Here is a 72,089-nt window from a genome sequence, read left to right as displayed (position 1 = left end):
CAACTCATAGTTTAATATATTTTATGAGCAAGCATATGTGACTGCTTACTATGTACCATGTATTAAACCAAGTGCTTGACCTGCAATGGTCAAGAAACTCTCATAATCCCCACTTTCCAGGTGAGGAAATTCAGGGTTTCTGGAGAGAGGATTAGGAATTTGCCTTTGGTTACACAGAAAGCCGTGGTGTTAACATTGGAATCTCATAAACCTGATTCAAGAGTTCCATTTTAGCACTGGCTTTTAAAAAATCAAGTTACATGGCCAAGCTCTGTGGCTCACGCCTGTAATGCCAGCACTTTGGGAGGCTGAGGCAGGTGGATCACCTGAGGTCAGGAGTTCGAGACCATCCTGGGTAACATAGAGACCCCAGTCTCGACAAAAAAGTAAAAAAATTAGCCAGATGTGGTGGTGTGCACCTATAGTCCCAGCTACTCAGGGGGCTAAGGCGGGAGGATGGCTTGAGGCTGGGAGGTTGAAGCTGCAGTGAGCCATGATCACACCACTGCACTCCAGCCTGAGCAACACAGCAAGACCCTGTCTCAAAAATAAATAAATAAATATAAATAATTTAAAAATTGAAAAAATAAAAATAAATAAAACATCAAGTTACAAAACAGTCAATCTTATGGAAAGTAACTGATAGAGTTTGGATGTTCCCTGCAAATCTCATGTTGAGATGTAATTCCCAGTGATGGAGGTGGGGCCTGGTGGGAGGTGTTTGGGTCATGAGGGCGGGTCCCTCACGGCTTGGTGCTGTCCTCGTGATAGAGAGAGTTCTCGCAAGATCTGATTACTGAAAGTATGTGGCACCTCGCTCGCCCTCTCTGGCTCCTGCTCTGGTCATGGAAACTGCCTGCTCCCCCTTCACCTTCTGCCACGAGTAAAATCTCCCTGAGGCCTCCCGAGAGGCTGAGCGGATTCCAGTGCCATGCTTCCTGTACAGCCTACAGAACTCTGAGCCGATTAAACCTCTTTTCTTTATAAATGACCCAGCCTCAGGTATTTCTTTATAGCAACACAAGAACAGACTAATGCAGTAGCCTTGCAGGTGACTTTTATTTTCTTCTTCATATTTTTCTTCATTTTCTGAATCTCTCCACGAACATATGTTACTTTTTAATTAGAAAAAAATTGCTATTATTTAGAAAGCCAATCTGTACATTATGGTTCCATATTGGTAAAATAAAATCCATAAAACATGTAATTGTATACAAATAAATATATTTTTACATAAATATATTTGATCTATCAATAGTCATTTATTCACAAGAAAAAGACTAGAAGGCTCAGCATCAAATGTTAGCAATGATTATCTCTGTGTGGTAGGGCTGTAAATGATTGTGATTCTCTTCTATTTGCTGTTCAGTATTCTCGCTAATAAACATGCATTAGAAAAAAATTAGTAACCTAAGGCTTTCTGACTCCAACATGAGAATTCTCTCATAACAAACTATCAGTGCTTTTTTAAAAGCCCCTTTTTTCCAGTTTTTTTTTTTTTAATAATCCAGTCTTTTTTTTTTTTTTTTTTTTTTTTTTTTTTTTTTTTTTTTTTGGTCATACGTTGTGACTAACCATTTATCCTATGCCATATCACCCAAGAAGGAGTCAAACCTTCTAACAAGGGACCTCCTGCAAAGCTGCCAGATGATATCTCTGGTTCAGATTTTGCCTGCAATCATGTTTTTCTAAATAAAGACTACAAACACATTCTGCCTTTCACTAGGTAACAGATGAGCTCTTGCTAATTGCAATCCTCTCTTCTCTGAGTTGGCTACATGTACATGAGAGGCAATGTTCCCTTCCTGGCTTTTTATTTATTTATTTATTTACTTACTTATTTACTTATTTGCAGGTGACAAGGTTACATTTGAGGCTTTTTTTAATACTTTAAATTCTAGGGTACATGTGCACAACGTGCATGTTTGTTACATATGTATACATGTGCCATGTTGGTGTGCTGCACCTGTTAACTCGTCATTTACATTAGGTATCTCTCCTAATGCTATCCCTCCCCTCTCCCCCCACCCCACAACAGGCCCTGGTGTGTGATGTTCCCCTTCCTGTGTCCAAGTGTTCTCATTGTTCAATTCCCACCTATGAGTGAGAACATGCGGTGTTTGGTTTTTTGTCCTTGTGATAGTTTGCTCAGAATGATGGGTTCCAGCTTCATCCATGTCCCTACAAAGGACATGAACTCATCATTTTTTATGGCTGCATAGTATTCCGTGGTGTATATGTGCCACATTTTCTTAATCCAGTCTATCATTTTTGGACATTTGGGTTGGTTCCAAGTCTTTGCTATTGTGAGTAGTGCCACAATAAACATACGTGTGCATGTGTCTTTATAGCAGCATGATTTATATTTCTTTGGGTATATACCCAGTAATGGGATGGCTGGGTCAAATGGTATTCCTAGTTCCAGATCCCTGAGGAATCACCATACTGTCTTCCACAATGGTTGAACTAGTTTACAGTCCCACCACCAGTATAAAAGTGTTCCTATTTCTCCACATCCTCTTCAGCACCTGTTGTTTCCTGACTTTTTAATGATCGCCATTCAAACTGCTGTAAGATGGTATCTCATTGTGGTTTTGATTTGCATTTCTGTGATGGTCCTGGCTTCTTCTTAAAGGATTATAGGGTCACATAGACTAGGCTTAAATTCTGGCTATTTTCATTTATTGCATTATTATTTTTTTTCGAGATAGGGTCTTGCTCTGTTGCCCAGGCTGGAATACAGTAGCACAATCACGGCTCACTGCAGCCTTGACTGCAGTCAAGGCTGAAGCCATCCTCCCACCTTAGCCTCTTGAGTAGCTGGGACCATAGGCGCACACCACCACACCCAGATAATTTTTGTATTTTGTGTAGAGATGGGGTCTCACTATGTTGCCCAGGCTGGTCTTGAACTCCTGAGCTCAAGCACTCCACCCACCTTGGCCTTCCAAAGTGCTGGGACTACAAGGGTGAGCCACTATGACTGGCTTCCATTTCTTACTAACGCTGTTGACTTTAGGCAAAATGCTTCATTCCTCTGAGCTTTAGTTTCCTCCTTTCTAAAATTAGAAAAAGTAATGAAGGGCTGTTAGGGTTGTTCTAAGTTAACCAACAAGAAATTTCCTAAAGTGCCTGGCCCGTAGTTGCTCTCCATCTTAGTTCTTTCTTCCTTAAAGATTTATAACAGGGCAGGGCGCGGTGGCTCACGCATGTAATCCCAACACTTTGGGAGGCCGAGGCAGGGAGATCACGAGGTCAGGAGTTCGAGACCAGCCTGGCCAATATGGTGAAACCCCGTCTCTACTAAAAACACAAAAATTAGCCAGGCGTGGTAGTGCGCACCTGTAGTCCCAGCTACTCGAGAGGCTGAGGCAGAAGAATTGCTTGAACCTGGGAGGGGGAGGTTGCACTGAAGCAAGATCGTGCCATTGCACTCCAGCCTGGGTGACAAACCGAGACTCCATCTCATAAAAAAGAAAGCAATGGGATTGGAGGGAGTGTCAGTTTTCTAAGGTTGCTCTAACAAAGTACCATAAACTTGGCAGCTTAAAGAAATGGAAATACATTCTGGAGGCCAGAAGTCCAAGGTCAAGGTGTCAGCAGGTTTAGTTCCTTTGGGTGCTCTGAAGGGGAATCTGTTCTATGCCTCTCCTCGTGGCTGCTGGCAACCCTTGGGACTTCAATCTCCAGTCTCTGCCTCTGTCTTCCTGTCTTGTCTCTGTGTCTCTCTCTCAAATCTCTCTCCCCTTTCTCTTATAATGACACCAATAATTGGATTCAGGGCATACTCTAATCCAGGATGAACTTGAGTTCCTTAACTTAATTACATCTGCAAAGACCCCTTTTCCAAGTAAGGTCACATTCTGAGGCTTTGGGTAGACATCTCTTGGGGCGCCACCATTCAGCCCACTACAGATGGTTACTGCGTAATGCCATTGACGCCTTAGGGAAAGATCATGAAAAGCTGCTGGATCAATAGGCAATTAAAGCCCACAAACAAAGCCAAAGAACCTCCCAAAAATACAAAAGAGGCTCTCATTAACTTGGCAGGAGGCAGGGAGCCTAGGACCAGACCCAGACGTCATAGTCAGAGTGGCCAAGCTCCAGAGAAGATTAAGTCTTCAATCAAGCTAGATCTGAATGCCAAGGTCAGGTCCTGGTTAAGAAAAAATGGGTCCCTGACACAGGATGGGGATATGCTGTCCAGAACTCCTGAAGAAGCCCTGAATCAGCAGAAGTAGCCCAGCCCTCCTTATTAAGAACCAACACTCCCCTCCTTGCTTGAAAATAAAGGAGATGGCCAGGCACAGTGGCTCACGCCTATAATCCCAGCACTTTGGGAGGCTGAGGCAGGCGGATCACAAGATCAGGAGTTCGAGACCAGCCTCACCAACACGGTGAAACCCTCTCTACTAAAAATACAAAATTAGCCGGGTGTGGTGGCACATGCCTGTAATCCCAGCTACTCGGGAGGCTGAGGCAGGAGAATCGCTTGAACCCAGGAGGCAAAGATTGCAGTGAGCAGAGATCACGCTACTGCACTCCAGCCTGGGTAACAAAAGTGAAACTCCGTCTCAAAAAAAAAAAAAAAAAAAAAAGTAAAAAAGAAAATAATAGAGAGACTTCTCCCCAAGACAACAGATGCTGTCCTCAGGATCTGTCCCCACCTCCTCTACTAGCCACTAGGCCTCTAACTAGGTGAAATGCTGGGCCTAGGCAGGAAGAAAAGGGACTGTACCCCCAAAGACTCTAAGACCTGGAGAGCATGTGTCTGCAGGAGCCGGGGACACAGTAGGACTGGATTCAGAGGATGCTTGATCAAGGAAGCTTATGACCAAGAACATAAGATTGCACTCGGGAGAGCTGATTGATTTCTGAGCACACTCCCAAGACACAGGAGTTAACACCCTGGCAAAGAACACCAGAAGATGGTGCAAAGTCTACCCTAGGGTGGTTACTAAAAGCATGGGAAAAGTGGTGGCCCATGCTAGGTGAAGTTGCAACTGCCATTGAAGACCATAGAGGAAGTGACTGAAACGCTCTAAGAGGTGGGTCTATATTAGCCAGGGTTCTCCAGAGAAACAGAACCAATAGGATGTGTGGGTGTGTTTGTGTTTGAGAATATGTTTATGGAGAGAGAGAGATTGACTAATTATACAGAATTGGCTCATGTGACCACGGTAGCTGTCAAGTCCTAAGATCCGCAGTCGGCAAGCTGGAGACCCAAGAGGGCCAATGGTGTCGTGGAATCCGAAAGCCAGGAGGCTTGAGATCCAGGAAGGGTCAATATTTCAGTTTGACTCCAAAGGCGGGACAAAAAGATCCACCAGAGGATTATGTTCCATGGGACAGCCTAGAAGATACACCGTCTGCTAAGACCATAAAGAATGGGATAGTAAGAGGGGCATTGGCATCACCAAAAATTCAGCAATGGCTCTCCTCTGTAGCAGGGACTGACAGGAGGAAGAGGCCAGTAAGAACTAGGCTCAGGCCAGGCATGGTGGCTCATGTGTATAATCCCAGTACTTTGGGAGGCCGAGGTGGGCAGATCATTTGAGGTCAGGAGTTTGAGACTAGCCTGGCCAACATGGTGAAGCCTTGTCTCTACTAAAAATACAAAAATTACCCAGGCATGGTGGCCCACACCTATAGTCCCAGCTACTCGGGAGGCTGAGGCCCGAGAATCACTTGAACCCAGGAGGCAACGGTTGCAGTGAGCTGAGTTCACACCCCTGCACTCCAGCCTGGGCAACAGAGTGAGACTCCATCTCAAAAAAAAAAAAAAAACTACCAGGCTCAGGGATAGCAGTGGAGATGACAGGACCCCAAAACAATAGAGGCCAGGTGGTGGTGGCACGTGCTCACCAGAAGCCAGGTGGAGACAATTATCATAATGAACAGCAGTTGGAGTGGCAGCCAAGAGGGCTTGACCCACAGAGCTGGTTAATAGTGCACAATGGCCCAGGGCAAAATAGATGGGCAGCTGGTACCATCACAGGAAACGAAGGAGGGATGAGCTGGAGGCTCAAGGCAATTGTCCCAAGAATGAGCACAATCCCTTGCTCAGTTCTACACTGCGGCCGGTTTTTGGACCTAGAATTCAACTGTTTTAAAAGGAGGCTGGGTCCCCAGGAGGAAGGAGCCTGGCAAGCCCATGGCCAGCATACATGGCAATGACGCCCTCAGCCCTCCCCTAAAGGGACTTGTGACCACTTACTCTGGTAACTGTTCTCTGGGGAAAAGTGAATGCACACATATTTTGAGGACCATTAGAAGGTCTGAGCTGACATTGTTAACTGAAGTGTCAGCCTCCCCTGTTAGAGCGGGGGCACATGGAGACAGGGTAACAAATGGAGTCCTGACTCCAGAAACTGGGAAAATGACTTCTTCTGTTTTCAGAAGTCCTTCAGGATCCAGTTTTTCCTTCATCTCTTGCCACTTACTCCACAGAACTGAGCTATTTGCATTTCCTTAAGGCCTCAGCCCCATTCTTTCCCTCAGTCTCTCTCTGTGTGCTAGGGTTTGGATGTGGTTTGTTTGGCCCCCACCAAGGCTCATGTTAAATTTGACCCCCTGTGTTGGAGGTGGGGCCTGGTAGGAGCTGTTGGGATCATGCGGCAGATCCCTCATGAATGGCTTGGTGCCATCCTCACTGGAGGGAGTGAGTGATCTTAGTTCCGTGAGAACTGGTTGTTGAAGAGCCTCTCTGTGTTCGTTTCTCACCAGGTGATCTGTACACACCAGCTCCCCTTCCCCTTCTACCATGAGTGGAAGCAGCCTGAGGCCCCTGCCAGAAGCAGATGCTGGCGCCATGCTTCTTGTACAGCCTGAAGAGCTGTGAGCCAAATTAACCTTTTTTCTTTATAAATTACCCAGCCTCAGGTCTTCCTTTATAGCAACGCAAATGGACTAGGCCTCTCTGCCTTGTGTCTCGTCTCCCTTATCCCTCTTCTATCTCTCTCCCATCTCTCCCTGTCTTCCTCTCTCCCACCACTCCCCTAAATCTCTCCCTGCATGTGGGGTCCCCTGGTCTGTCTCTCTGTTCCTCATCTCTTTCTATGTCCCTCATCTCTTAGTCTAACTCTGCATCTCACTCAAGCACACTCACCCACCCCAGGCTCCATACAATCTTATTCATCGGGCTTGAATGTTCCTCTCTTCCCCTGCCCTTCTCCTAACTAACTTCTATTTGTGCTTCAAATAGAAAGTGTCTATTTGACAGAGGTGTCTCAAGAGTCACCTCGGAGACTCAGGGAAGTCTTCCTCATTCTTTCTGTGCCTGCTTCAACCACAACATAAACTGGACTAAATAATCAGGACTCCCTCAATTCATCTACAGATTCAATGAAATCTCTATCGAATTTCAAGCTGGCCTCTTTGTAGAAATTGAAAAGTTGATCCTAAAATTCATATGGAAATTCAGGTAAGCCAGAATAGACAAAGGTACAGAAATCAAGGCAGTGTGGTACTGGCATAAGGACGGACATATAGATCAATGGAAAAGAATTGACACTCCAGAAATAAACCCTTACATCTAAGGCCAATTGTTTTTGACAATGGTGCCAGAGTAATTCAATGAAGAATAGTCTTTTCCATAAATGTTGCTAAGGCAACTAGCTATCTACTTGCAGAAGAACGAAGTTGAGACTCTACCTTACGATATACAAAAATTACCCCAAAATGGATCAAAGTCCAAAATGTAAGAGCTAAAACTATAAAACTCTTAGATAAAAATTCTGGATAAAATTAAAAACCCTTTGCCAATGGAGAAATGCAAATTAAAGCCACAATGAGATACAACATCACACCCACTATTATGGCTACTATTAAAAAGACAGATAGTAAGTATGGTGTTTCCTCAAAAAAGTAAATATGCAATTACCATATGATCCAGCAACTCCACTGCTGGGGGGTATGTATATTTAAAAAAACTAAAAGCCAAAAGGATATTTGTATACCTATATTCACAGCAACATTATTCACAATTGCCAAAAGGTAGAAGCAGGCCAGGTGTCCATTCACAGATGAATGGATAAACAAAACGTGGTCTCTGCATACAATGGAGCACGATTCAGCCTTAAAACAGAAAGAAATTCCGACCCATGCTACAACACAGATGAACTTTGATGACATTATGCTAAGTGAAATAAACCAGTCACAAAAGAACAAATATTGTATGATTCCACTTATTTGTGTACCCAGAGTACTCAGATTCATAGAGGCAGAAAGTTAGAATAGTGGTCACCAAGGGCTGGGGAGAGCCGGGAATAGTGAGTTGGTGTTTCATGAGTACAGAATTGCAGTTTGGGAAGATAAAAAAGTACTGGAGATGGATGATGATGGTTGTACAATACTGTGAATATACTTAATGCCACTGAACTGTACACGTAAAAATGGTTAAAATGAGCTGGGTGCAGTGGGGCATGTCTGTAGTCCTAGCTACTCTGGAGGCTGAGATAGGAGGATTGCTCGAGCCAAGGAGTTCAAGGCCAGCCTGAGCAACATAGACAGAACTCTTCTCTTAAAAAAGGCCAAGCATATTGCCTCATGCCCATAATCCCAGCACTTTGGGAGGCTGAGGTGGAAGACTCATTGAGCCTAGGAGTTTAAGACAAAGCTGGGCAACAAAGTGAGACCTGTTTCTACAATCAATCAATTAATTAATTAAATACATTAAAAAAAATTTCTGAGACAGGGTCTTCCTCTCTTTCCCAGACTGAAGTGCAGTGGTGCAATCCTCCTACCTCAGCCTCCTGAGTAGCTGGGACCACAGGCATGCACCACCGTGCCTGGCTAATTTTTGTATTTTTTGTAGAGACAGGGTTTTGCCATGTTACCCAGGCTGGTCTTGAACTCCTGAGCTCAAGCAATCTGCTAGCTTCACCCTTCCAAAGTGCTGGGATTACAGGTATGAGCCATCATGCCTGGCGAAAAATATATTTTTTAAACGGTTAAAATGGTAAATTTTATGTTATGTATATTCTTACCATAATGATAAATAAAAGAATATTTGTAATTGCCTAAACTTACCACATCATTAAAAAAAGATAGCATGTTGATAATTAAAGGTCAAACACTGTGAAAGTCACTGGTGCTAAGTTTAGAGGAAGTGGGAGGCCCACACACCCCCTGTACCTCAGTGGTTTCATCTTGGGGTTGAGGATGGGTAGGACTGGATCCAGTACTCCTCCTAGCTCGGAGTCTCAGGACCCCGGCAGATGCCAAACACAATTTTTAAAAATCTCTGATTACTTGCAATATTTCCTAATAAAACTCATTATCTTACCTTCCAAAAGCCTTCCCAGAGCAATAAAAAACATCAGGCTTCTCTGCTGTAGACAGGAATTATAGGACCTCAGGGTGGACTCACAGGTTATTAGTTACAATTTTTATAGAGGGGGGAGGGATGGGTTCAAGCCACTTATGTAACAGCTACTACTGGTGGTGGGGAGCGGACCTCTGCCATATAGGCTCACTGGAGAAGCACATCAGAGCCAGCAAAGCGGAGAGCAGTTTGAACGTGGGCTGCAGAAGCTGCAGCCGGAGAAGAAGTAAAGGACGTCATAACTGTATGGGCACAGGTATTTGTGGTAGGGGCAGAAACGGCATCTTGGCTGATGCAGTCAGGCTTCCAGGTTCTGCAACAACCAGCGCTGGGCTCAACAGAGGGAAGAGGAGAAGAGGAACATGGCACTCACTCCACGGCACCTGAGAAGACCAGAAAGTGATTCCCAACACTGTTGATTCCCTAAATTAGTGGTTCTCAAACTTTAGCATGTTTCAGAATTGCCTGCAGGGCTTGCAGAGTGCCAGGCCCCACCCCCAGAGATTCCATTTCAACTGTCTGTGGTGGGAATAAGAGGATTTGCACGTAAATGGTCCCAGGCAAGGCCTGATGCAGCTGGTTTGAGTACTACATTTTGAAAACCACTGCTGTACTGTATCGATCCAGATAAGCGGTGCTTTGCTACAGTAATAAATAAACTTCCAAATCTCAGAGGCTTAATGTCATAAAAGTTTATTTCTCACTCACATCTCAGTTCCATGCAGCTCAGATAATCTTCCCCCATGCTGAACCTATGCCAACTTAACTGTGGAAGAGTAAGAACTCTCTAACTCCACAGAAAGAGAGTGCTGGAAAAGAACACAAGATGTTTTTTAAAAGTGATGCCCAGAAGAGGTTTACATCACCTCTCCCCATCCCTCTTGGTCAGATCTTAATCACAGGGTCCCAACCTAGCTGGGAAATGTAGTCTTCCTGGGTACCCAGAAAGAAGAAAATAGTGCGGTAAACACACATTATCTCTGACCCACCAACCCACTATCCATTTCCACCACTGTTCCTTGCTTCCTCCTTACTAGCAAATCTTGCTTTTGTCCAAGGGATTTACTCCACCTGTCCCATGCAGACGGGGTAAGCCAATAGCAGGGTAAGCTCTAGGAGAGGGTCTATTAGACTAAGACAGTCCACCTTGCCATTGATTGGTTCAAGTACCCAAGTTCAAGCCAATCAGTGCATGTCATTCTCTTGTCAACTATTATTGGTCCAGGGGTGTGCCTGTGACCCAATCAGGCTGAAGGCAATCAGGAGGGTGGAGGGAGCTTTGTTCTATCCTACTGGACTTGGGTGAGGACACATGCTGCTTCAGTTGCCACCAGCAACCATCTTGAGACCAAGAAGCTAAGCCAGAGGAGGGTAGAATCTACAGATGAATAGAAAAATGGAACCAGAGCCCTGAACATTTTTCAAAATGCAGTCCTAGAAAAATGGAACCAGAGCCCTGAATATTTTTCAAAATGCAGTCCTCAGAAACCTACTTTACTTCTGAGTTTATATTAAGTTACATTGAGTCCAGATCTCTTATGTGTAGCAGAAAGTCACCAAATGGACACATTTCTTAAAGTATAAGGGTGGGAACAGAAATACTTTGTCTGCTAGCCCTGTGACATTACTCTTACTTTATGGATTCTACACATGAAGAAATGGGGTTACATTCAATACATGAGACCAGAGTCTCATCATACTTAAAGTGCTGAAAGAAAAAACTGTCAATCTTGAATTCTTTACCCAGTAAAAATAACCCTCAGAAATTAAGATGAGATAAAGACATTCTCAAATAACACAAAGAGAATTCATTGCCAGAAAACCTGGTCTAAGAGAATTGCTTAAGGAATTTCTTCAGACAGAAGGGAATCATACCAGTAGGAAAACTGAGACATCAGGAATAAAGGAAGAGAAACCACATGATCATACCAGTTTATGCAGAAAACGAATTGGACGAAATGCAATATCCATTCACAACTAAAATGTGCAGTTTCCCCAATCTGATAATGGACATCTACAAAAAAGCCTACAACTGACATCACACATAAGGTTTAGGGAGACTGAAAGCTTTCCCCCTAAGATCCAGAATAAGGCAAGAATGCCCACTCTCACTACTTCTATTCAACTTTATACTGGGAGTCCTAGACAGTATAATAAGACAGGGAAAGAAATATAAGTCACAGATGTTGGAAAGGAAGAAATAAAATTAGACCCATTCACAGATTATTTGATTTTTCTTTTCTTTTCTTTGAGACAGGATTTCACTGTGTCACCCAGGCTAGAGTACAGTGGTGCCATCACAGCTTACTGTAGCCACAATCTTCTAGGCTCAAGCGATCATCCCAAGTAGCTGGGACTACAACACACACCACCACACTCAACTAATTTTTAAATTTTTTTGTAGAGATGGGGTCTTACTATGTTGCTCAGGCTGGTCTCAAACTCCTGGGTTTGAGCAGTCTTCCTGCCTCAGCTTCCCAAAGTGCTGGGGTTACAGGCATGAACCACACGCCTGGCCTCTTAGTGATTTTTCTACATAGAAAATAAAGTTACTGGAAGTGGTGGCTCACACCTGTAATACCAGCACTTTGGGAAGCTGAGGCAGGAAGATTGCTTGAGCCCAGGGGTTCAAGACCAGCCTGGGCAACATAGTGAGACCCCATCTCTACAAAAAATTAAAAGAGCATGATGGTGCTTGTCTATAGTCCCAGCTACTGGGGAGGCTGAGATGGGAGGATCAGTTGAGCCTAGAAGGTCAAGGCTACAATGAGCTGTGAGGGCACTACTGCACGCCAGCCTGGGCAACAGAGTGAGACCCTGTCTCAAAAAAAAAAAAAAAAAAAAAAGAAAAGAAATGAAATGAAAAAGAAAAATCACCAGGAAGCTACAAAAACTCTTGGAACTGATGAGTGAGCTTAGCATGGTTATAGGATACCAGATCAACATACAAAAATCAAATTTATCTCTACATACTAGCAGTGAACAATTAGAAAATGAAAATTTAAAGACAATGCCATTTACAAGAGTTTAAAAAACAAAACGAACAAAACTCTTAGGTAGAAATCTAACATAACATGTCCAGGATATGTATGCTGAAAACTACAAAACAGAATTTCAGCCTTAGCTCCACTGCGTGAAGAGCCTGGAAGTCATCACTGCTGTCCATACAACAAGAGGCTCAGCAAACCAAAAACCAGTGACTTTTCTTGAGCCCATTAAAGAACTGAAATCTCAGGACAAACTGTACCTGCTGCCTGAAATCTGTAGAGATAGATGAATACAGAGTCACACCTGAGATCTGCTTCCCTGGAACAGAAGCTGCTGGAGCTATAAGGTGGTAGAGATGTTGAAACAGTAATTCTGATGAATTGCTAAAGGCCAAGTGTGGACTAGCACGGGGGTGAGAAGCTCCTCAGGGCCACAGTCTTAGAGTGGGTTTTACTTACCAGGTTCTCATGGTGAAGAGCCAGGAAAGATTTCCTCTTTGCTTTGGCAGGGGAAGGAGAAGAGTAACCATAGTAAAATTGCTCAGAGCATTGTGTATGGCAAAGGCTTACTCTCCAGGGGCCATTCAGAGCCTTATTCCACCTGGAGGAAGTGCAGCTCTCTGACTCTAGCTGCCTCACCCTTCCTGTCTCACCTAAAAGAGTAGAGGGAGAAACACGTGTGAAGGTCACAGCCTAGGCACACAGGCCCACTAAAAGACTGAGATTTGAGGGTCCAGGTGCAGTGGCTCACGCTTGTAATCCCAGCACTTTGGGAGGCGGGCAGATCACGAGGTCAGGAGATGGAGACCATCCTGGCTAACATGGTGAAACCCCATTTCTACTAAAAATACAAAAAATTAGCCAGGCGTGGTGGCAGGCACCTGTAGTCCCAGCTACTCCGGAGGCTGAGGCAGGAGAATCACTTGAACCTGGGAGGCAGAGGTTGCAGTGAGCTGAGATCTCGCCACTGCACTCCAGGCTGGGTGACACAGCAAGACTCCGTCTCACAAAAAAATAAAATAAAAGACTGAAATTTGATCATGAGATTGTAGAACACTTCCCCTCTCCCACACCTTACCAGCATACTAACAGTGCTTCAGGATAATAATCGTGAATTACATCCGAAAAGGTGCAAGATACAGACTTGATCTGAAGTGGGCAGGGTACCTAGCAAAGCCCAAAGACAACAGAGAAGAGAGAACCAAGAAGCATGTGAAACCTCTGGCAGCTGCAGCTACAGAAGAAATTAAACACAGCCCAACTGCGAGCTAAATTAACACAAAAACCTCACTCTAAAGGCCTATATGCCTTAGTTCCCATTTTCTGACACAATATGCCCTACTTTGACCAAAATGTTACAAGGCAAGCTAAAAGGCAAGCGAAAAACACAGTCTGAAGAACAAGCATTAGAACCAGACTCAACACAGATGCTGGAATTACCAGATAGGAAATTTAAAAGAAGTATGATTAATACGTGAAGGCCTCTAATGGAAAATGTAGACAACAGACAAGAACAGATGGGTAATGCAAGCAGAGGGATAGAAACTCTAAAAAGGAATAAAAAGAAAATGCTGGGAGTGAAAAACACTAACAGAGATGAAGATGCCTTTGATAGGGCTCACCTGTAGACTGAACACAACCAAGGAAAGTATCAGTGACCTTGAATGTAGGTGAACAGAAACATACCAAGCCGAAATGCAAAGAGAAAAAAGAAAGGGAACTAAACAAAGAACAAAAGTTTCAAGAACTGTGGATCAATTTCAGCAGGTGAAATATATGCACAATTAAAATTCTAGAAGAATAAGCGGTTCCAAAGGGTAAACATAATCATTCATCTAACCCCATCTGATTCCTTCAGGAGCAAACACCATCTTGTTTTTGTGTGTACTTTCAGAAACACAGGAGGATGCAAATAAAACTAAGAAATAGACACCCATTACAGGCTGGGCGTGGTGGCTCACACCTGTAATCCTAGCACTTTGGGAGGCCTAGGCAGGTGGATCACCTGAGGTCAGGAGTTTGAAACCAGTCTGACCAACATGCAGAAACCCTGTCTCTACTAAAAATACAAAATTAGCCGGGCCTGGTGGCGCATGCCTGTAATCTCAGCTACTCGGAAGGCTGAGGCAAGAGAATCACTTGAACCCAGGAGGTGGAAATTGCGGTGAGCAGAAATTGCACTATTGCACTCTAGCCTGGGCAACAAGAGCAAAACTCCATCTCAAGAAAAAAAAAAAAATAGACATCAATCACATACACATATGCTTATTCTAGTCACACTGTCCTTTACTTTCCTCTTTTTATTTAATACATTCTGGAGATCAATTCACATGAGCTCCTATAGAACTATGCATTCTTCCTTCAGTGGCTCCATGGTACAGATGTGCTAGAGCTGAGTTAGCCACTCCTCTGATGGATTTAGATTTATTGACAGTATTTTGCTAATGCAAACCATGAATCGAAAGTTATAGTGCTCTTAGCAAATAAAACAATACAGAGATTGCATGGAACTTCTCTACAGTTGTCATTGTAGGTTGGAACCGTTTGTTCTTTGCCTTTTTCCCACTTCACATCTTGTTTCTCTTTGTTGCTTTTCCCCTCCTTTTCTGCCGGCACACCCCTACACACCTGTTCCTCCTGGGGAATTTCATTAGTTCTTCACCGCCCATCAATCAGACCCCTGCTGGGAGCTTTCCCAGACTGTGCCTCCGTTCCTGGCTCTTCTCTCTCTGCACCTCCCCAGCAGCATTTTGCAAGACAGTTTGTGATGCTGTAGTCTAACTCTGACACTTAGCCTAATTCTGACAATTCGGTGACCTTTTTGCAGGGGAGGGGCCTGAGTCTTGTTGATCTGTGTTTCCACCACACAGATGCCAGGGCCTGCCATAGAATTAGCATTCAAAAAATGTTGGGTGAGTGAGCGATGATGTCTTCAATTGATTTCTCCCATAGAGCTCACCACAGGACAATTTATGTTTCCCATTTTGAGACTCATTTTATCTTTGCATTGGCAAACAATGCTATAGTGAACCCCTTTCTACCCCTGGCCTTTTTCTCCTTGGTTTTCGAAGCAGTTTTACTGGGCCAAAGGGTATGGAATTATTTTTTCTTCCCACTTTGTCTTGCAAAATTGTGCATACTGGTTGGTTTTTTTGTTTGTTTGTTTTTGTTTGTTTTTTTTTTAAGTTGGGAGGCTGGTAAGAATCAGAATGGTAATCAGAAAACTTTTGTGTCTGGAATTGGTTCCTTCCGGTGGGTTCTCAGTCTCGCTGACTTCAAGAATGAAGCCTCAGACCCTCGCGGTGAGTGTCACAGTTCTTAAAGATGGTGTGTCCGGAGTTTGTTCCTTCAGATGTTCAGATGTGTCTGGAGTTTCTTCCTTTCGGTGGGTTCATGGTCTCACTGACTTCAGGAGTGAAGCTGCAGACCTTCACAGTGAGTGTTACAGCTCTTAAAGGTGGCGGTCCGGAGTTGTTTGTTCCTTCCAGCGGGTTCATGGCAGACCTTCGCAGTGAGTGTTATAGCTCTTAAAGGTGGCGCGTCCCGAGTTGTTTGTTCCTTCCAGTGGGTTCGTGGTCTCGCTGACTTCAGGAGTGAAGCCACAGACCCTCACAGTGAGAGTTACAGCTCATAAAGGTAGTGTGGACCCAAAGAGTAAGCAGCAGCAAGATTTATTGTGAAGAGTGAAAGAACAGAGACTCCACAGTGTAGAAGGCAACCCCAGCAGGGTGCCTCTACTGGCTCAGGTGGCCAGCTGTTATTCCCTTTTCTGGCCCCACCCACATTCTGCTGATTGGTCCATTTTACAGAGTGCTGATTGGTCCATTTTACAGAGTGCTGATTGGTGTATTTACAAACCTTTAGCTAGACACAGAGCGCTGATTGGTGCGTTTTTAGAGAGTGCTGATTGGTGCGTCTACAAGCTTTTAGCTAGACACAGAGCGCTGATTGGTGTGTTTCTACAGAGTGCTGATTGGTGCATCTACAAACCTTTAGCTAGACACAGAGCGCTGATTGGTGTGTTTTTACAATCCTCTAACTAGACAGAAAAGTTCTGCAAGTCCCCACTCCACCCAGGAAGTCCAGCTGGCTTCACCTGTCAACTTGACCTTCCTTCATAGGTTTGTAATTGCCTGATGGGGTCTTCCTGCCCACTGCACAGACAAAACCAATTCATTGACACTGTGGCATTGCAATAAAGAGTTCAACTGATGTGAGGCTGACCATGCCACCTGGGAGACGGAGTTGCTGCTCAAATCAATCTCCCTGAAAATGTGGAGGCTGGGGTTTTTCCAGGGTGGTTTGGTGGGCGGGGGCTAGAGGAATGGGTGCTGCTGACCAGTTGGGGATGCAGTCATAGGGGTGTGGGAAATGCTCTTTTTGCACTGAATCTGCTTCCGGGTGGGGCCACAGGACTGGTTGAGCCAACAGTCAAGGGTCCAGGTGGGACCATCCGGTTGTCAGAAATGCAAAAACCTGAAAGGATTTTTGGTTGAAATGAAAGGGTTGCATTTCAAAAGGCCAGTCTTAGGTTCTATAATAGTGAATTGGGAAAGTTGTAAATCTTGTGACCTCCAGAATAATGACTGGTAACCATTTAACTGAATTCTGAGCAGAGTTCAGGCGGCCTTTCATTAGTTGGCTCTGGGGATGGTGGGAACCAAGTGGGCAAGAAGGCTGAGGCTCGGCCACACACACAGAAAGCACCGACCCTGTGTGAAATGACAGCTGCTAGGACAAACGTGGGGACCTGATGTGACAGCCGTGGGAATAGCAGTGCCATGGTGATGTCTAATGGATAATTGTCAGCAAGTGCTGTTGGCCCCACTTTCAAGGGACGTCCAGAACCCAGCCCTTCCCCCGACCCCTGCTGCAACCCCTCTGGTCCTGCCACTGTCATCACTGGCCTGGATCCTTGCAGTGGCCTCTCTGGGCTCCCTCCCTCAACCCACCCGCTCCTGGGTCCCTGGCCCACGCAGCATCCAGAAGGCTTCAGGTCCCCGATTGCATTCTTCTTCTGCTCAGAAGAGGCTTCCCTGCTGGTGTAAAAAGCAGAGTACTCCAGAGCCCTGTGCGAACTCCTGCTCCCTTGACCTCTGAGTCCTTGCCTCCTCTTACCCTCCGCCGGCTCCCCCTCAGCCACACAAGCCTCCTCGTCATTCCCCCAATGAGCCAGGCACCTGCAGACCTCCAGGTCTTTGCACTGGCTGAGCCCTAGGGCCAGGCCGGCTCTTCCCAGCTGCACACACGGCTCACTCACCCACTTCTTTTAAGCCTTTGCTTCCACTCTACCTAACACGCCAACACCACCCACCCCAGCTCGATCTTTCTCCTGAGCACATTTCCAAGAGAACACACAACATATGATCTCTATTTATCACCATCATTGTCTGGCTTTCCTCACTGAAATCGGAACCCTGAAGACAGGAATTTTCTTGTTTTGTGCACCGTAGTAACTGCTCAGCAACTCGAACAGTGCTGGGCACATGGAGTAGAAGCTCAATAAATATTTATTGAATAAATGAATGAATAGTGTTTGCTGAAAGAACCTTCACACTCAGGAATATTTTAAGTGTTGCTGCAATTCCCGACCAGCAAGATGCAGAGGAAAACCTTGAGAAGAGGACCCAGAAGGAAACCACAGTGTTTACACACCAGCACCTGAGATAGTGAAAATGCCAGCTCAGAGCTGGAGCCTGGCCAAGGAGGACAAAGGTCCTGACAAGGACTGTACCATGCAGAGATCACTGCCTGCTTCCTGGGGTATGAGACTCTCCTCAATTCAACAATATTCTGATGAGACAGTCAATCTGATTCCTAACAGGAGGGGCCGAGGCAAGGTGGTCTAGCCAGCCAGTAGGATTGAATGACAAGCACAGACCCCTGCCAGAATTAGAGGCCAGGCAGGAGGTTCCACAAACGCACCTCCTAAGTGCTTGGTGCTGAGACCACAAAGCCAAAGAAATGAGGCTTCTTGATTTGATTGCAGCCTCAGGAAAAAGGAACCTAAGCCTGCTCCCCATGGCTGGGTCGTGTCCTGGGGAGGCACCAGCGTTCAGCTTGGCCTGCTTCAGTATATAGTTTTTAACCCTGTGTGTGTTCTGTTGTGACTCTGGACATCTAGACATCTGTGCAGGGGGGCTGGTGAAGAGACCAGTCTCCCTGGCAGGGCTAGATGTAGCCTGGCCTGAGGCGGGAGGGGACCACAGGTGGGGCTGGTTGTTCTTTCAGCCTCCCTGGCATAGATCAAGGTCAGCTTGGTCAAGCTTCTGCAGTGGCTGGCTCTCATGTGGGGGAGGGAGGCAGTCCCCAGAGCAGGAATGCCTTCCCTGGGGCTCGTTTCCTTACAGGGGAAGAGCCATCCTCCCCTCAGTGTCTCCTTCACTAAAGCCTATAGGAGGCCAGTGACCTGGGGAATCCATGCCCTAGGGGCAAACCTCTGGGCTCTGGCTTAGCCGTACCCTGGGGAAACATTCACATCCCCTCGGGAGGAGAGCCCTGCTGCAGAAGGACTCTAGGGCAGGGCCCAGCTGCCAGGTCCTGGGCTGTTGGTGACAGTACCCCAGGCTACAAACTCTCTTGGCCTGGGGGCAATTCCCTTCCCTGGTTACAACAGATTCCCACCCCACCCTGCCCTACTGCCCACCCCTGGGCAGGGAGGCATGGGGAGATGGCAGGAGAGGGGAAGCAGGGGCCAGACAGGAGGAAGAGATGATGCCCTGGGCCAGGTGGTCACCACACCTGCTGAAGTGGGAAACTCTGGCTTCTCCCAGTAGAAACTTCAGGATCCCCAAAATTGGACCAGCAAATAAACTTAGTGACAGTCACATCAACCTTCTGGAAACTCATACTGGGCATCCACTGCCCCTGCAGGTCCCCAGGACCCCTCTGCCTATGGCCTCAGGGACCCAGTACTATACTTCCAATGCTCTGCAGACACACCTAGGGCTTGAATCCCATCTCACTGATTCCACAAATAACTGATTTGTGGCCTACTGGGTGCGAGGCCTCTGTGGCTGTGAGGGAGGCAAGGTCCCTGCTCCAGTGGGAGTGACAAGTGTAAAACAGGACGACTTCAGAACCTGGGAAGGGGGACAAAGCAGAGTACTGGGAAGTGGGTGGGCGCGGGGCAGCCTGGGATGGCGGAAACAGTGAATCTTTGCCATCTGTTCCTGGCCGGATATCATTGGGGATGCTACCTGATCTCTCTTCAGCCTCAGTTTCCTCACCTTTACAGTGGAGCTGGAGCCCCCCAACTCCCGGACCCTGCTCTCTGGGCTGCCTCTAGGAAGCCTGCCCTGCTCAGGCCTGCTCCCCGTCTCCATGGCTGTCAGTCCCTCCTGAAAACGTCCCCCGAAAAGGAGGCCGCTGGCCGCAGAGGGAGATGAACGACCCAGGGTTGCCCGGCCTGTACCTAGGGCCCCATGGCTCCTGAGGCCCGGCCTGGGTAGACCCTGGAAGGGGCTTTCTCTGTGGGTTTTGCCCTGGTTCCTGGAGCCTGTTCCCAATGGGCACCTCTTAGCATGATTAACACAGGCAGATGGGACCTGAAGGGGCTGCTGGTCCTTCTGAAAATGCTCACCAGGCAGTGTGAGTGTGGAGAGGCCATGGGCAATGTGTGGGACTCTGCCCTGCACCCACTCAGAGCCTCAGCCCTGCAGAGCCACTGGTAATGATTTGCTGTGGGTGGGCTCACCCTGATTCTTCTCTGAGGTTTTGTTTCCTTTCAGTTTTTCTGAGTAACAGCGAGAACCACATGACTGCATGCCGCCTAAACTAGGGTGTGCACAGCCCCCATTCTGTGCAGGGAGGGCGCAAAGCAGCAGAGTGTCTGTGACCCACCTGCCACCTTTCCGATGCTGCTACAAGATTTGGAAGAGATAGTCATTTATCAGGAACCATCTTTATTAAAAAAGATAAAATAGAGCAGGGCAGGGGAGAAGTGCTGCAGGCTCCAACGTTGCTGGGCACATGGCAGCGTGGGTGTCTCGCCAGGCTCCTCCCCGCAGCCATTGACGTCCACTGTCAGGTTTCAATGTTCTTGGACCTCAGGGCCTTCATCCTCTCCAATCTAAATGCAGGGAGACATTTGACATGGACTCTCTCAGGTGTTTTGCAAAATGCAACACATTCTCATTGATCTGGTCACCCTGCTGTGCACTAGATGTCAAAACCTCTTCCTCCTGTCCAGACTTTGGTCCTTTGACTGACAACCCCCCATTCCCTCCCTCTGCCACTCTCTGACCCCTGGTCACCATCGATCTACTTGCTACTTCTATGGGGTCAACGTTTTTAGATCAACACTTCCGGGACATCATGTGGAATTGGTCTCTCCGAGGTGGTGGAGATGCTAAGTAGCGGGATTTCCTCATTCCACCGTGCACATATCTATCGAATCCTCACATTGTACCCCATGAATGAATACAAGCATGATTTGCCAATTAAAATAATGTTAATAAAGACAGAATAAATATAGTAAAATGCAAGAAGTGTGGCCTGACCACCCCACCTACCTGATTTTTGTCTTCAGTCATGCAACTATGTTGGGGCGATCTTATTCCTCCTTTTCTTTGCTGGACACAGGCAAAAACGTTTTAACTGAATGAAAAGGCATATCCTGGCAGCTCTGCAGCAGCACCAGCTTCTTGCTGGCTTGGATGACATCATAGCCTCGGCTGCCCAGCTTGGAAGACACTGGCTTTCTGCGATGGTTGTTGAGGCAGAAAAGTTTCTGTGTCTCTACCACTGCTGCTGGTGCTCTGGGTGAAGGGGGAGGCCACAGGGTCATGCTGGGGGGCTTGTTTAGCCAGAGATGTTTCTGGGTCTGCACAACTGCTGCTGGTGCCAGAGCACCAGAGTGTGCAAGAGGAATGTGGTACGGAAGCTGAAGTCCGCGATCTTAATGTTACCGTCCTCATCAAGGACAATAATTTCCAGGTTCAGGTCTCTCTCCATGTGAAATTTATTTGCTATGGCTGTACTACATGGCCAACAGAATCGGCCTGAACACGGTCCAGGCCTTCTCCTCCCTCATGAGGCCGCGGTGGTGTATCGGTTGTGCAGGTCTCCTCCTCTTGCACACTCTGTTACTACAGAGGGTGCCAGAGGGTGAAGCCACAGGGTCATGCTGGAGCCTTGTTACGGAACACCACTGCTGCTGCTGGTGCTCAGGGTGGAGGGGGAAGCCACAGAGTCACGGGGAAGGCTTGCTGAGCCAAGGATGTTTCTGCATCACCGCCACTGCTGCTGGTGCACTGGGTGGAGCGGGAGGCCACAGGGTCACGCTGGGAGGCTTGGTGAGCCAGGAAGGTTTCTGGCTCTCCACCACTGCTGCTGGTGCACTGGATAGAGAAGGAGACAAGAGTGTCATACTGGAAGGACTGGAGAGCCAGGGAGGTTTTTGATTCTGAACTACTGCTGCTGGTGCTCTGGATGGAAGGAAAGGCCACAGGGTTATGCTAGGGAGCTTGTTGAGCCAGGGACGTTTCTGGGACTCCACCACTGCTGCTGTTGCTCTGGGTGGAGGGGGAGGCCACAGGGTCACGCTGAAGGGCTTGTTGAGCTAGGGACATTTCTGGGACTCCACCACTGCTGCTGGTGTTCTGGGTGGAAGGGGAGGCCATGGGGTCATGCTGGGGGGCTTGTTGAGCCAGGGATATTTCTGGGTCTCCACTACTGCTGCTGATGCTCTGGGTGGAGAGAGAGGCCACAGGATCACACTGGGCGGCTTGATTGAAGCTCTCTGGCTTCCTCTGCAGGCCGGCAGGTGCACTGGCCAGAAAGGGGCTCTTCTGCTGAATGCTATGAGTCCACTTCAGTGGGAGAAAAAAGGTGGAAACTTCAACGGATAGGGAAAAACACTTGGGAACCCCAAAAGGAAGGGACTGTGGTCTGACAGTAAACTGCTTCTTTCATTTTGTTTCTTCCAAAATAATGTGGGAGGCCATGGGAAAATTGAATAATTCTTTGATTGCCATGGATAGGTTCTCAGCCTGGAATCCCATGGCCACAAACAGCTGGGTTGTTTTGGGGTTTAAGTGGTCCAGAATTTGATCTTCATATGTTGTCAGAGGCAATTGTTCACCCATGGGCCCCTCATCACTTCTTCTAGTGCTGTCTGCTCCCTGGGGTCTACTCTTAATAGTTTATTATTGAGGCTTTTGAGACCTCGAGAAAAGTATACTGGGGAAAATCATCTTCCACTTTAAATTTTTCCCGTGAAGACCCTAACACTGCGTGAGCAGAAGGGCAGAACTTCACCCACCATGTGATATAACATTACTCCGAGGCTCCAAACATTCATGGCAGGGCACTGGTAGCCCTGGCCCAGGAAGAGTTCCAGGGCCATGCAGGGGTAGGTGCCACAAAGGGCTATCAGCTTCTGTTTCTCATGGAATGTGGTACGGAAGCTGAAGTCCGCGATCTTAATGTTACCGTCCTCATCAGGGACAATAATTTCCAGGTTCAGGTCTCTCTCTATGTGAAATTTATTTGCTATGGCTGTACTACATGGCCAACAGAATCGGCCTGAACACGGTCCAGGCCTTCTCCTCCCTCATGAGGCCACGGTGGTGTATCGGTTGTGCAGGTCTCCTCCTCTTGCACACTCTGTTACTAAATAAATAACTCATGATGGAGGTGTCAATCAGTTGATATAATTGTACAATACTGAAGTGGCAGACAGACTTCAAAATACTTCTCTCTCTCTAGAGAGTGATGCCGGGGGAGCCAGCCTTAGGTGTGATTTCGATGGCCACCTGGGTCCCAGTCAGCACGTGATGAGTCAGTTTGACCTCACTGAACGTGCCACAGCCGATGGTGTCCAGGATTTTACAATTCTGGAGCTCCTGGTCAGGTGGAGTGGAGGCAGATCCCTGCTCCCTGGTACCACCGCTCTACACTGACTATAAAACTACTCTAAGTGTAGTGACTATGCTCACAATACTGACCCTACCTACTTGATTTTTGTCTTCAGCCATGCAACTATGTTGGGGTCATCTAGTTCCTCCTTTTCTGTGGTGGACACAGGCAAAAACATTTTAAAATAATGGAAATGCATATCCTGGCAGCCCTGTGGCAGTGCCAGCTTCTTGTTGGCGAGGCTGACGTCACAGCCTCAGCCTGCCCAGCTTGAATGACACTGGCGTCCTGGGATGGTTGTTGCTGTGTCAGGGACGTTTCTGGGTCTCCGCCACTGCTACTGGTGCTCTGGGTGGAGAAGAAGGCCACAGGCTGATACTGGAAGGCTTGTTGAGCCAGGGACGTTTCTGGGTCTCCGCCACTGCTGCTGGTGTTCTGGGTGGAGGGGGAGGCCACAGGGTCATGCTGGGGGCCTTGTTGAGCCTGGGTAGTTTCTGGGTCTGCACCACTGCTGCTGGTGCTCTGGGTGGAGGGAAAGGCCACAGGGTCATGCTGGGGGGCTTGTTGAGCCAGGGATATTTCTGGGTCTCCACTACTGCTGCTGGTGCGCTGGATGGAGAGAGACGCCACAGGATCACACTGGGGGGGCTTGATTGAAGCTCTCTGGCTTCTCTGCACGCCAGCAGGTGCACTGGCCAGAAAGGGGCTCCTCTGCTGAATGCTATGAGTCCACTTCAGTGGGAGAAAAAAGGTGGAAACTTCAATGGATAGGGAAAAACAGTTGGGAACCCCAAAAGGAAGGGACTGTGGTCTGATAGTAAACTGCTTCTTTCGTTTTGTTTCTTCCAAAATAATGTAGGAGGCCATGGGAAAACTGAACAATTCTTCTTTGATTGCCATGGATAGGATCTCGGCCTGGAATCCCATGGCCACCAAGAGCTGGGTTGTTTTGGGGTATAAGTGGTCCAGGATTTGTTCTTCATATGTTGTCAGAGGCAACTCCTGACCACTGTTCACCCACGGGTCCCTCATCACTTCTTCTAGTGCTGTCTGCTTCCTGGGGTCTACTCTTAATAGTTTATTATTGAGGCTTTTGAGACCTTGGGAAAAATACAATGGGGAAAAATATCTTCCATTTTAAATTTTTGCCATGAAGACCGTAACGCTGCCTGAGCAGAAGGGCAGAACTTTGCCCACCATGTGATATAACGTTACTCCAAGGCTCCAAACATTCATGGCGGGGCATTGGGAGCCCTGGCCCAGGAAGAGTTCCAGGGCCATGTAGTGGTAGGTGCCATAAAGGGCTATCAGGTGTTCCTCATGGAATGTGGTACTGAAGCCAAAGTTCGTGATCTTAATGTTACCATCCTTAATGTTACCTACCTGCGTGGGCTCTGGGGAAATCAAGGCAAGGAGTTTGCCTTCCCAGGCCTGCTGCAGGTGAGTGCCCCTAAGGGAGACAAGGGGACAGGTAAAGCTCTCAGGAAACCTCTGCCCAAAGTTTGCTTTTTCCACCCTAGAAGAAGCTATCAGTACCTAGTATGTGCAACAGACAGAGCCCTAGACCTTAAAGCCTCACAGTCAAGTTTAGATATTATCCAGGAAAGCCAGGGGTCCAGTCTCCAGAGGATCCACCTGCCCTGTCCTGCAGGAGGGCTGAAGGAAAATGTTAGGTAATTCAACCTAGCAAACATTTACCCAATGCCGGCTGGGCCCAAAATCCAGTGTGAGACACAGAAGGGTCCAAAAGAATTTACTGATCCTAGTTCTGTCCTCCTAGTGCTGACTTTGACAAGCCACAGTAGAAAATGTCCTTGTACCCTAGGGCAGGGGCCACTGCAAAGCTGAGGGACATCGAAGGGAAGAACAAGTCCCACCTTGGGCAGCCAAGGAGGGCTCCCTGGAGGAGGGGACACCTGAGAGGCAATGCCAGAGGAAGCATGGCTTCTGAAAGCAGAGTTCAGGAGGGGAAGGTGCTCCAGGCAGAAGAGGTAGCAAAAGGAAAGGTGAGGAAGGGGCATCTTTAGAGACCCTGAGCTAGTCCAGTTCTGCTGATGCAAGAGCCATGGGTGGGCCAGGAAATAGCTATGACAACACTGACTGGAGGCAGGCAGTCTGCAGGTGGCTTCTGGCCAAAAAGGCAGATCCCAGCCACGTGGGGAGGGCCCCCAATGCCCAGGAAAATGCAGCAGTAGGAGACAGGCAGTGCGTCCAGCGGGAAGGAGCTCAGGCTACAGAGTCAGACATCCTGGATCCCAGCCCCTGCTCAGCCACCCATGAGCTGTGTGACCGTGGGCAAGTTACTGAAGCTCTCTGGGCCTCAGCTTCCTCATCTATATAGTGGGCATCAGACCATTTATAAGCACAATAAGACACTGTACTTACTAAGGGAATAGCACACTTCCCGACACCCAGGGGCAGCCACCTACCACAGTTTATTCAGCAATTCTCTTTCTTGACACTCATCAATCTAGATAAGGCACATCCTTTCTGGGACTGCCAGACTCTAAAAGCTTCCAAGGGTCAAGTTCATCTTCACAATGGAGACTCTGACCAGAAAAGAGGTTGCAGGCTCAGAAAAAAAAGGCAAAAGGGATGACAAAAATACTCATCAAAGTATTTCGGGGCAAGGAGGACCAAGTAGAAAGCATGACACCCTCATAGTGGGCAAGGAAGGGAGTTAACCATTTCCTTGCTGCAAAGGTGGGGCCTTGAGATGGGCTGCTGGTAAATGAGCCAGTCTGTGGAGACCAGATGACATCCTACTCTGGAACCGGATGCAGGTGCCATCAACCCTTCAGGAGTCGGGGGAGTGTAAGAGAAAACCACCAGGGTTGCTGGGACATCGTGGCATGATGGTGGCCAGGGAAGGCCCAGAGCAGGCGCCTCCCCAGTCCTGACATCCCCACCACCCGCCTGGGAAGAACAGACGCACACTCAGGAAAGAAGTGACTTTAAATGGGCTTAACTAGAACCACGAGAATGAGCCATAGCAAGTGCTGGCCAGGACATGGAGATGGTGGCACCTTCACACACTGCCCCTGGGAATCTGAAAAGGGGCAGCCACTTGGGAAACCACCTGGCAGCTCCCGAACAGTTAAACACAGAGTTTTCCTATGCCCCAGCAGTTCCACTCCTCCATGTCTACCCAAGAGACCGGAAAACACACATCCCCATGTGAATGCTCACAGCACCATTATTCATAACCACCAAAATGTAAAAACAACCCGAGTCCATCAAAGGATGAACAGAGAAGCAAAACGCAGTTGATCCCCGCAATGGAAAGTTATTTAGCAACACAAAGGAACAAAGCATGGACACACACAACAACACAGATGAACTTTGAAAACGTGCTCAGTGAGAGAAACAAGTCACAAAACACTGTACGCATGGATGTATATGGCTGCATGCACTGTGCGATTCTATTCCCATGAAACGTCCATAACAGACAAATGCAAAGAGACAGAAAGCAGATTCGTGGTTATCAGGGGCTGGAGAGAGGAGAGAAGAGGGAGTGACTGCAGTGAGTATGGAGCTTCCTTTTGGGGTGATGAAAATGTTCTGAAATTGGATATTGGTGATGGTTGCACAGCTGTATGAATCTACCAAAAAATGCTGAATTGTATCCTTAAAATGGGTGAATTTCATGTGATACAAATGTTGATAAAAATAAATACCTATTTTTTAAAAAGTGACTTAAGGCAGGAAACAGAACAGAGTAGTCATGAACAGGGAGTGCAAACTACAGCTCCTGGGGCAAATCTAGCCCCCTATTTCTATAAATAAATTTTTATTAGAACATAGCCATGCCCATTCATTTCCACATCATCTAAGGCTGCTGTAGTGGGACAATGGCAGAGCTGAGTTGCCACAGACACCATGTGGCCAGGGAAGCCCACAGTATTTACATCCAGCCCTCCACAGAAGCTTGCCACCCCCTGCCCAGGAGGGTAAACTCTGGGGCCAGGCTCGGCTGCATATTAGCTCCACATCTGTTCTGTGTGTGTGCACACTCGGGTGAGCGTGTGGGTTCTCTGTGTGTGCACACTCGGGTGAGCATGTGGGTTCTCTGTGTGCGCACACTCGGGTGAGCATGTGGGTTCTCTGTGTGCACACTCGGGTGAGCGTGTGGGTTCTCTGTGTGCACACTCGGGTGAGCGTGTGGGTGTGTTCATTCTCTATGCATCATCCAGTCGCCATACAGGAAATGAGCTAGGGTGTGTGAAGTGCCCGTAGGAATGCCTGGCCGCAAGGTGGACTCAAACTTTGCTCATTCTGCTCCCAAGAACAGCTTATACTCCCCACAAACCCTGCAGACAGGATCCCATCACCTTCTGCACCCACCCTTTCCTCAGCGTCCCTCTGCTTAGAGAAAAAAGGTGAATCCCATGCTGACAGGCAGGACCCTGTACACCCTGCATCTCACCCCACTCCATGCTTCAGTCTCCTCCAGAATAAAAGGACCTTCCCTACCTGGCACGCTGGCTCTAAGGTCTGGACCAGGAAGCAAAACCTGCCCCGAGAGCCGGAGCAGGAGGCATGGCCCCAGCTAGCCTCTCCTAGCCTGTCATCATGGCTGAGAATGTTGGCTTCCCCAAGATGCGCTGCACCAAGGACCAGTGCTGTGATCAGCAGGGTCTGGCTCCAGGGTCCGCCACAGCTCTGAGCACACAGGCCCTGCTGCAGGGGCCCCTGAGTGCCAGGCTCGACTCTACCCAGGGCTTGGGGCCCACCTCACAGGTGGGTTCTGCCTCTTCAGGACCTCCGCCAGCAGCAACTTCACCTCCCTGACTGAAGCTGCCCTCTAGGAGACCTGCAGGGTTGGATGCCAGACAAGTGGGGAACACAGAGAGGCCAGGTTCATAGGAGAGGGACAATCCAGCATGGGCTGCAGAGGACAAACAGGCAGGGGGACGTCCTCACCCTCAGAGTCCAGGGCCTGGATCTTCAGCTCCAGGGGGAAGTCCTCCAGGTTGAGCTTGCGGGTGGTGGAGACGATCTGGATGCCGGGGATGAGGTCCACGGTGGCATCACAGTGCAGGACCTGGTCTGTGGCTGGAGGAACCCCAGGGAGAAGTCAGCACTGAAGACAGCAGCTGCCCCTGGCTCCACCTCCAAGCGTTGCAGGCTTACACTTTGGCAAAGACCACAGCGACCACCAGCCTTACCCTCAGAAGTCAAGCAGCTGCCTCGCACATGGCCCCACTGAAAGTTAACAGGGACTGCCAGAAGGGAAGGGCTGTGGGGGCCTTGTCACCACCTGGTCTGGCTTTTCCAGTGGGAAATCAGCATTTAAAGCTGTGGGCAAAGAAAACTCCAGGAAAACTTCATTTTGTTCAGGGTGTAACCATTCAGTGAAGTGACAAGTGCTACAATATGGATGAGTTCCCATCCCAAAGATGAGAGCCCTGTCCCTCCACTGAGATTAGGAATTACGCTGGTGATTTTGTTTATTTTTGTTTCTTTTGCGACAGGGTCTCAATTTGTTGCCCAGGCTGGAGTGCAGTGGCTCCCGGGGTCAAGTGATTCTCCTGCCTTGGCCTCCCTAGTATCTGGGACCACAGGCATGCATACATCACCATGCCTGGCTAATTTTTAAAAACTTTTTATAGAGTTAAGGTCTTGCTTTGTGGCATAGGCTGGTCTTATACTCCTAAGCTCAAGTAATCCTCCTGCCTTGGCCTCCCAAAGTGCTAGGATTACAGGTGTGAGACATTGCGCCTGGCCTATGATGGTGTATTTATATGATTATCAAGTATAATGTAGAAGGGGCACATCGACACTCATACAGATGTTTTTTACTTGCTCCATAAAAAAGGTACATGAATGGCATTACCTGGGGAATTTTCAAATGTAAGGATAGCAGCAGGATACAACATTTTTCTGACTCTTCTCCAGGTACTTATGCATTGTTAACATTGTTTTGTTGGAAAGCAATACAGTCCCATGTATCAAAAGCCTTACAAATAGGCTGAGCGAGGTGGCTTATGCCTGTAAGGGCTGACTGCCCTCTGCAAAGATGTCCTCTGCAAAGATGATGCTGGCGAGTCGGGCAGGCTGGGTCAGGTGGGCCTGCACCACCGCCTTCTGGGAGCACTGCTGCTCGTCCAGGCCCAGCGACTCGATGCTGGCCACCTCTGGCCGGGTGGACAACCTGCAGTGGAAGAAGACAGCATTTACTCTCTGGAGCTGCGCGGCAAGGCACAGCGGGGTCCAGACACCAGGCTGTGGCTCCCGTCTAGGGCGCAGTCCTGGACCCAAAGACAGAAGTGAGGTGGGCCGCCTAACACCACCTTCAAACCCAGAGGAGATGTGGGGCCCTGCCAAGGCCTCTCCAGTTAAGACCTCTGCAAGCTGAGGGCTCCGGGACTGTGCACACAGTCCCCATGGAGCAAATCAAACAGGACACCTCACACCTGGAAATGACCTCAAGGCTCAACAGATGGCCACCGTCCAAGACTCCTGCAGATGTGGGAGTCGTTCAGTACCAGCAGGAAAGCTGCTCAAGGGATCCCGTGAGGGGACACGTGGCACAGGGAGGGGGCACAGGCATCTTGGCTGACCTCTAACCCAGGCCAGGCACACAGCAAGCTCCAGGTGTCAGCTTCCAACCCCAACAGGTTCTACTAATCCTGGAAATCACTGCCTGTAATGATAACCATGAGCATGAGCTCCCAGCACCTGCGGAGCACACATTATAGGTATGGTGGGGGCACAGGCAAATAAACACATCCACAAATGAGCCTGGACAGTCTGTGAGCCAATTTCCCTAGGGCGGATAACAGGAGGAAGCGAAGTGTGTGCAGCGTGTGTGTTTGGGGGTGGGGGGTTAGCTGTCTGGTGTCAGTGCCTTGATTTCTTAGGCATGGGCTGGGATAACAGCCCCAGGCCCAGATGAGAGGGGGATGAGCGGCAGAGGACAGCAGACTCCACACTGAGCGTTCCCAGCTAGTACATGCTGTCTGCAGATGGGCACTCAGGCCTGGTGCAAAGGTGGAGTGTGAAGCCTCCCAGGGAATGCAGGACCTGGGGTGAGGCAGGGCCATGGGAAGCGGCCGGCCCTGCTGCACTCAGCTTACAGTGTGACCAAGGCCCCAGGAGGGGCCACTGAGCAGTGCCTGGCGCTTGTCTCTCGGGCCGCACCCAGCACAGCACCCGACACAGAGCAGACACTCCAGGGTTTCCTCATCCTCCTCAACTTTGCCTAAATTCACTGGCACACACACAGCCTGGGGTATTCTGAAGGAGACTTTTCAGAAACTGCCTGGCGTCAAAAAGCAATGGCGTGGAACACAACCAGACAGACGTTCCACCTTCTGGCTGGATGCCAAGTGTCTCTCCAGGCCAGGCTGGCACAGGGGGCCAGCCCTCCAACACACCTGAGCACGCCGACTACTCCAACACCGCCCGGCCACGCGTGGCCTGCAGGCGGACCTTATAGCCTGGACCACCTCTACTGGAAGTTCATGGAAAATCAGTGAAGGAAAGCAATCTACGCCCAGAGAAGTGCATCTGTGGCCCTTCGTGGATTTCTTCCGAGAAAATAGCACGGCACAGACTCCCAGAAGACAGCAAAGCAGGCACAAGCGCACACGGGAGACGGGAAGCAGGTGCCTGTGAACACGGCCCATACCCGCTGGAAACACTGTGTCCAACTGTTGGCAGTACCAGAGCCCTATGGTGTTTTTTGAAGGGCGTTAAACTTCCCACACACAAGCACACAAAACAGAATGCGGAAACGAGGACAAATTAGAAAAGTCACATGCGGCAGAGGAGACTAACGAGGCTCGACAAATCCATAAAACGCAGGGTCCTGCATTCCATCTGGGGACAGAAAAAGGACCTTCGTGGAAAAACCGGTGAAGCTGAAATCGTCTAGAGTTTAGTGCGTAGTCAGGTACCAATGGTAACCTCTTACTGTGACAAATATACCTGGTTACCTGCGATGCCGGTATTAGGGGAGGCTGCCTGATGGTTTACAGGAACCCTTCCATATTAGCTCTGAAATTGTCCCATAAATCTAAAATTATCCCAAAATTTACAATTAAAAAAAGAAAGACTGGGGGAGAGAGGGCTGAACAAGCAGAGCACAGCGGACTTATAGGGCAGTGACACTATTCTGTGTGATGCTGTAATGGTGGCTAAGGGTCATTATGAATCTGTCCAAACCCACAGACTGTGCATCAGCAAGAGTGAGCCCGCGTGGAAACTGGGGACTCTGGGTGATACTGAGGTGTCCTGCAGGCTTCCAGAGCATAACAGATGCACACTCTGGTGGGGAGGTTCATGATGTGGCGGCGGGGGGGGGGGGGGGGGGAAATATGCATTTCTTTAATGCAAAAAATTACATTTTCATTATAACAACAACTTCCTCTAGCCAAAGTCCCTAAATATTCCCAAGACAGAGCACCTAATTTAAGATGGGGATACAATTCAGCTGTGAATCCATCTGGTCCTGGACTTTTTTTGGTTGGTAGGCTATTAATTATTGCCTCAATTTCAGAGCCTGTTATTGTTCTATTTGGGGATTCAACTTCTTCCTGGTTTAATCTTGGGAGGGTGTATGTGTCCAGGAATTTATCCATTTCTTCTAGATTTTCTAGTTTATTTGTGTAGAGGTGTTTATAGTATTCTCTGATAGTAGTTTGTATTTCTATGGGATTGGTGGTGATACCCCTTTATCATTTTTTATTGCATCTATTTGATTCTTCTCTCTTTTCTTCTTTATTAGTCTTGCTAACAGTCTATTTTGTTGATCTTTTCAAAAAACCAGCTCCTGGATTCATTGATTTTTGAAGGGTTTTTTGTGTCTCTATCTCCTTCTGTTCCTCCCTGATCTTAGTTATTTCTTGCCTTCTGCTAGCTTTTGAATGTGTTTGCTCTTGCTTCTCTAGTTCTTTTAATTGTGATGTTAGGGTGTCAATTTTAGACCTTTTCTGCTTTCTCTTGTGGGCATTTAGTGCTATAAATGTCCCTCTACACACTGCTTTAAATGTGTCCCAGAGATTCTGGTACATTGTGTCTTTGTTCTCATTGGTTTCAAAGAACATCTTTATTTCTGCCTTCATTTCTTTACGTATCCAGTAGTCATTCAGGAGCAGGTCGTTCAGTTTCCATGTAGTTGTACGGTTTTGAGTGAGTTTCTTAATCCTGAGTTCTAATTTGATTGCACTGTGGTCTGAGAGACAGTTTATGATTTCTGTTCTTTTATATTTGCTGAGGAGTGCTTTACTTCCAACTATGTGCTCAATTTTGGAATAAGTGCGATGTGGTGCTGAGAAGAATGTATATTCTGTTGATTTGGGGTGGAGAGTTCTGTAGATGTCTATTAGGTCTGCTTGGTGCAGAGCTGAGTACAAGTCCTGGATGTCCTTGTTAACTTTCTGTCTCGTTGATCTGTCTAATGTTGACAGTGGGGTGTTAAAATCTCCCATTATTTTTGTATGGGAGTCTAAGTCTCTTTGTAGGTCTCTAAGGACTTGCTTTATGAATCTGGGTGCTCCTGTATTGGGTTCATATATATTTAGGATAGTTAGCTCTTCTTGTTGAATTGATCCCTTTACCATTATGTGATGGCCTTCTGTATCTCTTTTGATCTTTGTTGGTTTAAAGTCTATTTTATCAGAGACTAGGATTGCAACCCCTGCTTCTTTTTGTTTTCCATTTGCCTGGTAGATCTTCCTCCATCCCTTTCTTTTGAGCCTATGTGTGTCTCTGCACGTGAGATGGGTCTCCTGAATAGAGCACACTGATGGGTCTTGACTCTTTATCCAATTTGCCAGTCTGTGTCTTTTAATTGGGACATTTAGTCCATTTACATTCAAGGTTAATATTGTTATGTGTGAATTAGATCCTGTCATTATGATGTTAGCTGGTTATTTTGCTCATTAGTTGATGCAGTTTCTTCCTAGCCTTGATGGTCTTTACAATTTGGCATGTTTTTGCAGTGGCTGATACCAATTGTTCCTTTCCATGTTTAGTGCTTCCTTCAGGAGCTCTTGTAAGGCAGGCCTGGTGGTGACAAAATCTCTCAGCATTTGCTTGTCTGTGAAGAGTTTTATTTCTCCTTCACTTACGAAGCTTAGTTTGGCTGGATATGAAATTCTGGGTTGAAAATTCTTTTCTTTAAGAATGTTGAATATCAGCCCCCACTCTCTTCTGGTTTGTAGAGTTTCTGCTGAGAGATCCCACTCTCTTCTGGCTTGTAGAGTTTCTGCTGTTAGTCTGATGGGCTTCCCTTTGTTGGAACCTGACCTTTCTCTCTGGCTGCCTTTAACATTTTTTCCTTCATTTAAACCTTGGTGAATCCGACAATTATGTGTTTGGGGTTGCTCTTCTCGAGGAGTATCTTTGTGGTGTTCTCTGTATTTCCTGAATTTGAATGTTGGCCTGCCTTGCTAGGTTGGGGAAGTTCTCCTGGATAATATCCTGAAGAGTGTTTTCCAGCTTGGTTCCATTCTCCCCATCACTTTCAGGTACACCAGTGAAATGTAAATTTGGTCTTTTCACATAGTCCCATATTTCTTGGAGGCTTTGTTTGTTTCTTTTTACTCTTTTCTCTCTAAACTTCTCTTCTTGCTTCATTTCATTCATTTGATCTTCAATCACTGATACGCTTTCTTCCACTTGATCAAATAGGCTACTGAAGCTTGTGCATGTGTCACGTAGTTCTCGTGACATGGTTTTCAGCTCCATCAGGTCATTTAAGGCCTTCTCTATGCTGTTTATTCTAGTTAGCCATTCTTCTAGTCTTTTTTCAAGGTTTTTAGCTTCCTTGCAATGGGTTCAACATCCTCCTTTAGCTTGGAGAAGTTCGTTATTACCGACCTTCTGAAGCCTACTTCTGTCAACTCGTCAAAGTCATTCTCCGTCCAGCTTTGTTCTGTTGCTGGCGAGGAGCTGCGATCCTTTGGAGGAGAAGAGGTGCTCTGGTTTTTAGAATTTTCAGCTTTTCTGTTCTGATTTCTCCCTATCTTTGTGGTTTTATCTACCTTTGGTCTTTGATGATGGTGACCTGCAGATGGGGTTTTGGTGTGTATGTCCTTTTGTTGCTGTTGATGCTATTCCTTTCTGTTTGTTAGTTTTCCTTCTAACAGTCAGGTCCCTCAGCTGCAGGTCTGTTGGAGTTTGCTGGAGGTCCACTCCAGACACTGTTTTCCTGGGTATCACCAGTGGAGGCTGCAGAACAGCAAATATTGCAGAACAGCAAATGTTGCCACCTGATCCTTCCTCTGGAAGCTTCGTCTCTCAGGGGCACCCGGCTTTATGAGGTGTCAGTTGGCCCCTACTGGGAGTCACAGCCAAATTCTACCAGAGGTACAAAGAGGAGCTGGTACCATTCCTTCTGAAACTATTCCAATCAATAGAAAAAGAGGGAGTCCTCCCTAACTCATTTTATGAGGCCAACATCATCCTCATACCAAAGCCTGGCAGAAACACAACAACAAAAAGAGAATTTTAGACCAATATCCCTGATGAACATCAATGCAAAAATCCTCGATAAAATACTGGCAAACTGAATGCAGCAGCACGTCAAAAAAGCTTATCCACCACGATCAAGTTGGCTTCATCCTTGGGATGCAAGCCTGGTTCAACATACACAAATCAATAAATGTAATCCATGATATAAACAGAACCAAAGACAAAAACCACATGATTATCTCAATAGATGCAGAAAAGGCCTTTGACAAAATTCAACAGCCCTTCATGCTAAAAACTCTCCATAAACTAGGTGTGGATGGGACGTATCTCAAAATAATAAGAGCTATCTATGACAAACCCACAGCCAATACATACTGAATGGGCAAAAACTGGAAGCATTCCCTTTGAAAACTGGCACAAGACAGTGATGTCCTCTCTCACCACTCCTATTCAACACAGTATTGGAAGTTCTGGCCAGGGCAATCAGGCAGGAGAAAGAAGTAAAGGGTATTCAATTAGGAATTCCTAATTCAATAGGAAAAGAGGAAGTCAAATTGTCCCTCTTTGCAGATGACATGATTGTATATTTAGAAAACCACATCGTCTCAGCCCAAAATCTCCTTAAGCTGATAAGCAACTTCAGCAAAGTCTCAGGATACAAAATCAATGTGCAAAAATCCCAAGCATTCCCATAGACCAATAACAGACAAACAGAGAGCCAAATCATGAGTGAACTCCCATTCACAATTGCTACAAAGAGAATAAAATACCTAGGAATCCAACTTACAGGGGATGTGAAGGACCTCTTCAAGGAGAACTACAAACCAGTGCTCAATGAAATAAAAGACGACACAAACAAATGGAAGAATACTCCATGCTCATGGATAGGAAGAATCAATATCATGAAAATGGCCATACTGCCCAAGGTAATTTATAGACTCAATGCCATCCCCATCAAGCTACCAATGACTTTCTTTACAGAATTCAAAAAAACTACTTTAAAGTTCATATAGAACCAAAAAAGAGCCTGCATTGCCAAGACAATCCTAAGCAAAAAGAACAAAGCTGGAGGCATCGTGCTACCTGACTTCAAACTATACTACAAGGCTACAGTAACCAAAACAGCATGGTACTGGTACCAAAACAGAGATATAGACCAATGGAACTGAACAGAGACCTCAGAAATAATACCTCACATCTACAACCATCTGATCTTTGACAAACCTGACAAAAACAAGAAATGGGGAAAAGATTCCCTATTTAATAAATGATGCTCAAAAACTGGCTAGCCATATGTAGAAAGCTGAAACTGGATCCCTTCCTTACATCTTGTAAAAAAATTAATTCAACATGGATTAAAGACTTAAATGTTAGACCTAAAACTGTAAAAACCCTAGAAGAAAACCTAGGCAATACCATTCAGGACACAGGCATGGGCAAGGACTTCATGACTAAAATACCAAAAGCAATGGCAACAAAAACCAAAATAGACAAATGGGATCTAATTAAACCAAAGAGCTTCTGCACAGCAAAAGAAACTACCATCAGAGTGAACAGGCAACCTACAGAATGGGAGAAAATTTTTGCAATCTACCCATCTGACAAAGGGCTAATATCCAGAATCTACAAAGAACTTAAACAAATTTACAAGAAAAAATCAAATAACCCCATCAAAAAGTGGGCAAAGGATATGAACAGACCTTCTCAAAAGAAGACATTTATGCAGCCAACAGACACGTGAAAAAATGCTCATCATCACTGGCCATCAGAGAAATGCAAATCAAAACCACAATGAGATACCATCTCACACCAGTTAGAATGGCGATCATTAAAAAGTCAGGAAACAACAGGTGCTGAAGAGGATGTGGAGAAATAGGAACACTTTTACACTGTTGGTGGGACTGTAAATTAGTTCAACCATTGTGGAAGACAGTGTGGCGATTCCTCAAGGATCTAGAACTAGAAATACCATTTGACCCAGGGATCCCATTACTGGGTATATACCCAAAGTATTATAAATCATGCTACTATAAAGACACATGCACATGTATGTTTATTGTGGCACTATTCACAATAGCAAAGACTTGGAACCAACCCAAATGTCCATCAATGATAGACTGGATTAAGAAAATGTGGCACATATAGACCATGGAATACTATGCCACCATAAAAAATGATGAGTTCATGTCCTTTGTAGGGACATAGATGAAGCTGGAAACCATCATTCTCAGCAAACTATTGCAAGGGCAGAAAACCAAACACCGCATGTTCTCACTCATACATGGGAATTGAACAATGAGAACACTTGGACACAGGGTGGGGAACATCACACACCAGGGCCTGTCGTGGGGTGGGGGAAGGGGGGAGGGGTAGCATTAGGAGAAATACCTAATGTAAATGACGAGTTAACAGGTGCAGCACACCAACATGGCACATGTATACATATGTAACAAACCTGCACGTTGTGCACATGTACCCTAGAACTTAAAGTATAAAAAAAAAAAGATGGGGATACAAGTCACACATCAAGACCCTTAGCTGGTTTCTATTTAGGGATGATCTATTAGGCAAATCAAGGCATTAACGTCTAGTATAGAAAACTATGAGCTTAGGGGCCAGAATGATCTGGCTTCAAACCCCAGCTCCAGCATTTATTAACTGTGTGACTTTGGGCAAGTCACTTGCCCTCCCTGGGTCTTAGTTTCCTCCTTTATTAAATGTAGTATTAATATGAAACTTGGGCTCTTACAGAAACTATACCTAATACATATACAATAAATGGTGGCTGATCAACAGAAATAATTGGGATCCGTGTGGTCCAGGCAATTTCAAACAAATGAAACTCATTCTGCAAACAGTACAAATGTAAAGTAAAAGGGAACTACTGATCATCAAGTACCTCAAGAGAGAATTCAATGTACTGCTGGGGTACAAAAAAGGGAGTAAAACAGTCAAGAAAATAATTAGAAAAAACAGTCAACAGTGTGTGGCAGGAATAAGGACCTAAAGTCTAATCTGAACTTTGCTACTAAGGAGATTACTCCAAGGCCTAAGAGAGTTTTGACTTGCTGTTTCCTATTTTTTTTTTTCTTTGTAAAATGCAGAGAATAAAGCTGGGTTTCTGTTAATCTCACTGGGATGTCACAAACCTTCACGGATACCCATCATTCCAATACCTTGTTCAGCTGGCCTCTACAAGATGGCGTAGGGTCACATTCTGAATTTTTCTCTTCTGAAAGTGTGTCAGAGGAGGATGTCTTGCTGCCATCTGCTTTTTGTTTCCTTTCTTTTATATTAAAAAGAGAAAAGTGACTCAAGTAATTAATAATCATGTTTGCCAAATATCATTGCCTTCAGAAAACAACCTGTTGGAAACTGCTTAGCGGTAGAAGAGGTAATTTTATAACCCTAAATTACAGTGTATTTATAAATCTAACAAAGACAGGGTTCAGTTATACAATTGCTCCAGTTACTGATGCCATGATACACATAACTTTTAGGTTAATTCAATGCAGTTCATTTGGAGACAGAAGACAAGAGGAAAATAACATACTTGCTTATTTTTCCTCTCTTTCTGATTTTTGCTGAAATAGCAGTAAGAGTATGAAGTGTTATATCTAAAGTTTCCACGTCGAAGTTTCCAAGAGGAGGGACATAGTCTGGGGCGACTGAAATAAACAGCAGGCTGAAGCTCAATGTGTACCAATTACACACCACCATTAGACTTGAAATTCAGTCACTCAATTGGCTAAAAACTGGTTTCCAAAATTACCAAGTGTGGCTGAATGCTTATAAGACATATTCAAGTCGCCAGGCGCAGTGGCCCACACCTGTAATCCCAGCACTTTGGGAGGCCGAGGCAGGCGGATCACAAGGTCAGGAGATCGAGACCATCCTGGCTAACACAGTGAAACCCCGTCTCTACTAAAAATAAAAAATAAAAGTAAAAAAAAAAAAAGATTAGCCAGGCATGGTGGCAGTCGCCTGTAGTCCCAGCTACTCGAGAGGCTGAGGCAGGAGAATGGTGTGAACCCGGGAGGCGAAGCTTGAAGTGAGCCGAGATCGTGCCACTGCATTCCAGCCAGGGCAAGAGAGTGAGACTCCATCTCAAAAGAGAGAGAGAGAGAGAAAAAAGACATATTCGAGCCATCTGACATTGTTTTGCCATAACAAAATGGCCAGAGATAACATAGAAATATCATATTAAGTGTGATCAATTATCATAAAACCACTCTAAATAATCATATATAACTAACACACAGATAAGGACTAAAACGGACATTTAAAATCTAAATTGTGTCTAGGCGGGGTGGCTCACACCTGTAATCCCAAGCACTTTGGGAGGTTGAAGCATGTGGATCACCTGAGGTCAGGAGTTCGAGGCCAGCCTGGCCAACATGGTGAACCCCTGCCTCTACCAGAAATACAAAAATTAGCCAGGTGCGGTGGCGGGCATCTGTAATGCCAGCTACTCGGTAGGCTGAGGCAGGAGAATTGCTTGAACCTGGGAGGCAGAGGTTGTAGTGAGCAGAGATTGCACCACCGCACTCCAGCCTAGGCGACAAAGCAAGACCCTGTCTCGAAAAAAAAAAAAAGAGGAAAGTTGTATATATTTATGGCGCACATGAGATATTTTGATACAGGCACACAATGCATAATAATCACATCGGTAAATGGGGTATCCATCATCTCAAGCATTTATCCTTTGTGTTACAAACAATACAATTATGCTATTTTAGTTATTTTAAAATGTACAGTAAGTTATTGTTGACTGTAGTCACCCTGTTGTGCTATCAAAAACTAGGTCTTGGCTGGGTGCGCTGGCTCATGCCTGTAATCCCAGCACTTTGGGAGGTCGAGGCAGGTGGCTCACTGGAGGTCAGGGGTTCGAGACCAGCCTGGCCAACATGGTGAAATCCCATCTCTACTAAAAGTACAAAAATTAGCCGGGTGTGGTGGTGCAGCCTCCAGTCCCAGCTACTCGGGAGGCTGAGGCAGGAGAATTGCTTGAACCTGGGGAGCGAAAGTTGTAGTAAGCCGAGCTTGTGCCACTGCACTCCAGCCTGGGTGACAGAGCGAGACTCCATCTCAAAAAAACAAAAACAACTAGATCTTATTCATTCTATCTAATTATACTTTTGAACCCATTAACCACCCCCATTTCTCCCAGTCCCCCAACCACCATTACCCTCCCCAGCCTCTGGTAACCATCCTTCTACTCTATCTCCGTGAGTTATATTGTTTTAATTTTCAGCTTCTGCAAATATGTGAAAATATGTTGTGCCTGGCCTATTTCACTTAACATAATGTCCTCCAGTTCCATCTGTATTGTTGCAAACAACAGGATCTCATTCTTTTTTATGGCTGAATAGTACTCCATTGTGTATATGGACCACATTTTATCCATTCACCAGCTGATGGGCACATAGGTTGCTTCCAAATCTTGACTATTGTGCATAGTGCTGCAATAAACATGGGAGTGCAGATATCTCCTTGGTATACTGATTTCCTTTCTTTTGGGTATATACCTACCAGTGGCATTCCTGGATCATATGGTGATTCTATTTTTAGTTTTTTGAGGAAACTCCAAACTGTTCTCCATAGTGCTCGTACTAATTGACATTCCCACCAACAGTGTACAAAGGTTCTCTTTTCTCCATATTCTCACCAGCATCTGTTACTGTCTTTTGGATAAAAGCCATCTTAACTAGGGTGAGATGACATCACACGGCAGTTTTGATTTGCATTTCTCTGATGCTCAGTGATGTTGAGCACCTTTTCATATATCCACTATTTGTATGTCTTCTTTTGAGAAATGTCTATTCAGACCTTTTACCCATTTTTCAATCCGAATAATTTTTTTTCCCTATCTTTATATATTCCAGTTATTAGTCCCTTGTCAGATACATAGTTTGCAAATATTTTCTCCCATTCTGTGGGTTGTCTCTTCACTTTGGTGTTTCCTTTGCTGTGCAGACAAAAGAAACTTAACTTTTTAACTTAATGTGATCCCATTTGTCCATTTTTTGCTTTGGTTGCCTGTGCTTGTAGGATATTCCTCAAGAAATCTTTGCCCACTCTAATGTCCTGAAGAGTTTTCTGAATGTTTTTTGTTATTGTTGTTAGTAGTTTCATAATTTGAAGTCTTAGATTTAAGTCCATAATCCATTTTGATTTTTGTATATGGCAAGAGATAGGGGTCTAGTTTCATTCTTCTGCATATGGATATCCAGTTTTCCCCACACCATTTATTGAAGAAAGCATCTTTCCCCAATGTATATTCTTGGCACCTTTGCTGAGAATGAGTTCATTGTAGGTGTGTGGATTTATTTCTGGGCTCTCTTCTGTTCCATTGGTCTATGCATCTGTTTTTATGCCAGCACCATGCTGTTTTGGTTACTATAGCTCTGTAGTATAATTTGAAGTCAGGTAACGTGATCCCTCCAGTTTCGTTCATTTTACTCAGGACAGCTTTGGCTATTCTGGGTCTTCTGTGATTCTGTATACATTTTAAGTTTTTTTCTATTTCTGTGAAGAATGTCATTGGTATTTTGATAGGGATTGCCTTGAATCTGTAGATTGCATTGGGTAGTATGGAAATTTTAACAATAATAATTCATCTGATCCATAAACATGAAGTATCTTTCCTTTTTTTGTGTGCCCTTCAATTTCTTGCATCAATGTTTCAGAGTTTTCATTGTAGAGATCTTTCACTTCTTTGGTTAAGTTTATTCCTAGATATTTTATTTGTAACTATTGTTTATTTTATTTGTAGCTATTGTAAATGGATTACTTTCTTGATTTTTTTTCAGATTGTTAGTTGTTGGCATACAGAAATGCTACTCAATTTTATATGAGGACTTTGTATCTTGCAACTTTACTGAATTTATCTAATAGTTTTTTGGTGGAGTCTTTAGGCTTTTCCAAATATGTGGAACTACGAACAGTAGTTCCACAGTGAAGAAGGTGAGAGGGTCATTCTAGGCAGAAGGCGGCTTGGAGAAAATAAAGCATGGGCAATGTGAAGTGAATTCTAAGTATTCTCATTTGGTTACCTAAGGAGGTTCATATAACTGGGGAGTGGTGGGACATAACAGCTAGAGAAGCACACGGGGGTTAGTGCTTGGTGAGGACTTGTAGGGAGTCTTCTGGGAACTAAGAAAATAGTTTTGAGAAAAACTATGCACAATAAGTGAAACATCCTATTAACTCTGCTCACCTCTCGGAACCAGTTGAGAGTAAGAAATATGAGAGAACACATGAATGAACGCTCTTTAGCAGACATGGACTCCAACTTCTCTCCAGGCTCCAGGTCAGTTAGGAATATAGGACAATCTGAGAGAGAACAAACATTTCCAACTACCTTTAGTGCAAGCCAGTAAAACCTGGAGGTTGCCTCTGGAGCTAGTTCTCCTTGCTATTTACTTTCCCCTTTAACTCATATTTGAAGGCCAAGATCTGATTAAAATATTTGCATATCATATAGCAATCAACAAATATAATTAGAAAGTTTTTGCAACAATTGATTTGTTAACATAATGGGATTCTGTTTGTACTATTTTGTCTTTGTAATTCCAATGATAAACTATTCTGCTGAAGTTAGAAAATTCCTCCCCACATACACCATGTATTGATCTGCCCTTTTCCTAAGTTTACCAAAGGAAGAGTATAAAGAAGAAAGGATCTGATGACTTCATCCCATACCTAGTAGACCATCAATCTCCTCCAAGTTTCCGTTATGCTGTCTCTCCACACAAAGTCTCAGTAACCGGAAATACGGAGCCAGGCACAGCGGAGACACCAATCTGAGAAGGAGAAATAAATTTCTAGACCACACTTCATAGGTGTGTTACTCCACGTACATAGGGAGATATTACTCCACATACACAGGGAGCACAACTTCTTTTTTTGAGACAGAGTCTTGCTCTGTCACCCAGGCTGGAGTGCAGTGGCACGATCTCGGCTCACTGCAACCTCTGCCTCCCAGGTTCAAGCGATTCTCCTGCCTCAGACTCCTAAGTAGCTGGGATTACAGGCGCATGCCACCATGCCCAGCTAATTTTTGTACTTTTAGTAGAGACAGGGTTTTGCCATGTTGGCCAGGCTGGTCTCAAATCCTGGCCTCAAGTGATCCACCCGCCTCAGCCTCCCAAAGTGCTGGGATTACAGGCATGAGCCACCATGCCCGGCCACCAACTTATTAAGAATTTTCCTCAAAACAAATGTCTACTTTTAAGAAAAGATGGCAAGGAACTTAATGGATGCTCCATTAAGAAAATAAATATAATGAGCTGAATTGTAGGAAGGCAGAGGTATCAGGAGTGAAAGTCCGTTTGTTAGGAGAACCAGAAATAAGATAGAAAGAGAAGGTAAGAGACGCAGAGGTAGCAAAGGATGTTCAAGGGAGGGAAAAAATAAGGAACAGAAAAGAAAGTAGTCTTAGAATATCTGTTGGCTTACACAAGGCAATATAAATCTCAAGCCAAGGATCCAAGAAAAAACAAGGAATCTGCCCCATTCTCCCTAACCTCTCCAAATACCGTTTGTCCCGAGAGAAACTTTTTTGACTCAACTTCCCCACCAAGAACTGTGGAATTCCCAGTGAACATTCAAAACACTAACAGGTTTAGAAAAGAAAAACTATACTGACTTTTGGCCTGAGTCCTGTGAAGTCACTGGACCCCCATCTTTTGCAAAGTCCTGAGAAAACAGCAGCGGCAGGAGGTTTATGGCGATCCCATCCTGAGTGTCGTATTCTTCCAGTCCGTACAGTGCTTTCACAGGAAATGGAAAGTCACTGCAGAGAAAAACCAGAATCTGATGCTGCAGCTCAGGAATACGCAAGGCTACAGGGAAAACCACTAGAGCAAACCAATTTCAAACACAACATCATGGGGCGAAATTAGAAGAACAAACAGTGAACCTTTTAGGAATTTTGGAGCTAAGGGTGCAGGGGTGCTGGGGTTGGGAGGAAAGAAGCTGTGGGACTGGACAGCTGTGGCTGAGGTCAAGGGTATTCTGAAGTTTGTATCAGCTACTGACAGAATTGATGTAACTTCACCAGTACAACCAAGCCAGCAGGTAAACAATACCTACCCTTCCGGAACAACACAGGAGTCCACTACGAAGGCATCCTGGAAATCATTACAGATGGTATGCCCAACCCATTCCTTCAGGAAGCAAACAAACAAAAAGGGCAGTGCAGGGTGTACTTGCTGCAGAGCCCTAGATAAATTACTCTTAACCTAAGTCTCAGTTCCCTCATTTCTAAAAAGAAAGTAATAATAAATATCTCACTATTGTGAAGTAGAAAAGAGAGAGTGCATGAAAAGCACCTAGCACAAGGCCCAGCACAGAATAGGGCTCTCAGACAGATAATAGCCATCATTATTAACAAAGTCCATCTCTTCTTTACTATTGTGATTGTTATTAAGTGAAGGAGGCCTCAGAGAAGAGCCGTGAGGCAGGGTAGGGCAGAAAAGCCTTTCCCAGTTAGAATTTAGGAGAGGTCACAGGATGATCTATTTTCACACTGCAACAGAAAGACTTGAAGAGTGTAGTAAAGCAGCTCTCATGCTTTATTGCTTTAAGAAAAGACAATTGGCTTTACCAGGGCTTTTGGATCCAGCTTTTCACGTTGGATCAGGTTGGCAAATTCATCATAGTAAAGTGCAGAGGCCTGAGGAGACTGCTCACTGCAGGAATGAACCAACTGCAACAAGGAGGTCACCTGGAGCAAAGAGGAAGAATGGTTTAAACCTTGGGCTGCCAATCTTTCCCAAACTCCACTCGCCCCATTCAAGACTGTCTTTTCACTTTCTGATTTTACTGGCAAAGCTCTACGTCTCACTTGAGGTTTTCCTGAATGTTCTGACCCGTCTGTCTCTTTCTGATATCATCCCTTTTCCAATCTGCCAGACACTGCGGCCAGATTAATTTTTCTAAAGCAAGGTTTGATTTTGCCATTTCCATGCTAAGAAACCCTTAAGGAATACCTCTGCCTAAAGAACGAAATAAAAATGTATTGCTTTACATGCAAGGCTCTCTGTTTTCTTTCTCAACTAGCTTTTTCTTTTTTCCTTTTGAGACAGAGTCTCACTTTGTCGTCCAGGCTGGAGTATAGTGGTGCGATCTTGGCTCACTGCAACCTCCGCTTCCCGGATTCAATAAATTCTCTTGCCCCAGCCTTCTGAGTAGCTGGGACTACAGGCGCCTGCCACCATGCATGGGTAATTTTTTTGTACTTTCATTAGAGATGGGATTTCACCCTGTTGACCAGGCTGGTCTCAAACTCCTTACGTCAAGTGATCCTCTTGCCTCAGCCTCCCTAAGTGCTGGGATTACAGGCGTGAGCCACTGTGCCCTGCCTGAACTAGCTTTATGTCCCACTTTCCAGTTATACACTTATTTGTCCCCATGCTTCAACCAAAGTGTTATGCCATAAATATGGCATACCTTTCTTGCTAAGACTTTATAATTTAATTGGAGAGATTAAACGGATATAGAAATAAATGCAACCGGCCCGGGCATGGTGGCTCACATCTGTAATCCCAGTGCTTTGGGAGGCTGAGGGGGGCGGATCACCTGAGATCAGGAGTTTGAGACCAGCCTGGGCAACATGGCGAAACCCCTACATGGTGAAACCCCGTCTCTACTAAAAACACAGAAATTAGCTGGGCATGATGGTGCATGCCTGTGATCCCAGCTACTTGGAAGGCTGAGGCAGCAGAATCGCTTGAACCCAGGAGGCACCACTGCACTCCAGCCTGGGTGGCAGAGTTGAGACTCCATCTCAAAAAAAAAAGTGCAGCCCAAGCCAGTAGTTTCCAAGTATCAGAAAACCACAAAGATAGGAGTTCAGGAAAACTTCTTTTTCTTTTTTTTTTTTTTTTTTTTTTGCCTTTTCTTGAGATGGAGTCTCGCTTTGTTGCCCAGGCTGGAGTGCAGTGGCATGATCTCGGCTCACTGCAACCTCTGCCTCCCAAGTCCAAGCAATCCTCTGCCTCAGCCTCCCAAGTAGCTAGGATTACAGGTGGCCGCCACCACCCCTGGCTAACTTTTTTTTGTATATTTAGAGAAGAACTCACGTGTGTGCACTGCTCATCACTCAGGTTGGCTATCTGTTGGGTCAAACTAGATGATCCACTTCTAAAAACAAAGAATTTTAATTTCACTTTTGTAATATTTTGTAACAATTTCCAATAAGTTTAAGAATTCTGACTTCCCTAGGGTAGGGTAAAGATAAAAGTACATGAAGGCAGAGAAGAGTATTTATTTTGTCCATACAAAATACAGATTAGAGCAAAAGATTGTTATACATATTTTTCTTTTCTCTTTTTTCTTACTTTTTTTTTGAGTTTCGCTCTTGTTGCCCAGGCTGGAGTGCAATGGCACGATCTCGGCTCACCGCAACCTCCATCTCCCAGGTTCAAGTGATTCTCCTGCCTCAGCCTCCTGAGTAGCTGGGATTACAGGCATGCGCCACCACGCCCAACTAATTTTCTATTTTTAGTAGAGACACGGTTTCTCCATGTTGGTCAGGCTGGTCTCAAACTCCCGACCTCAGGCGATCCGCCGCCTCGGCCTCACAAAGTGCTGGGATTACAGGTGTGAGCCACCGAGCCTGGCCTGCTTATTTCTCTTAGAGTCGTAACGTCTACTGTTAAAATGATGTCTATGCGATGTAACGCTGTTAGTTGGCAAGATTAACTGATCTTAAACCACAGAAGTCAGAATCTCCATGTGTACCTGTCTGCCACCATGATGCCAGCCATGGTGACAGCACCAAAAATCCCAATGAGTTTGTACTTGAATATGGTGCTAGAGAGCTGCTTTCTTATCACCAAGTGCATGTCATCCTGCAATGAGATAATGAAGAAAGATGGTAACGCTGGAATTGCACAGCAAAAGAAGGTATGGATATTGAGCCATACAGCTAGACTATAAAGGGTTCTATCATTTACTGTTTTTTGTTTGTTCGTTTGTTTGTTTTGAGACAGAGTTTAGCTCTTATTGTCCAGGCTAGAGTGCAATGGCGCAATCTTGGCTCACTGCAACCTCCACCTCCCGGGTTCAAGCGATTCTCCTCCCTCAGCCTCCTGGGTAGCTGGGATTACAGGTGCCTGGCACCACACCTGGCTAATTTTGTATTTTTAGCAGAGACAGGGTTTCACTATGGTGGCCAGGCTGGTCTTGAACTCCTGACCTCAGGTGATCCACCCACCTTGGCCTTCCAAAGTGCTGGGATTATAGGTGTGAGCCACCACACCCAGCCCTGTGTGTCTTTAGCAAGTCATTTCATCTCTCCAAGTTTTAATTTTTACATCTGTGAAATGTGGAAAGTTGTTTTAAGGATTAGAGATAAATTATAAAAAACTTCTAGAACAGTGCCTGGCACATGATAGACATTCAATAATAATAGCTTTAATTGTTATTATTTCTATAAGGATATGAAAATTATCATAATGTTGATGACTGCTCAGGTAAAATAATGAATTAGAATAAAATACTTAGGTACAGATTTAAACATGGAGGCAAGGCTAACCGCAGTGGCTCATGCCTGTCACCCTAACACTTTGGGAGGCTGAGGCGGGTAGATTGCTTGAACCCAGGAGTTCAAGACCAGCCTGGGTAACATGGCAAAACCTCATCTCTATAGAAAATACAAAAATTAGCCAGCTATGGTTGTGCATGCCTGCGGTCCCGGCTACGCGGAAGGCTGGGGTGAGAGGATCACCTGAGCCTGGGAAGTCAAGAATACAGTGAGCCGAGATCCCATCACTGTACTCTAGCCTGGGTGACAGAGCCAGACACTGTCTTGAAATAAAATAAAATAAAATAAAATAAAATAAAATAAAATAAAATAAAATAAAATAAAATAAAATAAACATTGCTGAAAAACTTTAAATACATAAGTAAATGGAAAGAGCTATTGTCTTGGTGGATTGGAAGACACTCAGTATTGTTAAGATGAAAATACCATTCAAAGTGATTCAATGCAATCCTTATCAAAGTCCCACAACATGTTTTGCAGAAATAGAAAGATCCATACCAAAATTCACATGGAATTTCAAGGGACCCCAAATTGCCAAAACCTTGAAAAAGAACAAAGTTGGAGGGCCCACACTTCCTGATTTCAATATTAATACAAAGCTACAGCAGTCAAAACAGTGTGGTGATGGCAGAAGGACAGACATATAGACAAATGAAATAGAATACAGAGTTCAAAGATAAGCCTTCATATATGTGACCAATTGATTTTTGACAAGGGTTCCAAAATCATTTCAATGGTGAAAGGACCATCTTTTCAACAAATGGCGCTGGAAAAACTGGATATCCACGTGCAAAAGAATGAAGTTAAATCCTTACAATACACTATACACAAAAATTAACAAAAAGTAGATCAAAGACCTAAATTTAAGAGCTAAAACTTTCTCTTAGAAGAAAATAAAAGAAAACCTTCATGACCTTGAATTCAGCAATGGTATCTTAAGCATGACAACCAAAAGGACAAGCAACACAAGAAAACAAATTGATAGAGAGTGGGTCGTACAGCTTTGGAGTGGCAACCTTTGTGGCACCAGCGATGAGAAAGAGAATTAAATATGGGTGATGTTGAGAAAGGCAAGAAATTTTTGTTCAGAAGTGTGCCCAGTGCCACACGGTGGAAAAGGGAGGCAAGCACAAGACTGGGCCTAATCTCCATGGTCTCTTCGGGCCATTGGATTCTCTTACACAGACGCCAAGAAGAACAAAGGCATCACCTGGGGAGAGGATACGCTGATGGAGGATTTGGAGAATCCCAAGAAGTACATCCCTGGAAGAAAACTGATCTTTGCCAGTATTAAGAAGGCAGACAGGGCAGACTTGATAGCTTATCTAAAAAAAAGCTACTAATGAGTAATAATTGGCCACTGCCTTATTTATTACAAAACAAATGTCTCATGACTTTTTTATGTGTTCCATACTTTAATAGATCTCATACACAGGAATTCAGATCATGAATGACTGACAGAATATTTTGTTAGGTAGTCATAATTTAAAACTAAGACTGGCTTGTGGTTAAATGAATATGTCGTTTTTGAATTTTAATAGTAATTCCAATTCAGTAAATGCTATCACTGTTTACCCCTTCTAAAGATAAGATTAGACTTCCTTAGTAATGTTCAACTTTTCACAAAGATGGTGAGTGCTATCTTAAAACTTAATGGAGGCCAGGTGCAGTAGCTCACACCTGTAATCCCAGCATTTTGGGAGGCCGAGGTGGGCAGATCACTTGAGGTCAAGAGTTCGGGACTGGCCTGGCCAACATCAGGTGAAACTCTGTCTCTACTAAAAATACAAAAATTAGCTGGGCATGGTGGCGGGCACCTGTAATCCCAGCTACTAGGGATGCTGAGACAGGAGAATTGCTTGAACCCAGAAGGCAGAGTTTGCAGTGAGCTGAGATTGCGCCACTGCACTCTAGCCTGGGCGACAGAGCAAGACCCCATCTCAAAACAAACAAACAACAACAAAAAAACAAAACAAAAAACTTAATGGGGACTGATTTTATATTTAGATTTATATAACTCGTTATGTGAATATATTTAAATACTGAGGAAATTCCTTCACTGTCTCAGAACCAAGCAAGATTCACCTGTGTTTTGTGTTCATTTGCCTCTTAAAGGCAAGGGTTGAAGATAAATAAGGTAGCAATGTCTAGTTTATATTTTTGGCCTTAACTATGCCAATCTAATTAGAATTCCCTGTATTTAGAATGGTCTCTTTAACTTATTGAAAGGCATTTTAGTGTGGTTTATGTGTAATATCAAAGATTATTTAACACTTCTCACATTTTATAGATGATCTATAAGGTCACATGCTTTTAAAATAGTAGCAAGTTAAACTTCACTCTTGAATTCTTTACAATCTAACTCAAACTAAGTTATAATTTAGAATTGTCTTTAAAGGAGCCATTCAGAAACATAAAACCATGAAACTGCTGTGTATTTGTGATTGAGAATAGTGCTTTTGCCAACTTAAAAGGATTAAAGTAGGGGAGATATACACAAATTTTAAGATTATGTGTGATCATAAGACTTAAAATAATTAAAAAGAAAACCACGGATGAAAAAAAAAATAGATAAGGCCAGGTGCGGTGGCTCACATCTGTAATCACAGCACTTTGGGAGGCCGAGGCAGGCAGATCACAAGGTCAAGAAATCGACACCATCTTGGCCAACATGGTGAAACCCCATCTCTACTAAAAATACAAAAATTAGCTGGGTGTTGTGGCACATGCCCGTAGTCCCAGCTACTCGGGAGGCTGCGACAGGAGAATTGCTTGAACCCGGGAGGTGGAGGTTGCAGTGAGCTGAGATCGCACCACTGCACTCCAGCCTGGGCGACAGAGCAAGACTCCATCTCAAAAAAAAAAAAAAGTAGATAAATTTGATTTTATTGAAACTAAATACTTTAGTGCATCAAAGGACACTATCAAGGGAGTGAAAACCCATAGAGTGGGAGAAAATGTTTGCAAATCATATATCTGATAAGGGATTAATATCCAGAATATATAAATAACTCCTATACCTCAACAATGACAAAAACCCAGTTTAAAAATGGGCATAGGGCTGAGCACAGTGGCTCGTACCTGTAATGCCAGCACTTTGGGAGGCAGAGGTGGGTGGATCTCCTGAGTTCAAGAGTTCAAGACCAGCCTGGGTAACGTGACGAAACCTCATGTCTACCAAAAATACAAAAAATTAGCTGGGTGTGGTGGTGCACACCTGTGGTCCCAGCTACTCAGGAGGCTGACATGGGAGGATCGCTTAAGCCTGGGAGCTGGAGGTTGCAGTGAGCCAAGATAACACCACTGCACTCCAATGTGTGTGACAGAGTGAGACCCCATCTCAAAAACAAAACAAACAAAAATGGGTAAAGGACTTGAATAGACATTTCTACAAAAATATAGAAATGGCCAAGAAGTGCATGAAAAGATGCTTAACATCATTAGTCATTAGGAAATGCAAATCAAACCACAATGAGATACCACTTTGTACTCATCAGGATGATTATAATTTAAAAATAGGGCCAGGCGACGTGGCAGGTACCTGTAGTCCCAGGTACTCAGGAGGCTGAGGCAGGAAGACTGCTTGAGCCTGCAGGCATTTGAGGCTGCAGTGAACTATGATCGCACCACTGCACTGCAGCCTGGGTGACAGAGCAAGACGCTATCTAAAAAAAATAATTTTTTATTTATTAAGAAATAAATTAATTAAAATTAAAAGAAAATTTTTTAAGAATGGAAAATAAATGTTGGCAAGGATATGGAGAAATTGGAACCTACAAACATTGTTGATGGGAATGTAAAATTATGCAGCTGCTATGGAAAGCAGTTTGGTGGTTTCTCAAAATGGTAAACATATGGTCATCATATGATCCAGCAATTCCACGCTTAAGATATATACCCTAAAGAACTGAAAACAGGGACTCAAACAAATATTTGTAAACCAATGATCACAGCAACATTATTCAAATGGCCAAAAGGTGGAAACAACTCAAGTGTCCATCAATGGATGAATGGATAAACAAAATGTGGTATAAACAAAGAATGGGGGCCGGGCGCAGTGGCTCACGCCTGTAGTCCTAGCACTTTGGGAGGCCCAGGCAGGCGGATCACCTGAGGTGAGGAGACCAGCCTGGCCAACATGGTGAAACCTCTTCTCTACTAAAAATACAAAAATTAGCTAGGGGTGATGGTGCACGCCTGTAATCCCAGGTGCTCAGGAGGCTGAGGATAGAGAATTGCTTGAACCCAGGAGGCAGAGGTTGCAGTGAGCTGAGATCGCGACAATGCACTCCAGCCTGGGCGACAGAGTGAGACTCCGATTCAACAAAGCAAAACAAAACAAAACACAACAACAACAAAAACAAAGAATGGAATTATTACAGCTGTAATATGGAATAAAGTTCTGATGCATGCTACAATGTACATGAACCTTGAAAATATTATGCTAAAGTGAAATAAGCGAGACACAAAAAGATACATATTGTATGATTCCATTTATATGAAGCATCTAGAATGAACAAATCCATGGACAGAATGTGATTAGTGATTATCAGGAGGTCGGGAGACGAAGATGGCAAATTATTGCCTAATGGGTACAAAGTTTGTTTGGGATGATCAGAAAGTTCTAGAAATGGATAGTGGTAATGGTTGTATAACATTGTGAATATACTTACTGCTACTAAATTGTACCCTTAAAAACAATTTAAATGGTATATTTTATGTTATGTATATTTTATCAAAATTCAAAAGTAAAATAATGAAGTAGCTTTATATTACTGATTTGAAGCAATCTCCCAAATAAACTGCTAAATGCAGAAGGTAAGATGTAGAACAAGAGGGGAAAGGAAACTACAGGTAAACACAAATTTGTAAATTCTCAGAACATCTCAGAAGGTTATAAAGTGATTGCCCCTATAGGAGACAAACCAGGTGCCTAGAGGACTGAGAAGAAGTGAGAGTTATTTTTCACTGGATACCCTTCTACATGTTTTGAATTTTGTATGACACATGTATATTACCTAGTCCAAAAATTTTTTTAATTAAAAAAATGTGTTGATTGGGGATCCAAGAAAGGTGTGGGGGGAAGATAAAAAAATATGCTGGTTGTTCAAAGTCACAGTCCAGTATGAATTACTGCCATAAGGTAGCACTAAAGATACAAACAAGTTACAAGTTATGATTCCAATCTAATCTCTTCCTTTTGTTTTGTTTTATTTTATTTTATTTATTTATTTATTTATTTTGAGATAGAGTCTCATTCTGTTGCCCAGGCTGGAGAGCAGTGGCACAATCATGGCTCACTGTAGCCTCAACTCCCTGGGCTCAATGGATCCTCCCACCTCCGCCTCCTGAGTAGCTAGTATTACAGGTGTGTGCCACCACACCTGGCTAATTTTTGTATGTTTTTGTAGAGACAGGGTTTCACCATGGTGCCCAGGTTGGTCTCAAACTCCAGGGCACATGTGATTCGCCTGCCTTGGCCTCCCAAAGTGCTGGGATTACAAACTGGCTTTTTCAGCGAATGGTGTCCACAAACCAAAGGCAAGCCCACGTGAAGTTCACATTAGATGGAGATGTTTCTTAGGAAACAAGGCAATTCTGTGTCCCCACTGCACTCAGAACCTGAACAGTTTCATGGTTAGCTGATCCCAGACCCATCTCTACCCTAATAGACAAAGCTTTTTGAGGGCAGAGGATCTAATATATCAGTGCCTGGCACAGAATAGGCACTTAATGTTTGTGGTAAGAATAAAAAAAATGCTGGAACTATGGCTGTCTACTCCATTTCCACTACTACACACTAGCAAATCTATCATTTGCTTATTTTTTTTCCAGCAAATTTCAAGTAAAGAGGTTTAAAAATACAAAACACTAAAAATACAAAAATTAGCTAGGTGTGGTGGCATGTGCCTGTAGTCCCAGCTACTTGGGAGGCTGAGGCAGGAGAATTGCTTGAACCCAGGAGGTGGAGGTTGCACTGAGCCGAGATCATGCCACTGCACTCCAGTGTGGGTGACAGAGCTAGACTCTGTGTCACAAAAAAAAAAAAAAAAAAAAAAAAGGCCAGGCGCAGTGGCTCACGTCTGTAATCCCAACACTTTGGGAGGCCAAGGTGGGCGGATCACGAGGTCAGGAGATCGAGACCATCCTGGCTAACATGGTGAAACCCCTTCTCTACTAAAAATACAAAATAATTAGCTGGGTGTGGTGGCACACGCCTGTAGTCCCAGCTACTCGGGAGGCTGAGGCAAGACAATTGTGTCAACCCGGGAGATGGAGGTTGCAGTGAGCCGAGATCATGCACTGCACTCTAGCCTGGGCAACAGAGGGAGATTCCGTCAAAAAAAAAAAAAAAAAAGAATCTTTCCCAACATATTGCCTCTTACCTGGATGTGGCTGCTGGCTTCATTCTGTTTACTAAATGCCAGTGTGCTGAGAACATTGAAGAGTTTTCGTATTTGCTGAGGAGATATGTTATCCAGATAATCTAAAATGCCCTGCAGAAAAAATGATGCCAACAATGAGGCTGGCAGCTAACATTTTTTCCCTTAAAAATCAAAAAATTAAAATCCCTGTAAGAGAGGCATACATAGATAGCCAGGTATCTAAACTTTTTAGCTCCCTTAAAAGCTCAAGTTCTAAAAGCTATGCTCAGAGCCCAAAGGTTTGATAGACTGGATATAAACTGAGAAAATTCTTACAACTTTCTAAATCTCTTATTATCAGAGACTAGGAACTAACTGTCAGGAAACATAAAGTTTTCTTTATCCTCTTCACTCTGAACCACAATCCTGGGCTTTACTCATCTACTGCTTAGTCATTCTAATGCACCTCCCAGTTCTCGGTATTCTTTACCTCCACCTTTCCCTTTTTTTCAGTGAAAACAATATGCTATAAAAAGTTATGTCTTTACTATTCCTTGCCATATCATCCCTCCCCAGCTTCTACTCCATAAATTATTTCTCCTTTCTCTGCAGATCTGGAAGGAGTCACAAGGAAACTATTTACTTTGTGACCTTGGGAAATGTCTCAGCTTTTCTCGTCTGTAACAGGGCGATAATAATAGCTATACTACCTTTCATGGTTTGTCTGAGGATAAAGTAATAAAACAGCTTTGTAAACTTCTAACAATTTTTAAAATTTTCCATTTCTTCCTCTCTATTGAATCCTTTCTGTCAGCCTACAAGCAATCTCAAACCTCCTCATCTAAAAAATATCTCCCTTGCAACCAGCTTCTCTCTCAAGCTACTTTTCTTATTCTCTCCTCCTTGATGCTTCTCGACATTGACTGTATTCCCCAAGCCTTCAAGTTACTGCTCTCTGGCTTCCACCCTTATAATTCAATTAACACTGTTCTCTCAGAAGTTACCAGAGGTATCCTAATTGCCAAAGCCAATAGCCTCTGCTCCATCTTCAACCTCTACAGTATCCATCACTGGAGATAAATCCCTCACTCTTGAAACTCATTCCTGGGCTTTTGCTACCTGACATCCTTCAAGCTCACATTATTCATCTTCTAGTTTTCTCATTTTCCTTCTACGGACATTTGCTTTCGTCTGCCACTTAAACTTTAACCTTCTCAAAATGTCTGTGCTCTTCTAAGCTTCTACGGTCTTCTGCCTCAAAATTGCCTCAGTTGAGCTCACATTTATATGGTTCTGAATACTCAAACTAAATCTTCCACCAAAGGGTGCCCCACAGGGTTCCAAACCAGAATTTCCAACTATCCACTAACCACCTACACATGGCTATCCCATAGTGAGCTCATCATACTTCCTACAGAAGATGCACTCCCCTCCTGGTCTCAGAAAATGGCATGACTATTTATCTAGTTTCCTAAGATGAAAAACTCGGACCTAGTTTTTCTGTTTCTCATTGCCACATATTAACAGTCACCAAGTCATGTTAATTCTAACACCAAATTGTCTCTTAAACCATCATTTCTTCTACATTCCCGTGACCAAAATCCGGCCCTTACTCTCACTCCCTTAGACCATTTCAGCAGTCTCCAATCCACCCATCATATAGCCTACTGAGTTATCTCTCAACGCTGAGTAGATTAGGTCAACTCTATGTAAAAACTAGTAATAGCTCCTTATTGTCTAGAAAATAAAGTTGAAACTCTTTAGCATGTTATTTGAGACTCTTTGCAACATGGGCCTGTCCTATGTCTTACCAGCCTTGCCTCCCATCATTCCTCTCCATATATATCCTATTCTCCAGTCATGCTTGTTTGCTTCTCATTCCTCAGTCACACCATTGACTTGGGCACCAGTTTGCTTCTGCTCAAACTCTTCTCTGCCTAGAACGCACTTGCCATACTTTCTCTTGTCAGTCATTCCCATCCTTCAGCAATCACTCACATTGCCTCTTTGAAGAATTCTCCAGCTTCCCAGGCTAAATTTAATTATTCTTGCTCTGTTATATCTATAGTACTTTACCAGAGAATTCACCATGTTGTATTTATAGTGACTTGCTTATGTGTCTTAGTCTTTAACATCAAAGGTAAGGGCCTACTTTACATTCACAGCACCCAGAATAGAGATTAGCCTGTAGGTTAGGTATAAAGAAGAGTTTGCTGAATGAATTAACACATAGATAGAATAGTCACTTTTTATTTATATTACTTGCCCATCATCTCACCTCCTTCCCACCACCTCCCACCAATTATAGTATTCAATATCTAAAGTACAAGAAGCCAATAAGATACCTTTACAAAGACAGCATTCATCATCATAGCAGATGGGTTTAACACTACCAACTCTAGGAGGACATCTAAGGCAGTATCAACTTCAGCTTCATTCCCACTGCAGATATGGGTCACTAAGGCACCAACCACTTCCTATACAGGGGACAGTCAACAGGACAATGTAAAACAAAATATGGATGGCCACTCTAAAGGGATTCACCCCCAAGGCCTCTCCAATCTCTACTTTGTTAAAATCACAATCAACCCAATCCCATCACCTATTATCTAGTTTTCATTAATCTTGGCTTCAGGAGATTTAGGAATATGCCAGTATAACTCGACCATCCCGTCTTGACCTATTTCCCATATTTTATCAGTGAGCACTACCTAAGCCCTCCTGATTTTGCTCCTTGGCATAGTTTTCCTCTTTCTTTTTCCCATATGGGTTAAATTTTACCCTTTAAGTTGAGGTTGTACAAGATCAGTTGAAATTTCTCAAAAAGATGGCACTCAAGGAGCTAAAAGCTTTAAAGGTTTTCTCTATATAGTACAGGCTAGACTTGCATGTTTCCAAGCAAACATGGATCATGATAGTGTCTCTAAGACATTAAGAGGATTCAAAAATGTCTTAGATGCCATTCTCCCTTTATACTGTCACTCCATAATAGTCATAACAGAATTATATTCTCAACTGCAACCGCTACCTCATGTCAGCTGCAACTATTGCTCTACTTTAAATTAAAAAAATTTTTTTTTACAAATCTTCATTTTAAAAGTTCCATTCAAATGCGTTTTAACATTGTTAATAAGAGGAAGAATATATGTAAAAATACAAAATAAGACACTGTTCTTTACTTGCTTTCATAAACATTTTCCACAAATACAGTCCTCCCTCTCTGGATATATGCTATTAAAATGTGTCTCAGCCAGGCCCGATGGCTCAAGCCTATAATCCCAGCACTTTGAGAGGCTGAAGTGGGTGGATCACCTGAGGTCAGGAGTTCGAGACCAGCCTGGCCAACATGGTGAAACCCTGTCTCTACTAAAAATACAAAAAATTAGCCGGGCCTGGTGGTGCGCACCTGTAATCCCAGCTACTTAGGAGGATGAGACAGGAGAATCGCTTGAACCCTGAAGGCAGAGGTTGCAGTGAGCCAAGACTGCGCCACTGCACTCCAGCCTGGGCAACAAGAGTGAAACTCCGTCTCAACAACAACGACAACAACAACAACAAAATGTCTCATGTTTTGACATAAACTGGATCTGGATCTTAATTTCAGACAGAATTTTACAGTTCAGAACACAGAGTTAGATCCACCAGTCAAGTCTCTTCCTTTCATCAAGGCTGGGACTAGAATTGAGCTTTCCTGAGACCCAGTTCAGAGTTCCTTTCCCTTCAGTAAGGTCCAACCAACAAGAAATAAACATCAGATTATTTTCCCTTCCCCTGTTCCCTCCTTGCCAAAATAAGTGTTTCAACACACCTGCTGGCAGTACGTGTCAAAAAACTTAAATGCATATTTGTATAGGAGACTGCCAAATGAAATTATACTCTGGTCTAGAGAGTGAAGCAAACTCTGAGCCAGCGACAGAACGGATGAACACATATTCTTAAGAACCTTGAGTGGGGAAGGGTAGAGAGAGAAAAGAAGCTGTAGGAAACAGTTAGTACCCAACCTAAGAGTTGCTTATCCTTTTGGAATGTCAGATCAGACTTCTCTTCCCCAACTCTCATTTTAACTTAAGAACTCTTAATGTTTGTTTTACACGGAACAATCCTTCACCATTCTGAGTTTTCTCTCAGCATCAGTGGGAGTCCATATTTGGATATTAATTGACCTTTAAGCTCAAAGAAGTTAAATTATAAGCCTAATACTATGTTCCTATCTGCTCAATTTGGGATTGGAGGCCAGACCTTCTAAATCCCAGTTTCCTCACGCAATCACACTACCCCCAAGGGATGCTCCACTTTGGTTATAATTTGAAATAGATCTATGAGGTTCGATGCTAACTAAACTGATTTTTTAAAAAGAAGATCAAGAAGAGAAGTGATCACGCTCTACCAATACTGCAATATACATAGACATTAATGGACCCAAAGTAAATAACTAGTTAATAAACATAGCTTCCTTATTGATGCCATAATTTTAAAAAATCTTATATTTAGTACTAAGCTGGGTATAATGCTTTATTGGGGAAAATGCAATGAAAAATTGCATATGGTTTCTGCCCTCTAGAAAATTACAGCCCAAAACATATATCATTGGCAGAAATAAACACAGAAAGAACTGTAAGGTAAAATAATACCAATATTAAATCTATTCCTAAATATAAAATTTAAGACCCAACAAGGTATTCTCATTAGCTCCTAACCCAAACCCAAACCCAAATCACTGGCCCATCCAGTTTTCTAAGTTCTATACTGTTAATATCCTGAACATTCAGCCAGCAAAACACTATTCCCAGCTTATAAAATTCGAGTTTGAATAACTTATATTTCCAGAGGAATTATCACCTAAAGTCCACAGTTTTGAATGGCCAAAGAGTGATAGTTCAAATAGGTTCATATTTATGTTTCTACTGGTTTCTACAGGTTGGTGCTATTCCCCTCAAGGTTTTTATAAGCTACTTAGAATAGGATATGGAAGGTCAGTTTGTCAAAGTTGCAAACTGCATTGAGATAGACAATTAAAATAATTAATGCAAAAATAAAATTCAAAAATCTCAATGGGTTTGAACAATGGACTGAAATAAGATGAAATTTTACATGGGAGCTGTAAAGCTTTCCTTTTTAGATTAAAAATCAATAGTCTCTGACACTTAATAAATAATGAACAGAGAATGTACTCTGGAGCAGCTGTTCTTGAATGCAGCCTGATCGAATCTTATTTCTTAGCACCCTGTCAATGTACTTCTTTGTCTGGGTATTGGTGCTATAGATGATGAAAAGCATCACCAGGTCAAAAATCTATTGTCAATAAATATGCAATAATAGAAAAACAGTTAACCAATCAGTACATTTGCTACAATGAAACAGCAGCTTTTCCCCATTAAAACACAGAATGGATGATACTCATTCGTTCCACATACTCCCTTAGGCTTATCTACACTTTTCACAAAACCCAGAAATTTTTTTCAGAGAAATAAAGTGCCACAACTATTAGCCACTGGTATCTCTTAAGAATACATTGCAATATACATGAAAGTGATACTACTACAGAAATAACTTTGAACATCTTCACATTTATTAAAAGAAAGATTCAATCACTTGCCAACTCCAGTATATATTTTCACTATTATTAGGGAAATTACTTTGTGAAAAGTTGGAAAGACTATAAATGCCCATCAATACGGGAAAGGTTCAATAAATTATGATGGAGTAATTTTAAATTTTGGACTATTACACAGTCATCAAAAAGAATAAGCCATGCTGGGCATGGTGGCTCATGCCTGTAATCCCAGCACTTTGGGAGGCTGACGTGGGTATATCACCTGAGGTCAGGAGTTCGAGACTAGCCTGGCCAACATGGTGAAACCCCATTTCTACTAAAAATACACACAAGAAAATTAGCTGGTCATGGTGGCAGGTGCCTGTAATCCCAGCTACTCGGGAGGCTGAGGCAGGTGAATCACTTGAACCCCGGGAGGTGGAGATTGCAGTGAGCCGAGATCATGCCACTGCACTCCAGCCTGGGTGACACAGCGAGACTCTGTCTAAAAAAGACTTTTTAATTACAAAATTAAAAAAAAAAAAGAAAAAGATCGGGGTCCCCAACTCCTGGACCATGGAGTCCGTGGTCTGCTAGGAATCAAGCTGCACAGCAGGAGGTGAGGGGTGGTCAAGTGGTCATTACCACTGAGATCCACCTCCTGTCAGATTAGCGGCTGCATTAGATTCTCACGGGAGCGCAAACCCTATTGTGAACTGCACATGCACGGGATCTAGGCTGCACGTTCCTTATGAGAATCTAAGTAGTGCCTGATGATCTAAGGTTGAACAGTTTCATCCTGAAATCATGCCCCGAGATGGTCTGTGGAAAAACTGTCTTCCATGAAACCAGTCCCTGGTGCCAAAAAGGTTAGGGATTGCTGAGCCATACTCTATTTTTTGACAGAGAAAAGACATTCCTGACATGAAGTGGAAAAATCAGCAGCCTGCAAAAGGATAATCAGGCTGGGCATGGTGGCTCATGCCTATAATCCCACTGCTTTGGGAGGCTGAGGAGGGAGGATCATTGAGCCCAGGTGGTGGAGGCAACAGTGAGCTATGATTGTGCCACTGCACTCCAGCCTGGTGACAGAGTGAGACCCTGTCTCTTTAAACAACACCACCACCACCCATAATCATAGTTAAGATTCTGCTTTTGTAAAAACAATATATAAACATACATATGTGTAGGCATAAGAGTATACCTGTACTTGTGCATAATTATAGCTTGTATATGAACAGAAAAAATTTGGAAGGATGATTATCCCTGAGGAATGGGACAGAGAATGGAGAAAAACTGTATTTTTTACATCTGTAGATTCCTTGTGGGTTTTTCTCCACAATTAGCTTGTTTATCTACGTTTAAAAAAGAAAAATATGGCCGGGCGCGGTGGCTCACGCCTGTAATCCCAGCACTTTGGGAGGCCGAGGCGGGTGGATCACGAGGTCAGGAGATCGAGACCATCCTGGCTAACACGGTGAAACCCCGTCTCTACTAAAAATACTAAAAATTAGCCGGGCGTGGTGGCGGGTACCTGTAGTCCCAGCTACTCGGGAGGCTGAGGCAGGCGTGAACCCAGGAGGCGGAGCTTGCAGTGAGCCGAGATCGCGCCACTGCACTCCAGCCTGGGCGACAGAGCGAGACTCCGCCTCAAAAAAAAAAAGAAAAATATGACGGCTGGGTGCAGTGGCTCACGCCTATAATCCCAGCACTTTGGGAGGTCCAAGCAGGAGGATCACTTGAAGCTAAAAATTTGAGAACAGCCTGGGAAACACAGCAAGACCTCATCTCTATAAAAAATAAAAGAATGGCCGGGCGCAGTGGCTCACACCTGTAATCCTAGCACTTTGAGAGGCTGAGGCAGGTGGATCACCTGAGGTCAGGAGTTCGAGACCAGCCTGGCCAACATGGTGAAATCCTGTCTCTACTAAGAATACAAAAATTAGCTGGGCATGGTGGTGGGCACCTATAATCCCAGCTACGAGGGAGGCCGAAGCAGGAGAATTGCTTCAAACCAGGGGGCAGAGGTTGCAGTGAGCTGAGATTGTGCCAGCCTGGGCGAAAGAGCAAAATTCTGTCTCAGGAAAAAAAAAAAAAAATTGTATTAGCCAGGCCTGGTTGTGCTTGCCTGTAGTCCCAATTACTCTGAAGATTGAGGTGGGAGGATTACTTGAACCCAGGAGTCTGAGGCTGCAGTGAGTTATGCTGCTGCCACTGCACTCCAACTTGGGCGACAGTGCAAGACCTGATCTCTTAAAAAACAAAACAAAACAAAAAAAAAGAGAAAACGTTGGGAGTATATTCAGGGCAACTTGAGTCTATGCTTCTAGGAAAAACAAACAAACAAAAACAAACAGACAAACAAAAAGAGTTAAAAAGGCAAGCAGGGCCTTTTATCCAAAATGGCTGAATAGGAACAACTCCTGTCTGCAGCTCCCAGCATGATTGACACAGAAGATGGGTGATTTCTGCATTTCCAACTGAGGTACCTGGTTCATCTCATGGGGACTGGTTGGACAGTGGGTGCAGCCCACGGAGGGTGAGCCAAAGCAGGGTGGGGCATTGCCTCACCCAGGAAGCACAAGGGGGCGGGGGATTTCCCTTTATAGCCAAGGGAAGCCGTGACAAACTGTACCTGGAATATGAGGAAACTCACAACCAAATACTGTGCTTTTCCCAAGGTCTTAGCAACCGGCAGACAAAGAGATTCTCTCCTTCGCCCTGGCTCAGCAGGTCCCACGCCCACGGAGCCTTGCTCACTGCTAGTGCAGCAGTCTGAGATTGACCAGTGAGGCGGCAGCCAGGCTCGGGGAGGGGTGTCTGCTATTGCTGAGGCTTGAGTAGGTAAAGCGGCTGGGAAGCTTGAACTGGGTGGAGCCCACCACAGCTCAGCAAGGCCTAGGCCTCTATAGTCTCCATCTCTGTGGGCAGGGCATAGCTGAACAAAAGGCAGCAGACAACTTCTGCAGACTTAAACATCCCTATCTGACAGCTCTGAAGAGAGCAGTGGTTCTCCCAGCATGGCGTATGAGCTCTGAGAACAGACAGACTGCCTCCTCAAGTGGGTCCCTGACCCCTGTGTAGCCTAACTGGGAGACACCTCCCAGTAGGGGCCAACAGACACCTCATATAGCTGGGTGCCCCTCTGGGATGAAGGTTCTAGAGGAAGGATCAGGCAGCAATATTTGCTGTTCTGCAATATTTGCTGTTCTGCAGACACCACTGGTGATAACCAGGCAAACAGGGTCTGGAGTGGACCTCCAGGAAACTCCAACAGACCCGCAGCTGAGGGACCTGACTGTTAGAAGGAAAACTAACAAACAGAAAGGAATAGCATCAACGTCAACAAAAAGGACATCTACACCAAAACCCCATCTGTAGGTCACCAACATCAAAGACCAAAGGTAGATAAAACCACAAAGATGGGGAGAAACCAAAGCAGAAAAGCTGAAAATTCTATAAACCAGAGTGCCTCTTCTCCTCCAAAGGATCTCAGCTCCTCACCAGCAACGGAACAAAGCTGGACGGAGAATGACTTTGACGAGTTGACAGAAGTAGGCTTCAGAAGATCGGTAATAACGAACTCCTCCGAGCTAAAGGAGGATGTTCAAACCCATCCAAAGGAAGCTAAAAACCTTGAAAAAAGGTTAGACGAATTGCTAACTAGAATAAACCGTGTAGAGAAGACCTTAAATGACTTGATGGAAAACCATGGCATGAGAACTTCGTGACGCATGCACAAGCTTCAATAGCCAATGTGATCAAGTGGAAGAAAGGGTATCAGTGATTGAAGATCAAATGAATGAAATAAAGCGAGAAGACAAGACTAGAGAAAATAGAGTAAAAAGAAATGAACAAAGCCTCTAAGAAATATGGGACTATGTGAAAAGACCAAATCTACATTTGATTGGTGTACCTGAAAGTGACAGGGAGAATGGAACCAAGTTGGAAAACACTGTTTGGGATATTATCCAGGAGAACTTCCACAACCTAGAAAGGCAGGCCAACATTCAAATTCAGGAAATATAGAGAACGCCACAAAAATACTCCTCCAGAAGAACAACCCCAAGACACATAATTGTCAGACTCACCGAGGTTGAAATGAAGGAAAAAAATGTTAAGGGCAGCCAGAGAGAAAGGTCAGGTTACCCACAAAGGGAAGCCCATTAGACTAACAGCAGATCTCTTGGCAGAAACTCTACAAGCCAGAAGACAGTGGGGGTCAATATTCAACATTCTTAAAGAAAAGAGTTTTCAACCCAGAACTTCATATCCAGCCAAACTAAGCTTCATAAGTGAAGGAGAAATAAAATCCTTTACAGACAAGCAAATGCTGAGAGATTTTGTCACCACCAGGCCTGCCTTACAAGAGCTCCTGAAGGAAGCACTAAACATGGAAAGGAACAACTGGTACCAGCCACTGCAAAAACATGCCAAATTGTAAAGATCATCCATGCTATGAAGAAACTGCATCAATTAATGGGCAAAATAACCAGCTAACATCATAATGAAGGGATCTAATTCACACATAACAATATTAACCTTAAATGTAAATGGGCTAAATGCCCCAATTAAAAGACACAGACTGGCAAATTGGATAAAAAGTCAAGACCCATCAGTGTGCTGTATTCAGGAGACCCATCTCACGTGCAGAGACACACATAGGCTCAAAAGAAAGGGATGGAGGAAGATCTACCAGGCAAATGGAAAACAAAAAGAAGCAGGGGTTGCAATCCTAGTCTCTGATAAAATAGACTTTAAACCAACAAAGATCAAAAGAGATACAGAAGGCCATCACATAATGGTAAAGGGATCAATTCAACAAGAAGAGCTAACTATCCTAAATATATATGCACCCAATACAGGAGCACCCAGATTCATAAAGCAAGTCCTTAGAGACCTACAAAGAGACATAGACTCCCATACAATAATAATGGGAGACTTTAACACCCCACTGTCAACATTAGACAGATCAATGAGACAGAAAGTTAACAAGGATATCCAGGACTTGAACTCAGCTCTGCACCAAGCAGACCTAATAGACATCTACAGAACTCTCCACCCCAAAATCAACAGAATATACATTCTTCTCAGCACCACATAGCACTTATTCTAAAATTGACCACATAATTGGTAGTAAAACACTCCTCAGCAAATGTAAAAGAACAGAAATCACAATAAACTGTCTCTCAGACCACAGTGCAATCAAGTTGGAACTCAGGATTAAGAAACTCACTCAAAACCGTACAACTACATGGAAACTGAACAACCTGCTCCTGAATGACTACTGGATAAATAACGAAATGAAGGCAGAAATAAAGATATTCTTTGAAACCAATGACAACAAAGACACAATGTACCAGAATCTCTGGGACACATTTAAAGCAGTGTGTAGAGGGACATTTATAGCACTAAATGCCCACAAGAGAAAGCAGAAAAGGTCTAAAATAGACACCCTAATATCACAATTAAAATAACTAGAGAAGCAAGACCAAACAAATTCAAAAGCTAGCAGAAGGCAAGAAATAACTAAGATCAGGGAAGAACTGAAGGAGATAGAGACACAAAACCTCTTCAAACAATCAATGAATCCAGGAGCTGGATTTTTGAAAAGATTAACAAAATTGATAGACTGCTAGCAAGACTAATAAAGAAGAAGAGAGAGAAGAATCAAATAGATGCAATAAAAAATGATAAAGGGGATATCACCACCGATCCCACAGAAATACAAACTACCATCAGAGAATACTATAAACACCTCATGCAAATAAACTAGAAAATCTAGAAGAAATGGATAAATTCCTGGACACACACACCCTCCCAAGACTAACCCAGGATGAGGTTGAATCTCTGAATAGACCAATAACAGGCTCTGAAATTGAGGCAATAATTAATAGCCTACCAACCAAAAAAATCCAGGACCAGACGGATTCACAGCCGAATTCTACCAGAGGTACAAAGAGGAGCTGGTACCATTCCTTCTGAAACTATTCCAATCAATAGAAAAAGAGGGAATCTTTCCTAATTCATTTTATGAGGCCAACATCATCCTAATACCAAAGCCTGGCAGAGACACAACAAAAAAAGAGAATTTTAGACCAATATTCCTGATGAACATCGATGCAAAAATCCTCAATAAAATACTGGCAAACTGAATCCAGCAGCACATCAAAAAGCTTATCCACCACGATCAAGTCAGCTTCATCCCTGGGATACAAGGCTGGTTCAACATATGCAAATCAATAAACATAATCCATCACATAAACAGAACTAATGACAAAAACCACGATTATCTCAATAGATGCAGAAAAGGCCTTCGACAAAATTCAACAGCCCTTCATGCTAAAAACTCTCAATAAACTATGTATTGATGGAACGTATCTCAAAATAATAAGAGCTATTTATGGCAAACCCACAGCCAATATCATACTGAATGGGCAAAAACTGGAAGCATTCCCTTTGAAAACTGGCACAAGACAGGGATGCCCTCTCTCACCACTCCTATTCAATATAGTGTTGGAAGTTCTGGCCAGGGCAATCAGGCAAGAGAAAGAAAAAAAGGGTAGTCAATTAGGAAAAGAGGAATTCAAATTGTCCCTCTTTGCAGATGATATGATTGTATGTCTAGAAAACCCCATCGTCTCAGCCCCAAATCTCCTTAAGTTTATAAGCAACTTCAGCAAAATCTCAGGATACAAAATCAATGTGCAAAAATCCCAAGCATTCCTATACACCAATAACAGACAAACAGAGCCAAATCATGAGTGAACTCCCATTCACAATTGCTATAAAGAGAATAAAATACCTAGGAATCCAACTTACAAGGGATGTGAAGGACCTCTTCAAGGAGAACTACAAACCAGTGCTCAATGAAATAAAAGATGACACAAACAAATGGAAGAATACTCTATGCTCATGGATAGGAAGAATCAATATCGTGAAAATGACCATACTGCCCAAGGTAATTTATAGACTCAATGCTATCCCCATCAAGCTACCAATGACTTTCTTCACAGAATTGGAAAAAACTACTTTAAAGTTCATATAGAACCAAAAAAGAGCCCACATCACCAAGTCAATCCTAAGCCAAAAGAACAAACCTGGAGGCATCACGCTACCTGACTTCAAACTATACTACAAGGCTACAGTAGCCAAAACAGCATGGTACTGGTACCAAAACAGAGATATAGATCAATGGAACAGAACAGAGCCCTCAGAAATAACACCGCATATCTACAACTATCTGCTCAATTCAACTCATCTTTGTAACCATAAATTTTATATGGTCATATTCATCAACATTCTCTAACATAATTTCTTTCTTTTATATTTAAAAAAATGATTTTCTTAGCCTGTGTTTGCATAAATATTCACCTGTGGTTTTCTCTTGTCAAAAAAAAAAAAAAGGTAAGCAGGACAAAAAAGAAAAAACAAAACAAATTTTACTACTTCTCTTAACTGAATGCCCCACTCCTTAGGACACCAAAATTGAGAGTCATTAGACCAGAATACAGTCATTAAAGATAACAATGAAGACAACGCAGAAGCACATGGAGAAAAAATGTTGAGAAAAAAGAATACAAATTATATTTATATAATGATTACAAATATGTAAAAATAGGTATGCAGGCAGCCAAGGTGGTAAATTTATGTTTATCCAAAACCAAAAACAGTGTGTTGGAGTACTTTGATATTTTTCAGCACAAAAAAATATGAATTTTCATTGCTTTATTCAGCATCATGAAAGCTTTTAAGATAGTCATCCAAAAATTGGCTAACACAACTAACAAAAATCCCACAAAACAGATTCCAACCATAGAAAAATCTTTAAAGGCAACCAATCAGCACCTAAGGAACTCAATCATCTGGCTTTTTATCTTTTGAGATGGAGTCTTGCACTGTCACCCAGGCTGGAGTGCAGTGGCGTGTGCCACCAGGCCAGGCTAATTATTTTTTGTATTTTTAGTAGAGACAGGGTTTTGCTACATTGGCCAGGCTGGTCTCAAACTCCTGACCTCAGATGATCCGCCTGCCTCAGCCTCCAAAGTGCTGGGATTATAGGCGTGAGCCACCATGCCCAGCCAATCATCTGGCTTTTTGATGGAAGGTATTTCTAGAATTAATAGAGATCTAAGATCCAGTACCACTGCCTTGACGGTGGACAGACTGATTTACTCCAGTCAGGTCTACATGAGCAAAGTAAAGTAACACATGGAATGCCATTATCTTGACAGTGGTGCTGGGTGGAAGGAAGGGCAATTAGGCAGATATAGGGACCTGAGACTTAGGTGGTTATTTTCTTCATCTCATCAGTGGGGACCTGGCTTCTTTGACTGCACCTTGATGTGCTTGTTTACACTGTTAGTATTTCCCCTTGTGGATACTGTAGGCTTATTTTACAGCCAGAGTGAGTAGGGGCAGGCTATCTGGCCAGTTGCCACCTCAGATTATCTTCCCCAGACAGCTAATGTTTATTAGAGCAACTAGGGAAGAGAGAGAAGAGTGACTGGAGGGAGGAGAAAGAAAGAAAGTGGGAAGGCAAGCTAGCCAATGTCATTACTTTTAAGTCTGCAATACTGAAAATGCACACTACATGAACATTACCTTGTGTTCAGACACTGAGGCAGTGTTTTCAATTGCCTGAAAAAACAGGAGAGAGCACAAAAATATTACGACACATCAGCAAAACACGTTATTCAACATGCCCTGTTATCTCATCTAAGAGCCAATGTGTCCATATGGCAACCATCAGCTATCATTTCCCCTTGAATGACTTTTGAGATTTTTTATTTCAATCTACCTTAGTTATACATCTGTCACTAATGGCCACTCATTTCCTCCTTGATAATCAGAGTTCCAAAGATCTCACCTTAATCCAGGCTTCTGAGATGGTTTTCTCATATCTAATAGCTGACTTTATTACATCAAAGAGGAGAATAATACAGCTCTGATGCTGCTTTCTTGATTTCCTGAGGAACTACAAGTAGCAGAGAGGAAAAAGTTACTCTTCTACCTACCAGAAAAGAACTTACAAGATCTGAGTTTCTGCTTGGTAGCCATGCACCCTGGAGCAAATGACAACCTCATGTATAAGATGGCTAATAAACTTGCACTGTAGTCTGTCTGGGATCTATCTGAATGGCTAAGAAAATATATAAACACATACATACTCACATACATATATGTAATTTGAAACACTATACAATACTAGATGTAAGTGTCATAATAGTACCATTATTTGTAGTTGTAAGTATTAAGCTCCAACTCTGACTGTGGGATGTCAGAAAATTGTGACATCCTATGTGAGAAAAAGGGTGGCAATTTTCCATGAACTCTTTACCTTGCTTGTCCTTTACTTTTCAAATTTACTTAGGAAGCCTGCAACCGTGATGGCAAAACATAATGTTGCAGATCCAACTTCTCCTGAAGCTCAGTGGCATGATCTCGGCTCACTGCAACCTCCACCTTTCAGGCTCAAGAGATTCTCGTGCCTCATACTCCTGAGTAGCTGGGACTACAGGCGTGTGCCACCATGCCTGGCTAATGTTTGTATTTTTAGTACAGATGGGGTTTCACCATGTCGGCCATGCTGGTCTCGAACTCCTGGCCTCAAGAGATCCGCCCACCTCGGCTTCCCAAAGTGCCTTGGATTCCCAAGGTGCTGGGATTACAGGTGTGAACCATCATGCCTGGCCTGTGCACATCATTTCAATAACTGATATTTTGAAAACATTAAGTTTATCAACATAATTTATATACAATAAAATGTATTATTTACAAGTATGTCTTTCAATAAGTTTTGGCAAATTTATACAGTTATGTAACCACCATTTCTGGCAAACCAAAAAGCTGCCATCTGTCCCTTTATAGTCATGTAATAGACTTTTCAAAAATGTCATGTAAATAGAATCATATGTCTTAAAAATTTTTGTTTCTATTTTTGTAAATTAAAAAAATTTATTTAGAAAATTATTATGAGTTATACAGTCTTTCATATCTGGCTTAGATTTTAAACTGTGTGTGTGTGTGTGTGTGTGTGTGTGTGTGTGTGCGTGTGTATGCATGAAGGAGAAATATATCAGCGAAGTAAAACAATTAAAATTCTAGAAGAATAAAGAGAGAAGAAGAAAAAGAGATTAAGAAGAAATATTTGAAGTATTATAATAATGGCTGAGAATCTTCCAAAACTAATGACAGACAACAATCCAATGACAGAAAACTCTTGAAAGAAGCTGGGGAGTGGGTGGGAGAATGCCTAACTATAGAGGAACAAGGATAAAATTATAGCTGATATCTTGTCAGAAATTAGGCAAACAAGAAGAAAGTGGAGTGAGGGATTTAAAGTGTTAAAAGAAAGCAACTTCGAAAGAAATCTAAACAGATGGAGAGACTGATATACCATCTTTATGGATTAGAAGGCCCAACATAGTGAAGAAGTCAATTCTCTTCATATTTATGTATAGATTTAACATTATTCCAGTAAAAATCTCAGAGGGATTATTGATAATATATACAAGCTGATTCCTTAAAAAAAAAAAAAAAAGGCAGGGGCGGGGGGAGGCTGAAGCAAGAGGATCACTTGAGCCCTGGAGTTCGGGATTGCTGTGAGCTACGATCACACCTCTGCATTCCAGCCTAAGCAACAGAGCAAGACCTCATCTCTAAAAAAATAAAATTAATAAAAAAATTATAACATCATTAAAATAAAATGAAATATGGGAAAGGCAAAGGAACATGAATACAAAATAATTTTGAAAAAGAATAAAATAGGAATACCAATTTTAAGACTACTCAATTTTAAGATATTATAAATCTCCATTAATCTAGATGGTGTAGTACTGGTTGGGGGACAGAAACATAAATCAATGGAACAGAATAGAGAGTCCAGAAACACACCCACACAACATAAGACCAATGGATTTCTCACAAAGGTATGAAGGCAATTCAATGGAGAATGATAAACTTTTCAATAAATGGTGCTGGAAAAATTATCCATTTGCAAAAAAAAATGAGCCTCAACCTAAACTACACAACTTATACTACAACCTAAACTACACAGCCTATACAGAAATTAATTCAAAACGGATCATAGGTTAGTTTGCAAAACCTAAAATTATGAAGTTTTAAGAAGAACATATGGGAGAAAAACTTTTGTGATGTACAGTTGGGAAGAGAGTGCATACAGATGACACCAAAAGCATGATCATAGCAGGAAAATTTATCTCCTGTTGATAAATTGGACCCATTGAAAATTAAAAACGCATGTTTGCTCTGTGACAGACATTGTCAAGAGAATGAAAAGATTGGCTACAGAGTGGGAGAAAGTATTTGTAAACAACATATCTGCCAAAGAATTGGTATCAAGAATAAAAAACTCTCAAAACTCAACATCAAGGAAACAAACAATCCTGACCGGCAACAACAAAATGAGCAAAAAATGTGAACAGACACTTCACCAAGGTGAATATACAGATAGCGAATAAGCACATGAAGAAGATGTTCAACATTAGCAACTATTAAGGAATGCAAGTTAAAGCCACTGTGAGATTCCACTGCACACCTATTAGAATGGCTAAAATAACTGACAAAGGCAAATACTGGGGAGGCTGCAGGGCAACTAGAATGCTCAGCTACTGCTGCTGGAAATGGAAAAAGGTCAGCCATGCCAGAAAGCATTTGTTGGTTTCTCATAAAATTAAATATGTGCCAAATGGTCCCGCACCCAAATCCTAGATATTTACCCTGGAGAAATGAAATCTTATGTTTATTAAAACATCATTTAGTGGCCAGGCGCAGTGGCTCATGCCTGTAATCCCAGCACTTTGGGAGGCTGAAGCGGGTGGATCATGAGGTCAGGAGTTCGAGACCAGCCTGACCAACATGGTGAAACCCCATCTCTACTAAAAATACAAAAATTAGCTGGGTGTGGTGCGCGCCTGTAATCCCAGCTACTCAGGAGGCTGAGGCAAGAGAATCGCTTGAACCTGGGAGGTGGAGGTTGCAGAGAGCTGAGATTGTGCAACTACACTCCAGCCTGGGTGACAGAACGAGATTCTGTATCAGAAAAAAAATAAAAAATAAAAACCATTCGGCCGGGCACGGTGACTCATGTCTGTAATCTCAACACTTTGGGAGGCCGAGGTAGGCGGATCACTTGAGGTCAGGAGTTTGAGACCAGCCTGGCTAACATGGTGAAACCCCATCTCTACTAAAAAAAAAAAAAAAAAATACAAAAATTAGCCAGGTGTGGTGGCACACACCTGTAGTCCCAGGTACTCTACTTGGGAGGCTGAGGCAGGAGAATTGCTTGAATCCGGGAGGCAGAGGTTGCAGTGAGCCGAACTGCACTCCAGCCTGGGCAACAGAGCAAGACCCTATCTCAAAAAACAAAACACAAAACAAACAAACAAACAAAATCCACGAATGTTTATAGTGACCCTATTCATAACCACCAAAAATTGGAAACAACCCAAATGTCCTTTAGCAAGTGAACAGATAGACAAACTGGTACAGCAATACAATGGAATACTATGCAGCAATAAAAAGGTATAAACTATTGATGCATGTAGCAACTTAAATGAATCTCAAAAGCATTATGTTGAATGACAAAAGCCAGACTCAAAAGGTTACATATTCTATGATATTCCACAAAGGACAAAACTATAGTGACAAGATCAATGGTTGCCTGGAGTTGGGGCATGGGAGGGAGGACAGGACTACAAAAGGATAACACAGGGAGGTTTTGGGGAAGGGGGGTGAAGGAATTGTTTTATACCCTGATTATAGTGGTATTCACATGAATCTACATGTATTAAAATTCACAGAACTATATACATCAACAGAAAGTCTATTTTGCTACATAATTTAAAAGCAAAAATAATATTATAATAACGGTACTTCTCTCATAGGACTTTGGTGTTTCATAAATAGAAGCTACTAACAGACAGGTGTCTAGGGTGTTTTCCAATGCCAACCAACAATTCTCCAATTCTCCAGACACCAGCTGAATATTCTACAATTTATTTCAGTTCTGATGCTTACTACT

The 72,089-nt window shown here is 43.9% G+C and overlaps 2 protein-coding genes and 1 pseudogene across 2 annotated transcripts; 1 reads left to right on the top strand and 2 right to left on the bottom strand.

Annotated features, from left to right (window-relative positions):
• Positions 1–20,975: 20,975 nt before the first annotated feature.
• Positions 20,976–24,204, bottom strand: LOC129532321 (serine/threonine-protein kinase MARK2-like). Its single transcript, XM_055381204.2, is given in 4 exon segments — positions 20,976–21,142; positions 21,725–22,124; positions 22,595–22,817; positions 23,396–24,204. Coding segments are annotated over 4 exon segments (1,599 nt in total).
• A 105-nt stretch (positions 24,205–24,309) lies between these two features.
• On the bottom strand, positions 24,310–69,495 carry LOC134757968 (Fanconi anemia group D2 protein-like). The gene is given in 23 exon segments (XM_063703416.1): positions 24,310–24,622; positions 24,871–25,088; positions 27,888–27,985; positions 28,096–28,227; positions 29,178–29,541; positions 30,552–30,847; positions 30,935–30,996; positions 41,781–41,928; positions 42,298–42,398; positions 43,244–43,390; positions 43,690–43,763; positions 44,204–44,323; positions 45,681–45,741; positions 46,342–46,451; positions 53,533–53,643; positions 55,857–55,988; positions 57,320–57,454; positions 58,654–58,803; positions 67,649–67,684; positions 67,914–67,996; positions 67,999–68,021; positions 68,385–68,496; positions 69,444–69,495. Coding segments are annotated over 23 exon segments (3,078 nt in total).
• On the top strand, positions 48,198–48,489 carry LOC134758039 (cytochrome c-like; annotated as a pseudogene).
• Positions 69,496–72,089: the final 2,594 nt, after the last annotated feature.

The sequence above is a fragment of the Gorilla gorilla genome, chromosome 2 (assembly GCF_029281585.2).
Source record: "Gorilla gorilla gorilla isolate KB3781 chromosome 2, NHGRI_mGorGor1-v2.1_pri, whole genome shotgun sequence".
Lineage (NCBI taxonomy): Eukaryota > Metazoa > Chordata > Mammalia > Primates > Hominidae > Gorilla > Gorilla gorilla.
The sequence above is the reverse complement of the archived record's forward strand: the minus strand, read 5'-3'. Positions and strand labels throughout refer to the sequence as shown.